At 44.0% G+C, this 68,541-nt stretch overlaps 1 protein-coding gene across 5 annotated transcripts; it reads left to right on the top strand.

The window, feature by feature from the left end:
* Nucleotides 1-1,203: 1,203 nt before the first annotated feature.
* Nucleotides 1,204-53,736, top strand: MIX23 (mitochondrial matrix import factor 23). Of its 5 annotated transcripts, none has more exons than XM_084835303.1 (5): nucleotides 1,204-1,265; nucleotides 8,602-8,727; nucleotides 11,113-11,259; nucleotides 34,506-34,565; nucleotides 53,584-53,736. In XM_084835303.1, exons 1-5 carry the CDS (start codon nucleotides 1,215-1,217, stop codon nucleotides 53,638-53,640), a joined length of 441 nt encoding a protein of 146 aa, XP_084691429.1. In that variant the 5' UTR covers nucleotides 1,204-1,214; the 3' UTR covers nucleotides 53,641-53,736. The 5 variants fall into 5 exon arrangements, with proteins under 5 accessions (XP_084691429.1, XP_084691430.1, XP_084691427.1 ...); XM_084835304.1 differs by lacking the exon at nucleotides 53,584-53,736 and adding an exon at nucleotides 39,375-40,591; XM_084835306.1 differs by lacking the exons at nucleotides 1,204-1,265; nucleotides 53,584-53,736 and adding exons at nucleotides 1,453-1,569; nucleotides 39,375-40,591.
* Nucleotides 53,737-68,541: the final 14,805 nt, after the last annotated feature.

The raw sequence follows: 68,541 nt of genomic DNA on the forward strand, positions 1-68,541 counted from the left end.
GACTGAACCCTGCGGTACCCTGCTCATTACCTCTCCCCACTTTGAGAAGATCCCATTGATAAGCACTCTGAGTCCGATTCTGTAGCCAACTGTGGATCCACCGGATCGTTGTTTCATCTAGCCCACTTTGAGCAAGTTTGCTAATCAGGATATAATGGGGCACTTTGTCGAAAGCTTTACTGAATTTGAGGTATGTTACGTTCACAGTATTCCCACAGTTGATTCCATAGACATGGACAGAAATTTCTCATGCACGTAATACCCAACTTCTGGGTTGACTTTGAAAGCCTGGGTTGACATTGTGGCCTCATAGAAAATGGAGATATTCCGGCTTTTAGTGTAGCTGTGATTGGCAACATGGACTGACTGTTTCTGCTCTTTCTGATGTCATAGTTCATATAAAAATTACACTTTTTTGAGTTTTTAAACATTTGCAAGTGTAATGTATCTGTATGCAAACTAATGAAGCACAAGGGTTCTGCATGCAACTGAGTGCTGAATTGGATTTTAGAGGTCTGAGGGAGGAATTTTGTGCAAACGAACTGTTTTGTATGGGGAATTTTTGGTAGGCAGGAAATCCCACCCAACCTTAGCTGCACCTCTAGCCTGCAATACTAACAGTGGACCAAACTGCCACCACTGTCAAAAGCCACTTTTTCTCACAGCCACAGCCACCACCCCTGCAATACCTGACCAGCATTAATTAGCATGGCAAGCTTTTTGTTTAAATACTTCTATTTCTTTTTAAAGTCACATGAATAATGACCTGACTTAGGAAGAGCAAGAACTATCGCCTTTGTTGCCACCTTTCGTTTTGAGGTGAACAGGCTGCCACCCAATGACAACTACACTAAAATCCTGTATTTCCCCGTCATTTTCTGTGATTCTCAATTGTATCTGAAAGTGGTGCGGAGGACCCAGGAGGACTGAACCACAAACAACTGAATCGTCACTCCACTATTTTCCTATCTCTTTAGTTAACGACTGGGCCTAAATACAACACTGAAGTCAGAGGGTAAAAAAAAACGAAATTATCTGCAAAGGCTCAGGCCGCGCGAGCCCCTACAGGCCCACCCAGAAGCTGGGCGCCCGCTCGTCCCCCGCCCCCCCTCGCGACGCGGAAAAAGTTCGCGCTCCGCCCTTGATTCAATCCCGGAGTGGGAGGGACTGCTTTTCTGTCACGCCTTCTGATTGGCTGCTGCTGAGACACCAATATGGCGGCGCCCAACTCGTATCTGAACTGTGAGGACTTCGCTGAATTTCAGGTACGGGAGGCTAAAGCAGGGGTTGGCTATCGTCCCCGCAGCCGATTATCAGAGCCCCCCCCCGAATATCTGCTTTCAGGCTGGAAGTCGTGGAGTGGAAGAACTAACTCGCTAGCCAGCCTGGAGCCGCGCTCTCCGGGAGTCATTTCCCCCTGGTTCTTGCCGTAGCGTGGAAGGTGATGATGAAGGGCAAGAGTCGCCAGCTAACGAGCGACTCTGCGCACCCTGGGAAAGAAGGAGCAGGAGACGTGTGTGTTGAAGGTCTGAGCCGCTTGAGGGAGAGCCAAGACGATAATACGGCGTTGTGCGTATTTGTAGAATGTTTAGAGCCTTCAGATACATTCTTTTGTAGACTTTACAACAGCCTTGTAAAGTAGACCGGGGGGGTGAGAGAGAGAGAGTGGTTTGCCTACGGCCACCTTCGGAGTTCATGGCAGAGATAACAATGAAGCAGCAGCTGCTTGAATGACACCTAAGGATGCAATCCTATGCTTGTTTAGACAGAAAAAAAAGCCCCACGACTCCCATCGTTCCCCAGTCACCCATGCTAGCTGGGGAATGCTGGGAGTTGTAGGACTTCTCTTAGGACACAATCCCATGCTTGCTTAGAAAGAAAAAAGCCAACTCCCAGCATGCCCCAACCAGGTGCTAGCCTCCACCAGTTACACTTGTCAAAAGACAATGTTGTGGACATGTCCTTATGGAAAGTTATACTGGGAGAAAATAAGATGCTGTTGGAAAAAATAACACTGATAATACTAGATTTCGACCCTTTACTTTTTCTACTAAATTATACTAATATATGCAGGTAAATTAAGGAGAAATGCTTTCATATTTATTTAAAGCATTTTTTCCCACTCCTCAGCCAAAAAGAGTCCCAGAGCTGTTTACAGATCAATAAAAACCAAGACAATCTCTGCCCTCAGGCATACAATCCAAAAGACCCCCCCCCAAAAAAAAAAAAGAAACAAGGGATGGGAGGAAAAAGGAAAGCAAGCAAACTCAGACACAGCTTCAGCCAGACCTGCAGGGAGGGAAAGAAAGAAGCAGCAGCTTAGCTGGAACAAAACAAAACAGACATTTTTCTCAGGCATGGAAATAACTACATGTGTGCACTGCTTTCTTCCCAATTCAACATTTCCCACTCTCTGGTTTTCCTGGCATGGTGTGTTTTCCTCAGGCTTGACGGAAAGTAAATGTGTGGGCTGCTTGCTTGCTTCCAAAAAATTCCCCACTGGTTTCTTCAAAATTGTTTCTTGGTCGCACAAAGTATGGATGATTTGTGAGTGGTTTTTACAATTTATTAGTTTTAGAGTTGATTTGTGACTTCAGTATGTGTGGAATAGATTAGGTGTATTAAAATGGATTTGTGAGTGTGTGGGGAAAGATTGGTTTTGCTTCTTGGCTGCACTTTGTATTCACTTTATATTCATTTTTTAAGGATCTATTTGTAACCAAATTGATTTTTTAAAAGAGTATTTCTTATCACAGTGGCCACATCAGTCAAATTGGCCACCAGACTCCACTGGCTGCAACCTGTGTGGTAAGTGAAATTTTTGACTGGGAATCTAAACCATCCTCAGTCCACCTCTGACCAGCAACATTATTGATGAACTACATTGCAGGACTGCTGTAAGCTACTCTCATTCAGCACAGCCCTCCAACCTGCAATATAGCTTTGGGAAGAGAAGACTCGGGATATTCAAAGAAGTTACAGAATGCGTCCTGCACGTGCTGTGGCAAATCGTGGGTTAATTACATGCAAACAACCCCAATGTTTCCCTCCCCTCTGCTGGGGTTCTGCAGCAACCCAGAAGCGAGTCTTCTCCGTGGTGGTGCCCTTCTCTCCCCTAGTATTTGGGAGGCACTAACTGTGGTGTATTTTAGACACTATTTAATGACCCATCTCTTTACCCAGGCCTTCCCTGATTGATTTTGCTGCCCAATTTGTTTGTTAATTATAGTATTTTGACTATTTGGTTTTAATAATTTGTATTAATGTTTTTATAGATTTTAATAAATGTTTTTGAATTTATTGTGATGTATTTTAACTTAAGAAACATTTTAGATATGGTAAGTGGTATATACATTTATTAATAATAAGAGAGGGCTTTTCTGGCTGAAGAGCCTTGTGTGGCGCTGAGTGGTAGGCGACAGTATTGCAACCGAAACTCTCCCCACGACCTGAGTTCCATCCCAGCAGAAGCTGGGTCTCGGGTAGCCAGCTCAGGTCGACTCAGCCCTCCATCCTTCTGAGGTCGGTAAAATGAGTACCCAGCTTGCTGGGGGTAAGGTAGTCACAACTGGGAAAGGCAATGGCAAACCACCCCGCTACAGTCTGCCATGCAAGCGGCATCCCTCTAGGGATTAGTAATGACTCGGTGCTTGCACAGGAGGAACCTTTCCTTTCCCTTTTCTGGCTGCAGTACCCCAGTTAGGTACTGGATTATGTATGTAAGGAAGCTTGTGTTATCTTCTTTTGAATTATTTCTTTTCTTCCCCTTTTTACAGGCCATGTAAACTCTGATTTCTTTAAATTTTGTCATCGCTTTTTGATTATTATAATTCTTTGCCTGGGTTTTCTTCATGCTCTTTCTCTTACACCTGTTTGGTTGAATGTGCCACTGAGATACTCCACACTTAAAGGGGTTAGTTTTTTTATAAGAGATGTTCTAGCCAGCTGACGAATGCTAAATGGGGACAGCTGTTCTAGATACCATTCCTAAACTGAAGGTACCGCAACTTCTTGATAATAGTTGAGATTTATTATTTAGTCGTTTCAGAAGCATCACAATTAAAAAACATACTATAACACATAACATTTAAAATATAAAATGTAGAAGTTAAAATATATAGAAGTTAGACAAATCTTGCCCCAAAACTAGCAACATTAATTGCGTTCTGTCGTGCTGTCATAAGGTCCTCATGTGTACATTGGTCAGGGCACAAAGGACAAGTATACATATGTGTTGTTGTCTGCAAGTCTCCACAGTTGCATAGGGCAGAGATAACCCCATTTATTCAAAGTGTCTCTAGATCTTGTTACACCCGTACGCAGTCTATTCAATGATTTCCAAACTTCCCAGCTTTCATCGGAACCGGGTGCCAGCTCCGCTGCTGGTTCCCTCTAGTGTTGATACTCTGTAGCTTCCCGTAAGTCCATTCTACTCTTGAATTCATCAAAGTCTTCCGTCGATCTGAGGAAACTTCCTGGAATTTAATCTCTGAGGAGCTGGTTGTAAGCTGTAAAGAGGGTGTTGTTTGGATATTGAGGATTTAAGCCTCTCTTTGTATGCTGCTGCTTCTCTACAAACAGCAGGCGGGGCAATGCCAGCTATATGGTAGATATTGTCTAGAGAAGTAGGTTTTAGACATCCGGTAATGATCACTGCCTTGTTGTGGCAAAGGGGCTTGCGTAACTCAGTGAAGCCATAAGCTATGCCGTGCAGGGCCACCCAAGACGGACAGGTCATGGCAGAGAGTTCTGACAAAATGTGGTCCACTGGAGAAGGAAATGGCAACCCACTCCAGTATTCTTGCCAAGAAAACCCCATGGAACGTAACACAAGGCTAAAAGAGATGACGCCGGAAGATGAGCCCCTCAGGTCGGAAGGTGTCCAATATGCTACTGGGGAAGAGCAGAGGGTATTTCCAAGTAGCGCCAGAAAGAGTGAAGCGGCTGGGCCAAACCCGAAAGGACACTCAGCTGTGGATGTGTCTGGTGGTGAAAAGAAAATCCGATGCTGTAAAGAACAATATTGTTTAGGAACCTGGAATGTCAGATCAATGAATCAAGGTAAGCTGGAGGTGGTCAAACATGAGATGGCAAGATTGAACATCGACATCTTGGGAATCAGCGAACTAAAATGGACAGGCATGGGTGAATTTAATTCAGGTGACCATCATATCTACTATTGTGGGCAAGAATCCCTTAGAAGAAATGGAGTAGCACTCATAGTCAACAAAAGGGTGGGAAAAGCAGTACTGGGGTACAATCTTAAAAATGATAGAATGATCTCAGTACGAATCCAAGGCAAACCATTCATCATCACAGTAATTCAAGTCTATGCCCCAACCACTGATGCCGAAGAAGCTGAGGTTGATCGGTTCTATGAAGACCTACAACACCTTCTAGAACTAACACCAAAAAAAATGTCCTCTTCATCATAGGGGATTGGAATGCTAAAGTAGGAAGTCAAGAAATCACCGGGATAACAGGCATGCATGCCCTTGGTGTACAAAATGAAGCAGGACAAAAGCTAATAGAGTTTTGCCAAGAGAACATGCTGATCATAGCAAACACTCTTTTCCAACAGCACAAGAGATGACTCTACACATGGACGTCACCAGATGGTCAATATCGAAATCAGATTGATTATGTCCTTTGCAGCCAAAGATGGAGAAGCTCCATACAGTCAGTAAAAACAAGACCTGGAGCTGACTGTGGCTCAGATCATGAGCTGCTTCTTGCAAAATTTCGGCTTAAATTGAAGAACGTCGGGAAAACCACTAAACCGTTCAGGTATGACCTAAATCATATCCCTTATGAATATACAGTGGAGGTGAGGAATAGATTTCAGGGATTAGACCTGATAGACAGAGTGCCTGAGGAACTATGGACGGAGGTCCGTAACATTGTTCAGGAGGCAGCAACGAAATCCATCCCAAAGAAAAAGAAATGCAAGAAAGCAAAGTGGCTGTCTGATGAGGCTTTACAAGTAGCTCACGAAAGAAGGGAAGCGAAAAGCAAGGGAGAAAGGGAAAGATATACCCAACTGAATGCAGAGTTCCAGAGAATAGCAAGGAGAGACAAGAAGGCCTTCTTCAATGAACAATGCAAAGAAATCGAGGAAAACAACAGAATGGGAAAGACTAGAGATCTCTTCAAGAAAATTGGAGATCTCAAGGGAACGTTTTGTGCAAAGACGGGCATGATAAAGGACAAAGAAGGCAGGGACCTAACAGAAGCAGATGAGATTAAGAAGAGGTGGCAAGAATACACAGAAGAACTATACAGGAAAGATCTGAATGTCCCTGATAGCCATGATAGTGCGGTCACTGAACTTGAGCCGGACATCCTAGAGAGTGAAGTCAAGTGGGCTTTAGGAAGGATTAGTAACAACAAAGCTAGCGGAGATGACAGTATCCAGCCGAGCTATTTAAAATCCTAAAAGATGATGCTGTTAAAGTGCTGCATTCAATATGCCAACAAATCTGGAACACTCAACAGTGGCCACAAGACTGGAAAAGGTCAGTTTACATTCCAATTCCAAAGAAGGGCAATGCCAAAGAGTGTTCAAACTACCGCACCATTGCACTCATTTCACATGCCAGCAAGGTGATGCTCAAAATCCTACAAGCTAGGCTTCAGCAGTATGCGAACCGAGAACTACCGGAAGTACAAGCTGGGTTTAGAAGAGGCAGAGGAACTAGAGATCAAATCGCCAACATTCGCTGCATCACGGAGAAAGCAAGAGAATTCCAGAAAAACGTCTATTTCTGCTTCATTGACTACGCTAAAGCCTTTGATTGTGTGGATCACAACAAACTGTGGCAAATTCTTAAAGTGATGGGAGTACCAGACCACCTTACCTGTCTCCTGAGAAACCTGTACGAGGGTCAAGAAGCAACAGTAAGAACCAGACATGGAACAACCGATTGGTTCAAAATTGGGAAAGGAGTACGACAAGGCTGCATATTGTCACCCTGCTTATTTAACTTATATGCAGAGTACATCATGAGAAATGCCGGGTTGGATGAATCAGAGGTCGGAATTAAGATTGCTGGGAGAATTATCAACAACCTCCGATATGCAGACGATACCACCCTAATGGCAGAAAACGAAGAGGATCTCAAGAGCCTCTTGTTGAGGGTGAAAGAGGAGAGTGCAAAAGCTGGTTTGAAACTCAACATTAACAAAACGAAGATCATGGCATCTGGCCCCATCACTTCCTGGCATATAGAAGGGGAAGAAATGGAAGCAGTGACAGATTTTACTTTCTTGGGCTCCAAGATCACTGCAGACGGTGACTGTAGCCATGAAATTAAAAGTCGCTTGCTCCTTGGGAGGAAAGCTATGGCCAACCTAGACAGCATAGTAAGAAGCAGAGACATCACCTTGCCGACAAAGGTCCGTCTAATCAAAGCTATGGTTTTCCCAGTAGTAATGTATGGCTGTGAGAGCTGGACTCTAAGGAAGGCTGAGCGCCGAAGAATTGATGCTTTCGAACTGTGGTGCTGGAGAAGACTCTTACGAGTCCCCTGGACTGCAAGGAGGTCAAATCAGTCCATCCTAAAGGAAATCAACCCTGAGTGCTCATTGGAAGGACAGATAATGAAGCTGAAGCTCCAATATTTTGGCCACCTAATGCGAAGAGAAAACTCCCTGGAAAAGACCCTGATGCTGGGAAAGACTGAAGGCCAAAGGAGAAGGGGACGGCAGAGGATGAGATGGCTAGATAGCATCACGGATGCAATGAATATGAACTTGAGCACGCTCCGGGAGAGAGCGCAGGACAGGAAGGCCTGGCGTGCTATGGTCCATGGGGTCACGAAGAGTCGGACACGACTGAACGACTGAACAACAACAATGATTCTGCTTGTTTCATTCAAAGCAGCATCAACTTGCCCAGAATGTGCTGATTTATACCAAACTGGGCAGGCATGTTCGCCAGCTGAGTGGCAAAGGGCTAATGCTGTAATCTTAAGAACCCTTGGTTTAGCACCCTAAGTAGTGCTCGTTGATTTCCTAATGATGTTATTTCTTCCACTGACCTTCAGTTTAGTGTTATTGCAATGCTGTTTATATGTTAAGGCCCTATCCAAAGCAACCCCGAAATATTTAGGGTTAGTGCAATGCTCCAATAACACTCCTTTCCATGTAATTTGCAGCTTCCTAGCAGCCTGCTTATTGCGTAGATGGAAGGCACATGCCTGAGTTTTTGCTGGATTTGGCCTTAGCTGGTTTTTGCAGTAGTATCAATCCATCTCTTCATAGCTGAGATGCAGGACTAATTGTAGAGGAAACATAGGACTGGATTTTCAAATCGTTTTGACAGCACGTCTTTAAGAGCCTAACAGCACAATCCTAGGCAGGTCTACTCAGAACTAAGACCCATGGAGCTCAATGAGGCCTACTCCCTGGTAAGTGGGTATAGGATTGCACTGTAAATTGGCTTAGGCCCAAGTGTTCCGGCTCAGTCAGTCTGCAGGTCTGTTGTAATTCTAAATGTAATGTGCCAAGTAACATTACTCAGATCTTAGAAATACCTTTTCTCGTTTCCCTTTCATTCAAGTTTCAGAATCAATACATCTTTTTTTTTCCCTCTCCCCACAGGAGTTGCTCAGGGTGATGAGAACAATCGATGACAGAATAGTCCATGAGTTAAACACTACTGTTCCCACAGCTTCTTTTGTAGGAAAAGTTGATGCTGGCCAAACTTGTAAAGAACTTCATCAGTCGGTAAATGTGTTTGTTGCCCTTATATCAATTGTGTGTATTTGTTTTTTAACGGATATATGTTACTAAGGGGTAATTGACATGTCAGTAATTAATGATATGTCACAAAATAAACATGTTATATCACTTCATTCTTTTTATGGCCAACTTTGTTCTGCAAGAGCTAGGTTTCAAGTAGACATTTTATGATTCAGACTCATAGGAGAGGCAGCGCAAACTGTTTTTAATTATAAATGTGGTTCTTCAGGCAGGCATTTGGGATGGGTTAGGGTATTTTTAGAAATATGTTTTTAATGTAGAATTTTATTGTTTTAAACTGTTTTTATTATTGTACATCGCCTGGAGTGGCTGGGTGACCAGCCAGATGGGCGATTAATAAATTTAATAAATAAATAAATTTATTTATTTATTTATTTATTTCAAAAAATAAACAGATGTTATCTCATCCTATACTAATAGCAAACTCGTTATGCAAATACCTGATAAGGCAGGGTTCCTGATCACTTAAGCTGTGTAAGCACGTTCAACTGTGTAAGTGTGTTCAAGCCCCTTGCAGACCTTCGTGCTCAATGCACAGAGACCTCTTCACTAGCCCGGTACACAGGATGCTTGGGAGCAGGGCATGCATGCTCGCAAATGTCTTTTCCCCAGATTAGCCTTACATGTGATGCACGTGAACACCAGCATAGGGCATATGTCTCTGTCAGCACTTAAATGTGGGAACTTAAGAGTTATCTTGTCCCCTCCCCTCCCCACTTCGCTTTTCTTTTGCAGCAGGGATGGGGAACCAGTCCAGCCCTCCAGGGGGCCCCGTATTGCCATGCCCCCTTTTCCCCCAGCCACTGATTATTTGGTGGTTTCCCAATCCCGCCTTTTGTGCAGTTTTTCCCCCGTTCTAAAAAGTTAACGTGCCATTCCTAAGGCTTAGTTACTGGCAACAAGAGATTTAAACTACAATATGGTGGTATTTTTGTATGTTTGGCCCCACTGCTTTGCCTTTGGCTCTGCCCCTTTTGCCTTTGGCCGTACCCACCACTAGAATGAAGCCCCTGAGAGATTCTCTGAAATTCAGTTAGGCCCTTGGGCTGAAACAGGTTCCGCGCCCCTGCTTTACAGGAGGTGAACAGAGATCATCCCTTTTCAGCCATTTATTCTTAAGCAATGAGGATTTCTCACTAATATCCTGATTGGCAACCTTTATCATTCCAGCATTTGCTCTTTAAATTCCTGCTGAAGAGCACTTTCAGGTAAAGCCCTCTTCAGAGGCTTATACTGAGCTCTGCAGTGTTCATTAAATATCTAAGACACCAAGACAGAGGGATACTTAATACAAGTGGGGGTGATAAAAGAGACCTAATTTGCTGAGTAGCTCACCCTAGAGCAGCCTTCCCCAAACTACTGCCCTCCAGGCACAGGCGCAGCTAGCTTTGAAGGGACCTTGGGCAAGTTTCTTTCCCAGAGACTCACAGCCACTGCCACCCCACCCACCTCTGCCACCACCAGCACACACACCCTGCTGCCACCACCCATATATGCACTGTATTAAAAGTAAAGGGTTTTTATTTATTTATTCATTCATTTCATTTCTATACCGCCCAATAGCCGAAGCTCTCTGGGCGGTTCACAAAAATTAAAACCAAACAACACACAATAAAACAATTTAAAATATACAGAACATTAAAACCACAATTTAAAATTACATCTTGAGTAGCAGTGATCTGAACCAATCAGATGCTACTTTTGGGATGCCATGGCCAGTGAGGACACAGGAGTGGCAAAGGGGCAGTCTTTATGTCCCTTCTGTGCCCTGATTGGCTGAGTCCCCCAAAGGCAGCATCTGATTGGCTCAGTTCACTGCTAACTCAAAATGTGAGTTGAAAAACTTTATTTGTAAACTGGTGTGCCATGGGGCCTTTAGGCTTACCCAGCTGGGTGTTGCGGGACTTCTTTTTGCTAGCACCAGGCTAGAAGGAGAGGGAGAGAGGGAGTTCAGGGGGTTGTTTGGGGGCCCTCTGGACCTTGGGACCCCGGACCTGTGCCCTGCAATCCAGCCCTGGCTGCGCCACAGCTCCAGCTGACTATTGGCCATGCTGATGGGCTGAGGGGGAGTTGTAATCCAAAACATCTGGAGGACACCAATTTGAGGAACGCATCTATGCAGGATCAGCCTGGCATTACTGAGTCAGAGTAAAGCAGTGTTAACTGGGTGAGCTATGAGCAGCTGATGGAGGGTAAGACGTTCTTATGCAACATCCATTAAGGGTGCATTGAAAGTTGCAATTTTCTGTAAAATCCATGCTTTATCAATGTATTCCTTTATTTAAATTAGCTTTTAATACATGATTGAATTGCTTACTCACTTTTTTCCCTTTCTCACTATGTATTTAGCTGACAGAGGCTCATAAAAGTCGAGAGAGCATAATCAAAAGATGTATTGCCCAAACTTCTAATGTAGTAAAAGCTCTACAGGAAGAGAGAAAGAAATCTCTGGAGGACATAGCATTATTAAAAAGGCTCAGGAAAGAACAAACAAAGGTGAGTGCCAGAGTTCTATGACATTCTTAATTTCTGTTTTTATATGTAAATTATTTTAAAATTGATTAAATAAAAAATAGCTATATATTTACAATAAAAATAGTGCACATGGATAAAAATGATCATCATTCCAATACTAAAAAAAGACCAATTCTCTGTAAATGTATCTGTCTTGTGACACTTGTAAAGTGATGCACATTGAGGCAAAAAATCCGAACTTCAGATATAAGCTGATGGCATCTGAGCTAGTGGTGACTGACCAAGAAAGAGATCTGGGGGTTGTGGTGGACAGTTCAATGTAAATGTCAACCCGGTGTAGAAAGGCTGTGAAAAAGACAAATTCCATGTTAGGTATAATGAGAAACAGAATTGAAAATAAAACTGCCAAGATCATACTCTCCTAATACAAATCTGTGGTGCGACCACACTTCGAATACTATGTACGGTTCTGGTCACTGCACCTAAAAAGGATATTATAGAGTTGGGAAAAGTGCAGAATGGAACAACTATAATGATCAAGACCCCTTTGAGGAAAGGGGAGCAGCTGGGATTAGCTTAGAAAAAAGGCGAGTAAGGGGGGTATGATAGAGGTATACAAAATTATGCATGGTGAGGAAAAAGTGGATAGGGAGACATTTTTCTCCCTCTCTCATAATACTAGAACCTGGGATCATCCCATGAAGCTGGTTGGTAGGACATTGAGGACAGATAAAAGGAAGTACTTCTTCACACAGTCCATAGGTTTAATTGTACACCAAGTGTGCTCACACCATAGAATTCACTTCCACAAGAGGTAGTGATGGCCACTAATTTGGATGGCTTTAAAAGGGATTGGACAAATTCATGGAGAATAAGGCTATCAATGGCTATTAGTCCTGATGGGTACATGCTACCTCCAGCATCAGAGGCAGTATGCCTATGTATACCACTTGCTGGGGAATATGGGCGGGAGGGTGCTGTTGCACTCTTGTCTTGCTTGTGGGTTTCCTACGGGCAGCTGGTTGGCCACCGTGTGAACAGAATGTTGGACTAGTTGGACTCTTGGTCTGATCCAGCATGGCTCTTCTTAGGTTCCGATGTTCTTATGTGGCATCCCTTCCTTGGCTAAAGTATAATTTGTGAGCTTCATCGCTTCTGCCACTTACCAGATTATGCTTAAAATAGTAATATACTTAGAGGCTGAAACACATTGCCAGTTTGCCGCCACATTTATCCTTGTTGCACAGAACAAATGTTTAACAGTTTCCATAACACATTTCTCCCTTAAGTTGTGGAAAAGAATGGTCAGTCAGTCCCATTGAATTTCATATCCTGCAATGCAGGGGTAGGCAGATGCCTTCCAAATGTTTTGGACAACAGCTCCCATGATCCTTCAACATTGACCATGCTGGTTGGGGTTGATGTGAGTTGTAATCCAAAACATTTGGAGGGCACCAGGTTACCTACCCCTTCTGTAATGTCTTGAAGAAGCTGCAGTGCTTTTCCCCAGTATCTTTTTATTTGGGACAAAACCATCAGATGTAAATGCAAAGTGATCAACATTGTTCTCAGTGTTCCCAAAAAGTGAAATGTTCCTGCTTCTATACTGATTAGACTTTATATGAGATTAGTTACTATTGAATTCCTACTTTTTCTCTAGAGGAAACTAACACCAAGACATAGAGTTTATGAGGCCAAGTACAGCTCCAAGTTTCCCTCCAACTCTTTCTCTCTCACTCCAACTTTGTCGAATACGAATGAACTTTCATTATATCCAATTCAAGACACATGCCATACAGCTTTCTAATTAACAATTGTTGGCTTGTATCATAAACTCTTCAAAATGTGATACAGTCCTAATCTTGCTATATATTTGTATTGTAAAAGGGAGTTTAACATCGTATTTGATCAATTTGCTGATACATATTTTAATGTTGTCTTTTCATTCACTCAGACCCTCAAGACAGCTAATAATAAATCATAAAAATATGCATTACTGTCATTCAGCAACATAGCATATATTAAAGCTAGGGCAACATTGTCTTAAACATTTATTTACAGACTTTTCACCCTGCTCGTCAGCCAGAAAAAGGCTCCTAGAGTGGTTTACAAGGATTAATAATAAGACAGGCCCTTCCATCAGGCTTATAATCGAAAAGACACAACACAAGAGCAAAAGGGATTTGGTGGGACAAGGAAAAAAAGCAAAAACTCAGGCACCAGTTCTTAGTTTCAAAGTTCTCATAGGTGTTCTTTCTGCAGGGAAGGGCAAAACAAGCTCCCTGCAGCTGTTCCTTCTCTATATGCCAATAGATTATTAGTTACTACCCATTCTTTTAACTTCATTAGAAGATGTCTAGCATAAACAACATCAAGTAAACTAATAGGTCTGTAGTTAGCTGAATTTTCTCTTCCACTGTTTTTATATATGGGGACCAGTAATGCCTCCTTCCATTCAGTTGGAACTTTTCCTATACCATCAATATAGGTAAAGAATGAAGCCAGCACTGATGCCCACCATTCAGTAAAGGCCTCTAATAAATTGGGTGAAATAAAATTTTCCCCTTGGGCTGTAATATTTTTCAGTTGCACAATTTTTATTTTATTTTATTATTTAAAATACTTCTTGGCCACCTTTCAGAGCAGAAGCCCTCCCAAGGCGGCTTACAACAATACAATACATAAAAACAATTAAAATATTAAAAGTAATAAAAATATAAAAAAATAAAAACAACAGTAAAAGCCAACAGTAAAACCAACAACGATGTTAACAGCAGCAACAGCAACAATAGCAGTCATATCAATAGAAGGCCAAGGTAAAATAATATGTTTTCAGGGCCTTCTTAAAAGTCTGCAATGATGGAGCATGGAGGACCTCCAATGGCAGCTTGTTCCAAAGGTGTGGGGCCACTGCAGAGAAGGCCCTCTCATGTGTGGCCACCCACCTTACCCTTCTCATGGGTGGGAAAATGAGATGGGCCTCTCTTTCTGATCTTTCTTTCCTTGTAGGCGGTCCTTCAAGTAACTTGGTCCCTTTTAAGGCTTTAAAGGTCAAAACCAGCACTTTGAATTGCACTCGGAAACGCACCGGTAACCAGTGCAGCTGGCGCAGTATAGGTGTTATATGATCGAATCGCCTTGCCTCGCCTCCACCAATACTCAGGCGGCCGCGCATTCTGCACAAGCTGGAGTTTCTGAACCATCTTCAAAGGCAGCTCCATGTATAGTGCATTACAGTAGTTGAGCCTGGATGTGACTAGTGCATGGATAAATGAGGCAAGGTTAGATAGGGCCGCAGTTGGCGTACCTGCCTACGCTGGTAAAAAGCGCTCCCGAACACCACAGCCACCTGGGCTTCCCCAGTTAGCTTAGAGTCCAGGAGGACTCCCAGACTGCGCACTTGGTCCCTCAGTGGGAGTGCATCCCCATCTAAGACCAGATGTAAACCTTCATCCGAAGTAGTTGGTTTCCCAACTCACAGTACCTCCGTCTTGTCTGGATTAAGTTTCAGCTTGTTCACCCTCGTCCATCTCAAAACAGCCTCCAGACACTGGTTCAAGAGTTCCACAGCCTCCCTGGGATGTGCAGAAGGAAATGAGAGGTAGAGCTGAGTTTCATCCACATACTGATGACATTTTAGCCCAAACCTCCTGATGACTTCCCCCAGCGGTTTCATGTAGATGTTAAGAAGCTTGGGGGACAAGATAGAACCTTGCGGCACCCCACAGTCTAATGGCCATGGGGTGAAACTGAAGTCCCCCAGCACCACTTTCTGAGACTGTGTATTGCCCCGGCCGTGGGCAGCTAAGGTTTGGAGGTGCCAAGATAATGATAAGCCAGATCCAGGTTTGCTTACAAGGAGACTTTATTGAGTACTTACAGCACACAGGTGTACCCAGTGGTTGGATCAGACAGTTTCTCTGAACACAGAGTCAAGGGGTATAATGGGTTTTATACCATACATATTAGCAATCAGGCAGCATGACAGCAGCAAGCATTAATTAGCATTCCTCTGCAACTTTCCCAGCATAGGCTAACAGTACTTGTTCCGAAGGAAAACAATCAGAACTTTCCCAGGACAGACACCTGTAACTCAGCATAAACATAGCCTCACTTCACAGGCACATCCTAGGCCCTGATAACACACTAGCTGTCGTTAGCATGGAATGTGCTGAGGCTGCGCTATTGACCATTGACTCATCTCACATGCTCAGAGGCCCACTAGCAAGGCAATTGCGCTTATAATGAACCTAAGTTAAGCATTATGGATCTCTAGGCCCCTCTAAAACTACAGATGACTTGGTTACATCCCTGGGGCCATTACAGACCGCTCCTCCAGAAAGGACCGGAACCACTTTGTGCCTCCCAAGCCCAATCCAGATAAATGATCCAGAAGGATGCCATGGTCAATGGTGTCAAAAGCCACTGAGAGGTCCAGAAGAACCCACGGGGTTGCACTCCCCCTGTCCATTCTCTGGCATAAGTCATCAACCAGGGCGACCAAGGCTGTTTCCATCTCATAACCAGGCCTGAAACCTGATTGGAATGGATATAAATAATCAGTTTCATCCAGAACAGCTTGGAGTTATGAGACCACCACACGCTCCAGCACCTTGCCCAAGAATGGCAAATTTGACACGGGGCGGTAATTATCTGGAACCATAGGATCTAAATTTGGTTTCTTCAGCAAGGGCCCCACCACAGCTTCTTTCAAAGCTGCGGGGACCTCACCATCCCTCAAGGAGGCATTTACCACCTCTGAGGTCCAGATACCCAGCCCAACTCTGGCAGATTTCACAAGCCAGGATGGGCAAGGATCTAAAGGGCCTCTGTCCTCCAAGCAGTTTGTCCACATCCTCAGGTTGCACAAGCCGAAAGGTATCCATAACATGACTAGATGTTGCACCAGCCCCATCCATATCAGACTGTCAAAATAACGTCATCCAAGTCAATGCGAATACGAGCAATTTTATCTGCAAAGTGTCTGGCAAATTGTTCACAGTGGGCCTTTGAGGGTTCAAGTTCTTGTGTTCCAAGGTCTACACCCAAGAGGCCTTTAACCACACAAAAGAGCTCTGCTGGACAACACTGAGCAGATGCAATGGTGGCGGAGAAGTAGGATTTCTTCACCGCCATCACCGCCACAGAATAAGATCGCAAGTGGATTCTTACCTGTGTTTGATCATATTCATTCCAAGTCTTCTGCCATTTGCGCTCTAATCATCGACATGGTCATTTTATTGCCCTCAGCTCCTCAGAATACCAAGGAGCTGACACAGTTCTACGACTAGGTCAAGGACATTTGGGAGCGATCATATCAATAGCCCGGGTCATCTCCTCATTCCAAGCGGTGACCAGGACCTCGGCAAGACCGCCAGCTAAGCCTGCAGGAAAATCCCCAAGAGACCTCAAAAATCCATCCAGATTCATCAGTCTCCAGGGGTGGACCATCAAATTTGGTCCCCCACCCTGTTTTGGCCCCAGGAGCATAATCAAGTCACCTGTAACGTTAGAGGAGCCTAGAGATCCATAATGCCTTGCTTAAGTTCATTGTGGATGCAAATTCCTTGCTAGTAAGCTTCTGAGCATGTGAAGACGAGTCAAAAGGCTGATAGCGCGGCATAGCACATTCCATACTAATGAGTAGAGTATCTAATCAAGATGTGCTTGGGAAGTGAAGCTATATGTTTATGCTGAACTGCAGGTGTCTGTGCTGAGAACCAAGCACTGCTCGTCTATGCTGGGAATGAATGCTAGATGGTGCTTGCTGTTGTCATGCTGTCTGATTGCTAACATGTGTGGTATAAAACCCATTGTACCCCATGGCTCTGGGTTCAGAGAAGCTGTCTGATCCAACCATTGGGTACGCCTGTGTGCTGTAAATTACTCAATAAAGTACTCCTTGTAAGTAAACCTGGGTCTGATTTATCACTATCTTGACACCTCTAAATTAAGAGTTCAAAGCCCATGGCCAAGGCAACACACACCCCTGCAGAGGTTACAGGTGGCCTGAAGGTCAAAACTGATCAGATAATGATCTGTCCATGCCAAAGGAGTCACTACTGTCTCCCCTACCCGCAGATCATTTTCTCCCAATCCAGCACAGAAAACCAGGTCCAAAGTGTGTCCTGCCAGATGTGTTGGGCAAGATATTACTTGAGACAGGCCCATGGTTGACATGGCGGCCATGAAGTCCTGAGCTGCACCTCACAAAGTAGCCTCAGCATGAATATTAACCTCCTGCAAGACCATACGCTCAAGACCAGCTCAGGCAGGGAGACTGTTGGGCAGCGGGGTGGACGGTACACCAATAGAATCCCTATCCTGTCTCAGGTGCCCAACACCAGGTTGTTGTTGTTGTTGTTCAGTCGTTCAGTCGTGTCCGACTCTTCGTGACCCCATGGACCATAGCACGCCAGGCCTTCCTGTCCTCCGCTCTCTCCCGGAGCGTGCTCAAGTTCATATTCATTGCATCCGTGATGCTATCTAGCCATCTCATCCTCTGCCGTCCCCTTCTCCTTTGGCCTTCAGTCTTTCCCAGCATCAGGGTCTTTTCCAGGGAGTTTTCTCTTCGCATTAGGTGGCCAAAATATTGGAGCTTCAGCTTCATTATCTGTCCTTCCAATGAGCAGTCAGGGTTGATTTCCTTTAGGATGGACTGATTTGACCTCCTTGCAGTCCAGGGGACTCGTAAGAGTCTTCTCCAGCACCACAGTTCGAAAGCATCAATTCTTCGGCGCTCAGCCTTCCTTATAGTCCAGCTCTCACATCCATACATTACTACTGGGAAAACCATAGCTTTGATTAGACGGACCTTTGTAGGCAAGGTGATGTCTCTGCTTCTTACTATGCTGTCTAGGTGTGCCATAGCTTTCCTCCCAAGGAGCAAGCGTCTTTTAATTTCATGGCTACAGTCACCGTCTGCAGTGATCTTGGAGCCCAAGAAAGTAAAATCTGTCACTGCTTCCATTTCTTCCCCTTCTATATGCCAGGAAGTGATGGGGCCAGATGCCATGATCTTAGTTTTTTTAATGTTGAGTTTCAAACCAGCTTTTGCACTCTCCTCTTTCACCCTCAACAAGAGGCTCTTGAGATCCTCTTCGCTTTCTGCCATTAGGGTGGTATCGTCTGCATATCGGAGGTTGTTGATAATTCTCCCAGCAATCTTAATTCCGACCTCTGATTCATCCAACCCGGCATTTCTCATGATGTACTCTGCATATAAGTTAAATAAGCAGGGTGACAATATGCAGCCTTGTCGTACTCCTTTCCCAATTTGGAACCACTCGGTTGTTCCATGTCTGGTTCTTACTGTTGCTTCTTGACCCTCGTACAGGTTTCTCAGGAGACAGGTAAGGTGGTCTGGTACTCCCATCACTTTAAGAATTTGCCACAGTTTGTTGTGATCCACACAATCAAAGGCTTTAGCGTAGTCAATGAAGCAGAAATAGACGTTTTTCTGGAATTCTCTTGCTTTCTCCATGATGCAGCGAATGTTGGCGATTTGATCTCTAGTTCCTCTGCCTCTTCTAAACCCAGCTTGTACTTCCGGTAGTTCTCGGTTCGCATACTGCTGAAGCCTAGCTTGTAGGATTTTGAGCGTCACCTTGCTGGCATGTGAAATGAGCGCAATGGTGCGGTAGTTTGAACACTCTTTGGCGTTGCCCTTCTTTGGAATTGGAATGTAAACTGACCTTTTCCAGTCTTGTGGCCACTGTTGAGTGTTCCAGATTTGTTGGCATATTGAATGCAGCACTTTAACAGCATCATCTTGTAGGATTTTAAATAGCTCGGCTGGAATACTGTCATCTCCGTTAGCTTTGTTGTTACTAATGCTTCCTAAGGCCCACTTGACTTCACTCTCTAGGATGTCCGGCTCAAGTTCAGTGACCGCACTATCATGGCTATCAGGGACATTCAGATCTTTCCTGTATAGTTCTTCTGTGTATTCTTGCCACCTCTTCTTAATCTCATCTGCTTCTGTTAGGTCCCTGCCTTCTTTGTCCTTTATCATGCCCGTCTTTGCACAAAAAGTGTCTGTACCAACACCAGGTACAGACACTCAAAACTGGCTGATTGCAGGATAGGGCATCCGGCCAGGGGGATAGAGTCACTATAGACCAAGGCTACCCCCCCCCCCAATCCCTCTAGTCAAGCTTGGTGCTGCACAAGAAATCCTGGCGGACACATTTAGGAGAAACTGACTCCTCCCTGTTCATCCAACCAGGTTTTGGTAACAAAAGCCAGGTTGGCATGTTCTTCAGCTATAAGCTCAGAAATTATGTTTTGAGCAGCCGACCTGGCATTCATCAGCAACACTGGGCAAGCCACCAAAATCACTGAGGCTGGAAGGTGGACTGGGAGGGGATAGAGCACACAGGTGCCTGTCAATCAATGACTTAATTGTATCTGTTGTCACAGGTGGCCATTTCCAGCAGATTTCAACAAGGGAGGAAATGGGTCAACCAGTTCAAAATCATTGAATTGCAGTCCAAAAAAATCCTCCCACATAGTTTTTGTAATATGACAATCAAATTATTGAGAGGAACAGCCTTCCATATCAGTCTCCAGTGCCTGCGCCAACACCATCTAGCCTTCCTTAATAAAAGCCTCCTCATACTGTATCAGTTTTTATGATATTTCAGAAAGTGGGCAGGAATTTTTGTTAGATTGACATTTTGAACAAGCTTAACCCACCTCCACATATTTCTTTTATATTGAATACAGTCTTTATCAAACCATTTAATCTGAATCTTCCATGAACAGGATCTGCTGTTGGGACTTGTAGGACTTCCTGCATACAATTGTGACCTAATTCACCTATCTTTTTAGTAGTTTGAACTGATTCAATTATATGACTTTGTTCATATATTTTATATATTTTATAATATTTTACTATTAACTGAAAATTGAACCAAAGGAAGCTGGTGGTCACTTTCTGATGTTTCTCCCACTTCAAATTAGAAAAAAAAAAACTTTTTCTAAAGCAGATGCAATGACCACATAATACACTGCACTTGCCCCTGTGGGACTAAATATGTATATTCCCAATCCAAATCCATTCACACAACATCCGCATTGGGGTACTCATTCTGTAAATAATCTTCCAGTTAATTCCAGACTAAGGGATCATATATCGGGAATTCTGGGGGTGAAATATACACATTAATCAATAACAGTGATCATACTTCATTTTAACCAGGAAAGCCATACCGATAGTACTGTAAAAGTTACTGTAATTCTTAATGTGATTATCAGAAAGACTAAGCCTCCTGTTGGTCTACCACTCTTTCCAGGAGCTACAGCTGGTAGCACATACACTAAATAACCATTAACTACCATCTCTGTAAGCATCCAAAGCCGCTATTTCAAACTTCCTTTAAAAGTTAAGAAAGGCAGAATCACATGTCTTATTTGCCCAGTCAGCAAAGTTCCATGAGATCAAGGACAGTGCATTCCTAAGAAAATTGGGGTCCCTACACTTACCCCTCTAACCTGCTGTATTCCAAGATACATTTAAATATTAAATTCTTATTATATGTCTTTTTAATTTATTTTTTATTGTAAAATTTCAACGATACAAAACAAAACCAAAAATGAGGAAACCCAAGCAAAACATAACTGCGTAACTTGGAATATATCCGATTCAATGCATGCTTATGAAATCTATCTCTAGATATAGATACAAAAATACAGCTTTCTAAGCATTATACATAGAATCATAGAATACTAGGGTTAGAAGGGACCATTGCACTCAATAGTCTTATAGGCCCCTTCCATCCCTACTATTCTATGATTCTATGAGTCCACCCCCTGCTCAGTGCAGGAATCCAAATCAAAGCATCCCTGACAGATAGCTGTCCAGCTTCATCTTGAATGCCTCCAGTGTGGGAGAGCCCAGTACTTCCCTAGGTAATTGGTTCCATTGTCGAATTGCTCTTACAGCTTCCTGTAACTTGAGCCCATTATTCAGTGTCCTGCACTCTGGGATGATCGAGAAGAGATCCTAGCCTTCCTCTCTGGGACAGCCTTTCAAGTACTTGAAGAGCACTATCATATCTCCCCTCAGTCTTCTCCAGGCTAAAATGCCCAGTTCTTTCAGTCTCTCCTCATAGGGCTTTGTTTCCAGTCCCCTGATTATCTTCGCTGCCCTCCTCTGAACCCTCTCTAGTTTGTCTGCATCTTTCTTAAAGTGCGGTGCCCAGAACTGAACACAGTACTCCAGATGAGGCCTAACCAGTGCTGAGTAGAGGGGAACTAGTATTTCCCGGGATTTGGAAGCTATACTTCTATTAAGGCAGCCCCAAATAGCATTTGCCTTTTTGGCAACCACATCATATAGTTGGGTCATATTGAGCTTGTGATCTACAACAATTCCAAGATCCTTCTTGCTTGTAGTATTGTTGAGCCAAGTATCTCCCGTCTTGTAACTGTGCATTTGATTTCTTTTTCCTAGGTGCAGAACTTGGCATTTATCCCTATTAAATGTCATTCTGTTGTTTTCTGCCCAGTGCTCCAGCCTATCAAGATCACTTCGAACTTTGTTTCTGTCTTCCAGGGTATTAACTATCCCACCCAATTTTGTGTCATCTGCAAATTTGATCAGCATTTCCTGCACCTCCTCCTCCAAGTCATTAATAAAAATGTTGAAGAGCACTGGGCCCAGGGCTGAGCCCTGTGGTACCCTGCTCATTACCTAGCCTCAGTTTGAGAAGATCCCATTGATAAGCACTCTTTGAGTCCGATTCTGTAGCCAACTGTGGATCCACCTGATAGGTGTTCCATCTAGCCCACTTTTAGCTAGTTTGCTTATGAGGATACCATGGGGCACTTTGTCGAAAACTTTGCTGAAGTCGAGGTGTATTATGTCCATAGTATTCCCACAGTCCACAAGGGAGGTTACCTGATCAAAGAATGAGATCAGATTCGTCTGGCAGGATTTGTTCTTGACAAATCCATGTTGGCTTTGAGTAATCACTGCATTGTTCTCAAGGTGCTTCCAGATGGATTGCTTTATAATCTGCTCTAGAATTTTCCCAGGGATTGATGTCAGACTGACTGGTCTGTAGTTCCCAGGTTCCTCCTGTTTGTCCTTTTAGAAGATAGGGACAACATTAGCCCTCCTCCAGGCACTTCACCCATCCTCCATGATTGCTGAAAGATGCCAGAACCCTTCCCCCACATCCAGTGCACATAACCCTAGTGGGTTCCCTAGTGGGAACTCTTCCCTCAGTTCTCTCTCCAAAAAGGCTTCTGATGTCACTCAGGACCAAGCAAAGGGCTCACATCACAATTCTTCTGTTCCTCGAATTCAGTTGCCTCCACCAACAGGCACACTTGCTCAAGATGAGCTTCCCACTCCCATCCCAACAGCACCCCAGGATCAACAGCCGGTGATACTAACCTCTTCAGTACTTGCACCCATACCCACACTGCTGATCTTGTCATCTCCTATACAGACTGTGCCGTCACCACAAAGAAAGCCCCTCCTTTTAACATCCACGTCGGAGGGGAAGATCAGAGAGCTGTCACCATTTAAGTCTCCACCATGTTTGCCTTGGCTGAGGCATGAATTTTACAATCCTGGATGGGATAGGTGTCCACATTTACTGGAATTGGTATACACCATAGCATCATCCCACAGGTCTTGCAACTTGAGTGGATGAGACTGTTGTTGGTACCAGGAGCATTCTAGGTCCCCACACTCTGAATGGGGTAGATGTCCCTCTCACTATGGCCCTATAGGACCAAGACAGTGGGTTGAGTATGATGACAATGTAAGGCAATATCCTCCTTTACTTGAACGTCAAGTATGGGAGGAGAGTTGTCTTCAGAACCGGCCGTCAGCTACCGTCTTGACAGCACCAGTGGAGTCTTTGCTGTCTGTGCCACAGTCTTTCCAGCACTTTCCACAGGTTGTCCTGCCTCCTCCTGTGCATAGGTCTCCACTGACTCAACCTCCAGCACAACCTCAACAGAATTTGGCACAAACCCTACTGTCTCTTCTAACTATGGTACCACAGCGTGCTTCAAAATCGCCAGCACGCTTGTCTGAGACAGAGCTATGAATCGGACTCTACTTCTGAGTCATCCTGTCACTCTCTTTTCCAAATACTTTGGTGGGGACTAACAGGGCCATCTCTCCTTCTGAGGATTTGGGTCAATTTGCTGACTAAATCTTCAGAATGGCACAAACTCTGGGACATGAAACCCAGCAAACCGCACCAGCTATCCAGGATCCTGGATTTGATGCTGTAAATGCATTCTTATAAACCAGTCCCTATTCCCTTGTTGCCTACCCTCAACGAAACCATCAAAGAATCTTGGAATACCCCATCCACGAAACCTCTACTATCGAAGTGATTGGAGGGTATATACCGCCTGCAGGACACTAATGCAGAATATTTGTTTAAACATCCAGCACCCAGTTCTATGGTAGTTGAGGCTGCACAAGACAAGTCAAAGAAAGCACATTCTTTTCCCACCGACAAGGAAGGGCGTAGTTAGATTTATGCGGCAGGAGACTTTACTGTTCTGCATCAATGGGCTTGAAGGTCGCGAACTATCAAGCGGCAATGTTGGGTTACCAGTTGCCGTTGTGGGACAAAGTGGACAAACTTCTCGATCTTTTGCCTAAGGATAAAAAAGAGATGGGTCACATCTTTAGAGCTGAAGCTCTGAAATGATCGAGAGAGCAGATAAATACATCTCGCCATCCAACAGATTGCAACTCGAAAGTCTTGGTATGCTCAATCGCCCTTTGACGCCATGCTTGGCTTTGATCTTCTGGCCTCCCTCAGGAAATGAGGGCAAGAATAGAAGATCTACCATTCAATGGGCAAGGACTGTTCAGTGCAAAGACAGACAATGCATTGGACATAGTCCAAAAAGCCTGTACTACAGCCCATCGGATGGGATTTTTCCCACAACAGCAGCAGCAACATCAACCACGGTATCGCCATTGGTACCAATCTTCGACCTCTCAATACCAGCCATACAATGCTGGATTGAGTCAACAGCGACCACAGTCTGGCAGGCAACGGAAGTCTTTCCAGCTATGCAGGTCCCATGACTACCGTAGGAAACCTGACAGCAAGGCAATGGCACTTTTGACTTTCTGTTTTTTCCTCCTCCACTCAGCCAACAAGCTCTGATTTTTGGGACACACATGGTGCAATACCATCAGGCTTGGTGAGACATCACAACAGATTCTTAAGTGTTGACCATAGTCTGGGAAGGATATTGGATCGAATTCAACGCCACCCCTCCACTTGGTACCGTGAAGGTTACCGCTCCATCTCCGGTCCTTCTTACTGAGGTTCAGAACCTTCTCGACAAAGGAGCGATCCAGCCAGTCCCATGCAACCAACCAATGGACGGTTTTTATTCCTAGTACTTCACAGTATCAAAAAGGGATTGCGGCCTTCAACTGATAATGGACTTGAGGCAACTCAGCAAGTACATCTCGCCCAGAAAATTCCACATGGTTACACTATTCCGCCCCTCCTCTCCTGGGGAGACTGGTTCGCCTCTGTTGACCTCAAAGACACTTACTTCCACATCTCCATAGAGCAGTCTCATCAGCATTACCTGTGCTTCGCCATCGGTACTGATGCCTACCAATTCACAGTTCTACTCTTCAGTCTTGCCACTGCTCCAAGGGTATTTACAAAGTGCACGGCAGTCATGTGTGCCTATCCGGTTACAGAGTGCAGAAGTCTACCCTTACATCAATGACTGGCTCTTGGTAGCCTCAATGAAGTCACAGCTCATGCGGTTGATAGAGGTGACCCGCAATCTCCTCAAACCTCTAGGTCTATACATCAACGTGGAAAAGTCTCATCTTGTCCCTACTCAGAGTATAATGTTCATCGGGGCATTGTTGGATGCCAAATTGGGAAGAGCAATTGGGAAAAGCCAAATTGGGAAGAGCAAGAGCAAAGTGATGGGAGTACCAGACCACCTTACCTGTCTCTTGAGGAACCTGTACGAGGGTCAAGTAGCAACAGTAAGAACCAGACATGGAACAACCGATTGGTTCAAAATTGGGAAAGGAGTACGACAAGGCTGCATATTGTCGCCCTGCTTATTTAACTTATATGCAGAGTACATCATGAGAAATGCCAGGTTGGATGAATCAGAGGTCGGAATTAAGATTGCTGGGAGAATTATCAACAACCTCCGATACGCAGATGATACCACCCTAATGGCAGAAAGCGAAGAGGCTCTAAAGAGCCTCTTGTTGAGGGTGAAAGAGGAGAGTGCAAAAGCTGGTTTGAAACTCAACATTAAAAAAACGAAGATCATGGCATCTGGCCCCATCACTTCCTGGCATATAGAAGGGGAAGAAATGGAAGCTGTGACAGATTTTATTTTCTTGGGCTCCAAGATCACCGCAGATGGTTACTGTAGCCATGAAATTAAAAGACACTTGCTTCTTGGGAGGAAAGCTATGGCACACCTAGACAGCATAGTAAGAAGCAGAGACATCACCTTGCCAACAAAGGTCCGTCTAATCAAAGCTATGGTTTTCCCAGTAGTAATGTATGGCTGTGAGAGCTGGACTATAAGGAAGGCTGAGCACCGAAGAATTGATGCTTTCGAACTGTGGTGCTGGAGGAGACTCTTACGAGTCCCCTGGACTGCAAGGAGGTCAAATCAGTCAGTCCTAAAGGAAATCAACCCTGAGTGCTCATTGGAAGGACAGATACTGAAGCTGAAGCTCAAATATTTTGGCCCCCTAATGCGAAGAGAACACTCTGGAAAACACCCTGATGCTGGGAAAGACTGAAGGCAAAAGGAGAAGGGGACGGCAGAGGATGAGATGGCTAGATAGCATCATCGATGCAGTGAATATGAACTTGAGCACGCTCCGGGAAGGAGCGGAGGACAGGAAGGCCTGGCGTGCTATGGTCCATGGGGTCACGAAGAGTCGGAGATGACTGAATGACTGAACAATAGCAATATATTTTTCACATACAGTGCAACCCCACCTCCCTTTCTGTTCCTCCTGTTCTTTTTGAACAAGTTATATCCTTCAGTTTCTATATTCCAGTCATGAGAGTCATCCCACCAAGTCTCAGTTATACCGATCAAGTCATAATTTCCCTCCTGTATTAACAGTTCAAGTTCATTCTGTTTGTTTCCCATACTCTGGGCATTAGTATATAGACATGGAAGACCATGTGCTTCATAGTCTGGCTTTCTTCCTACATGTGTCTGAAGACTACTATTGGGCGCTATCAGAGCTGTTCTCTCCATTGCAGTGCATGCGCCTACGTCCATTGTTACCCCCAACTTTACATCTCCCTTCCCTGTAGGATTCAGTTTAAAGCCCTCCTGATGAAGTTCTTCATGCTGTGGCCAAACACATTCTTCCCAGCCTTTGTGAGGTGCAACCTGTCCCTTGCCAACAGCCCATCTTCCAGGAAGTATAGGCCATGGTCCCAGAATCCAAATCTCTCTCGTCGGCACCACCGTCGTAGCCAGTCATTCACCTGGAGTATTTTTCGTTCCCTTTCTATCCCTCTTCTAACTACTGGAAGGATGGATAAGAAAACTATCTGGGCCCCAAAGTTCTTGAGTTTCCTTCCCAAAGCTTCGAAGTCTGACTTGATTTCTTTGTAGCTCCGCTTGGCGGTCTCATTTGTTCCCACATGGATGAGAAGAAAGGGATACCTGTCAGTGGGCTTTATGAGTGCAAGCAACCTTTCAGTCACATCTGTAATCCATCCTCCCAGGAGACCACATACCTGGCAAGTCCATGGGTCTTCGCGACATACTTGGGTCTCGATCCCACGCAGCAAGGAGTCTCCCACTACTACCGCTCTTCTCTTCTTGTAGGCCTGGGTTTCATCGCCTCTGTTTGACTGACCTTCAGCCTCTTGCTCACTCTCATGTAGGTTCCCCTGTGATTCTTCCTCTCTAGGCTGTCCTCCAGTCTCATCCGCAAGTACCTGGAATCGGTTCCACAGCTCCACTGCTTCCACTGGTGCAGAGTGGCATCTAGTTCTTCTTCTCCTAACTGTCACCCTTTTCCAAGGAGTATCCTCTACTCCATTTTTCTTCACCTCAGCATTTCCCACTGCCTCATCTTGCTGTTGCTCTTCAAGCTTCTGGTCTTCCCTTTGCTGCTGTAGTTCCCCCATTCTGTCCAAGAAATCTTCATGTTCTCTTATTCCCCGAAGGGTCGACAGTCGACGCTCCAGTCCACTTACTTTTTCTTCCAGCAGCGTGATCAACTTGCACTTGTTTTCTCAGGCAAGAAAACAAACATTGCACACACTTTGCAGGTCACCATCACTGGAGAGTCTTGTCCTTCCATAGCCTCTTTTCCCTTTTTGTGTCTAGCCTTGTGGTTGTTCTAGACTAGCCTGTGCCTGGTCCTCTACTCACTAGAGGTTAAAAGCAGAGTCCCACTGGTGTGGAAGTGTGTGTTACAAGACAAATAAATGAAAAAAAGTTAGTTAAAAAATAAAAGAAAATGAAAAAATGAAAGAAAAAAAAATGTTAGGGGCCTCCCCCTTGACCTCCCCTGCCGAACTCCCCTGGCCAACTCCTGTTTGCTCCCCCTGTTCGCTCTCTCTGATCGCTCACTCTCTGGAAGCTTGCGTGCTTCTGTAGTCCCTGGACCAGCTGGAGCAGCTTGCTCTGCTCTGCTCTGCTCTGCTCTGCTGGGAGGCAGGAAACAGACTGAAGCTTCCCACCCACTCAGCTGCTGGGAGTACTCAGACCACACACACCCAATTCAGTTGGAGGTCTCAGAAGCACCTGGTGAGCTCACAGCTACTCAGAAGGATAAAGGGCAGCCCCCGGGGCTTCCTGCAGCCCACTTACCTCTTAGCCTCTGTCTCCTTTGTCTCCTTTGTCTCTTCTACCACTGCAACTCCCCTGGCTAACTCCTGTTTGCTCCCCCTGTTTGCTCGCTTTCTGGGAGCTTGCTTGCTTCTGTAGTCCCTGGACCAGCTGGAGCAGCTTGCTCTGCTCCGCTCTGCTCAGCTGGGAGGTGGGAAACCTTGGAACTCTACCATTTGTAAAAGTCCCCATACTGATGGAGCTTTGTAATTTTCCCACAAATGCAGGGCGACTGGAGCATGGAGGAGACAATCCCCTCCACACTCCTCCCACCGTGCATTGGATAGGCGGTTGCCTCCAAGTTCAAAGGCAGCCGTCTATCTGCACTGGATTGCTCTCTCCAAGCCTTTTTGTTGTTTATTCGGTCAGTCGCTTCCGACTCTTCGGGACTTCATGGACTAGTCCATGCCAGAGCTTCCTGTCAGCCGTCGCCACCCCCAGCTCCCCCAAGGTCGAGTCCATCACCTCCAGAATATCATCCATCCACCTTGCCCTTGGTCAGCCCCTCTTCGTTTTGCCTTCCACTTTCCCTGACATCAGCATCTTCTCCAGGGTATCCTGTCTTCTCATTATGTGGCCAAAGTACATCAGTTTTGCCTTATTTGACCAGAAACAATTATGGAGTGCTCCCCACTCAATCTCAAAACAGTTGGTTCGACCTGGACTGCAGAAAGGCTCGATCAGTAGTAAGAAGATATGCTAGGGAAATGGAAGTCTGACTACTCCCCTGAAACAATTAAGATATTTGTAAATAAGAAAAAAATATATAGGGAGCTAATTATAAATAAGAAAATGATATTCCAGAGACATCTCTGGTGTAGTTTGGACACAGCCATACAGATGGAAGACATGGCAGCCTTTTGGAAGGTAGTAAATAATGGCTTAAATAGTGATAATTTTATTGTTAACCCTCAAATACGAAAGACAGATTGGGAGAAACATTTTAGCATTCTATTTAATGCCCATACCCCGCAGTTACGTCTGCCTTTGAGCTCCACTCTTGGCACCACAGATCCATGGCCCCCTGTATCTTATAAAGTGATAGAATCATTAATTAGCAAATTGCCAATGAAAAAAGCACCAGGAGAAGATTACATTCGAGCAGAGATATTTGAATATAACATCAAATGGTGGCTGCCTATTTTGGCCAAATTATTTGACTATCAGTCTAACCAGCAACCTCCCAAAGGGTTGGAGTATTTCTATAGTAATCCTGATCTTTAAAAGTGGGGATCGTAAGCTCCTGTCAAACTACAGGCCAATTAGTCTCATAGATATTGCAGCCAAATTATATGCAAGGCATCTGCTGAACAAACTGGAAGATTGGTTACTATGAATAATATTCTTATAGAGGATCAAGCTGGGTGCCAAGCTGGTTACTCAACAATGGACCATTGCTTTGTATTAGACCATTTGGTTAATAAGTATGTAACTCAAGAAAAGTCAAAACTGTATGTGACATTTGTGGATTTTCGAGCAGCCTTTGACTCTATTAATAGGAACAGGTTATGGGCAAAACTGGCAGAGTTAAAAATGAATCAACGCTTCTTGATTTTACTACAATTGTTACATGAAAATTCAAAACTTCAGGTGAGATTTTCCCCTGTTGGAAATGTGTCAGACAACATTGCAGTATCTCAAGGTGTTAAACAGGGATGTGTTCTGGCTCCCCTTTTATTTAATTTATTTGTAAATGATGTTGCTCTAGACTTGATTGGTGACTCCTTTTTTCCAGTAAAAGTAGGAGAAAGGAATTTGTCCTTTCTCTTCTATGGACTTTGAACATAGATCCCCAATACGCAAGTGGAGAATAAATTCCCACCATATTGAGCAAGTATCCTCTTATCGTTATTTGGGTGTTCTTTTTTCATCTTCAGGAGGCGGGGGTGCCCATTTTAAGTCTGAAATTAAAGAAAAACCAGCAATTAAATGGACTACTGATGTTCTGGTACACAAGGGCTGGTTATCAAATCTACCCAATTCTAACCTTGCTGAAATCAAAACTGATCTCCCAGTTTGCAGATGGAGGAGAGCTATGGGGCTTAAAAATCCAGTAGGACATGGAATTGTTTCAAAACAAATTGCTAAGGACAATTCTTGGTGTATCAAGGAGTAGTCCTGCTTCATTCTTATGTTTGGAAACCAGTGGAATGCCAGTTAAAACTAACATCGTTATTAGGGCCTTTAATTATTCCCTCAAGTTTTTTTTCTCACCCCCAACCAGGTTACCCAAACTGTGTCTTTTAGAGCAAATGAGAACTAATCCATCAAATACAGTATCTTGGTTTCAGAGATTAATTTCCCAAATTCATTATTATGGCTTTTCTATCCAGTATTTTACTATCTTACATATAGCACACAGTAAAACAGTTTTTAAGGAGAGGGTACAGTGTCTCTACCCAATTGGATCTTTGTGCAGTTTCTAGTAACAATATAGCACCCTGGTTTGCAAAGATCAAGATTAATTTTGAATGTGAAAGTTATTTGACTCTTATTTCTAATTCCCTATCTCAGATCAGCTTTAACACGATTAAGGATGCAGCAGATGAAAACGGCAGTTTTGGAAGGACATTTTAATAAAACGCCTTATGCCTCCAGAATTTGCCCTTGTCATAGTGGCAAAGTGGAGGACCTGCCTCATTACCTGTTTTATTGCCCTATCTTTTCCCAAATTTGTTCCAAGTATTGAGATCCATTTTTTGAGAAAAAATTAATCTGGTCTGATTCAGAGAGAATAATTTTTGTGTTTATATGTCATGGTAAGACAATTCTCCTGGCATTGGCCAACTATACCTTTGCAGCCCAAAATCATAGAGTAAATTTTTTGAACTTGCAGAATGTTCAGAAATGTATAGTGTATGTTTTATCTTATTTTTATCTATGTTTTTGTATGCTTCTAACTGTTGAAACAATAAAAGCTCTATTATTATTAATCATCATCGTCATCAAAGCACACTTAACGTGATTTAAATGTTACATTATATAGAAATTTTTATTGGAATACTTGTAAAAGTTTAAAGACAATAGCATGTACTTCCATTACATTGTTTAAACATGAGGAAAGAAAACAAAGGTTCTGAAAAGTGTTAACATGCTAACTGAGCCTTCTCCAACCTGGTGCCCTCCAGATGTGTTGGACTACAACTCCAAGCATCCCCCTATCAGCATGGTGGACTGGGGATGCTAGGAGTTGTAGACTAACACACCTGGAGAACACCAGGTTGGGGAAAGGCTGCATTAATTAATTTTAGCAACCTAAAAAACTGTGCACGATATGCTGACAACCACTCATCTATTTCAACAGAGTTCAGTTCTCTTCTGCTTAGAGAACTTAGGTGTTTAGGTGTTTCTTCTGCTTAGGTGTTGGGGCACCTTCTGTTTCGTTGTCACTACTTGTTAGTTCCATTTCAAACTGAGACATATTTGTATTTCATATATGTATTCTCTCACATACATGCTAGGAACAATCACTTTTAAAACATTAATTACAACTTTGAAACTGCCAAGCTTGCCTAATATTGTATTTGCAATTGCCATCCATACATCGCTACTAACAAACTTATGAAATAGAAAATTTTCCACAGAAAAATAAGGCACTGGAAAAATTTCCACCCCACACCACTAGTGATACGTTGTGTTGCACTTAACTACAAATTGTTCCATTCTTGACATGTTAGGGCATGTAGGATCAGCCAATTTGAAGACCAGGGCACTTTTTTAAAAATACGGATGAGTTTCTTCAATGTACATGACTAGTTCGGCAAAGACGATTCTTGATATCATTTGATCTCTTTGGGAGGCTGTGGCTTCCTCAGTCTTGACATTTCTTGCACAATTATACAGTCCTAGTAAGCACTTTTTATGGTGTTTGGCTTTCAAGGTCAGTAGTTCTGTGTCCTCAAGAAGCATTGCACAGGCACATAGCTGGCTATCTATCTGAAAGATAGTTGCTTCGTGGAGAGCATCAGTGCCAGCTAACTTTCCACAAAAGACACACAGGCCATCTTGGAGTGTTTTTTCACTATTGGTATGTGACCTGGTGCATTTCCATGCAGCACATACATCTTCACTATTGCTATCCGTTGTTAAAGTTCTTTTTTTTTGCCCTTTGCAACTTCGTGTTGTTGTACTTGAGCTTCCATGTTTAATGATAACTACCATTAACCAGCTAGCCACATCAATACCATGCCCTTCGTCTAGTCTTTCCAACTAAAGTGTTCTTGGTAGTTGTCCAAGCTCCAGTTTGAGAAGGTTTTTTGCCAGTGATCTGTATCCACTCCTCATGTCACTCCTTTCAGACTGTGCTGGACTTGTAACTTCTTTGTTATTTCTTGGCAGATAATGCACAGGTTCCAGTTTGTCTTGGTTGTATGTTGGGAGGATATTGATGGTTCTGGACACCTAGTGTCAACCAGTTTGAATTCTTTTGACATCATCTTGTTTAGCTAACCACCAACACCACACAATCAACAAAGCAATTATATTTAAATATTTATTTGTATATTTATTTCAGTTTAGGAAACCGTGTGACCCACAAAAGTATTCAGTTACATTTTGATTAGATATATCAACTCTAGGCTATGTTAGTTTAAGTTACATGTATTGCACTGGTGTTACTGTATTTTTTGTTATATGTTTATACAATGTTATAAAATAATCAATAGTCAACTAAAACAGTTGCTGCAGGTGGCCATTTTGATGGCTGTCAGAGGGGGAATCTGTGATGGCCCAATCTCTAGTTTTATTCATAATATATTAGGCTATCTCTGTGCCTAATTTGGTTCTTTTATTGAAAAGTGCACAATTATTTTGCTATGCCACATTACTGAAACCGTGCTTGTGCGAAAATAAAGCTGCAAACTTATAGGGCAGTATCCAAAGGTGACATTCTGCAAACTCAAATAGTGCTAGCAGAGCTCTGCTGAATCTTTCCATTGTGCAAACAGTTGCCCATTACACTTGCGCAACTGATTGTGTGAGCAGTTACACAACACATTGCAAAATGTATTGCACACGGTGCAAGCAATTGTGTAAACAGTTACACAAGTGGAATGCAGAACCGGGTTCACAATGGGTGCGAAGTACTTGTGCAGCCGGTTGCACAATGCATTGCACAGTGGGTGCAAGCAGTTGCGTAACCAGTGGGAATGCACACTGTGTTGCACAACACACTGCACAATGGATTGCACAAAAGTTATGCAAAATCATTGCACAACCACACTTGCCCAAACATAACTTTAGTTGCATTCTTGTGCAAAGTTCAGAACCTAGTTTCCACTAGCGCAACATCATTTGCACTAACAGAATGACACAGTTGGATACTGCCCATTGTTCACAACTTCTAAATAGCACTTCTTTGGTCTTTGACCCAAGCTGAAGATTTGGCTATTGAGAAGTCCTCTTTACCCACAAGCCCTTTTGGCCCACAAATAAAATACAATGTATCCTCTTGTGTTTCTGTTCTTAGTGGACTAGATGGAGGTCTCAGCAGTTCTTTCAGCTGCAAAAAAGCTTTCTGAAGGCATTTTGGTGGTGGTGAGCAGCAGCAATTTCTCACACTTTCCTTAATACTGCATGAAGCTGCTTTGATTTCCTTTTCCCCTCCTCTGTGGCTCCACTTACCTTTTTGGGTTGGTTAAGATCCTGCTGCTTGCCCCCAGCTGAAAGCCACAGGCTGAGAGCCCTTTGGCTTGTGCCGGAGGCTAAATAGTACTTGCACAGATAGAGAAAGCAGAGACTCAGACTGGGTATAGGTGAAGCTATTTCAGGCCTCAAGACCATGTTGGGGCTTAAACATACTTTTAAATTTTTTACACTATATTCTGCCTAAATGATTAAATGGTGTACAACAAATCATTCAAAGGTACAGAAAGACCTGCTTGCTCTAGTGTTGTGACTTTCCATCAGGGTGAAAGGAAGAAAGGATTCCCTAATTACTTGCCTCTGTAGTGCATTTTGGCTTTGCGAAGTCTGGGCTCATTTCTTCTTATGTCTCTTTGGAAAGGGAACCATTTCTTTTCATTCCACCTGTAAAATGTGCCTTTGAAAGCATCACAAATGAACCTTCTCATGCAAATATGACTTCCCATACCTGTGACTTCAACACAGGTATGGGGAGAATGAACTTGAAAAGTTCATTGAACTTGAAAATATCTGTGTTGAAGTCACATATTTGTATGAGAAGGTTCATTTGCTGAATTGTGGGCTTGGGACTTAAGAAATCGCTACTAGTTAATATTCAGTTATCCTGTCACTGCATAGATTTACAAGAAGAAGCATTCCAGCTTCTTCATGTCTTTGTTAGAAGAGGAAGAATCTGATCACCACCTGTCTGCTACATTATTTGAACCCGTGTATCTTGCGAAGTATCAGCTTAAAACAGAAATGCTTCTCTTCTTTCCTCTCTTCCATAGTTGAAATTAATGCAGTCAGAGTTGAACGTTGAAGAAGTGGTAAACGACAGAAGCTGGAAGGTATGGTGTATTTCTGACTTGATACTTGCGATCTGTGTGAATGTTTGTTAGAACACATTAAGACTGTGATGCTTTCATAGGGAATGGAGGCAGGCTGAGAGGAGATATGATGGTTCAGGCTGAACTAAAGTAGAAAGGTGGGATAAAAATATTTTAAATAAATAAAATAGTCTTTCTCCCAGGATGACAGCTCCTCTGCAGTCATGGAGGATAAGTGTCTTGAGGAAGGAGGGTATCACTCCAAGGAAGAGGGAAGTGATTCCTTATAATGGCTGGGGAATGCTGAGAGTTGTAGGACTTTTTTTCTGTCCAAACATGCATAGGATTGCACCCTAAGTACATCAGAAGCAGGAAACTGACTAGGGAGTCAGTCGGGCTTTTCGATGACAAAGGAGCTGTAGGAGTACTAAAGTACTCAAGAAGAATAAGAAGATTGTGGAGAAGCTTGATGGATTCTTTCCATCTGCCTTCACTGAGGAATACCCTGGAGCTGGGGATTGAAAGGGAACACTGCTGTGATCACCCCCTTTGAGGGAGCCGCTTCAGGAGGGAATGAGGATGGGGCCACCCCACTTGTTGGAGATAGTGGCGGGGGGGCGGGGAGGAAGTGATTGCTTGGTGTGTGTTTTCCATTGCCTGCCTGTCTTGGTTTTATCAGAGCTCTGATTATTGCCTGCTGGAAGGAGAGATGTGTTATAAAAAGGGGCAGGGAGGTGGAGGGAAATGGAATAGCTATTTTAACAGTAATGGGCAGAGGGTGCAGGGAGGCAGTTGTGTCATCACAAAGGCAGAGCATGCAACAGGGCTTTGGTTGCTCCCGAACTCCCATTTAAGGAAACCTGAGTAGTCCCGGTGACGGTCACCCTGGATTGAAGGTACTGCTGCTGAATGCCAGACTGGTGAATGGGGAAACAACTAACGTCCTGGATGAGCATGTTGACCTGGCTTGTATCTCGGAGACTGGGTTGGATGAGACAGGGGGATGGGTGGATGTGATGCTGGGGGAGAGCCAGTGTGGTGCAGTGGTCAGAGTGTTAGACTGGGACTTGGGAGATCCAGGTTCTAGTCCCCACTCAGCCATGAAGCTCACTGGGCTGACTTAATATTCAACTTAACTTACCGCCATGCCCCGTCACTGCAGACTTTTAAGAAGGTCTTGAAAACATATTATTTTACCTTGGCCTCTATTAATATGATTGCTACTGCTGCTGTCAACATCATTGTTGGTTTTAATTGTTGTAATTGTTGGCTTTTATTGTTTTTATGTTTTTATCACTTTTAATATTTTAACTCTTTTTATGTATTTTATTGGGGTAAGCCGCCTTGGAAGGGCTTCTGCCCTGAAAGGTGGCCAAGAAATATTTTAAAGAAAGAAATTAAATGCCTGACAGGGTTGTTGTGAGAGTAAAATGAAGAGGAGGAGGAGGATCATGTAAGTTGCCCTGGTTCCTTGCAAGAGGGAAAAAGGCAGGATATAAATGTAATAATAAATAAATCTCCCCCAGCTTTGCCCACCAGGTTTCTCCATGCTGCAGCAAGCAAGACCTGGGAGATCCTGATGGTCTTCTCCCACTGAGTGAAGCCAAACGAGCCCCCTGGTTTTCCAGGGAGCTCGTGGTAATGAAACAAGTGGGGCAGTGACTAAAGCAACGTTGGTGGAAAACTAGGAGTGAGTCTGACTGAGCATGGGCTAGGGCCCATTTGAAGGCCCACTCCATGGCAGTGGCGACAGCAAAGAAAGTGTTGTTCTCCACCACCATGGCATCCTCACAGAGTCGCACAACGGAGCTCTCTCAGGCAGTCAAAGACCTATTGCATTCTGCCCCATAAGAAGGAAATGTAGACCACGCAATAGCCCATTGTGAACAATTTGCACAACACTCTGCAGATAAAATTACTCAGATCCATGCCAGCTTGGAAGCCATAGTTGATACAGGTCTGATGGGTTTAACTTTGCCCCTGCTTGTCAAGTTATAATGGAATTTGTTTATTTGTTAATTTATTACATTTCGTACTACCCAATAGCCAAAGCTCTCTGGGTGGTTCACCACAATTAAAAACATAAAATACAACACGATAAAATATAATATAAAACTACAGTATAAAATAAAAACCAAAATAAAACATAGCAGCAGTACAAAGATTTAAAATTCAGTAAACAGATTTAAAACCCAGAAACTGAAAGACTAAAACACTTGGGAAAATAAAAAGGTCAAAAAGACCACACCTGCAGATAACCTCTCCCAGTAGATGTTGAACCGCATGAGGGATAGAATAGAGCCCTCTAGAACCCCATAGCATAGCTGCTTAAGGCACAGAGCAATAATCCAACAGCACCACCTTCTGGAATTGGCCATCTAAGAAGGAGTGGAACCACTGCAACCTCCAACTCCCAACCCAGGAAACCTATCCAGAAGGATACCATGGTTGATGGTATTGAAAGCCACCAAGAGGTCCAAGAGAATCATCGGGGTCGCACTCCCCGTCCTTCTCAGCAGACGTCATCCCATAGGGTGCCCAAGAAAGTTTCTGTTCCAAACCAGGCCTGAAATGGTTCTAGATAATCAATTTCATTCAAGAGCGCCTGGAGTTGGCCTGCAACCACCCTTTCAAGCATCTTGCCCAGGGCTACTGGTCTATATTTGTTAATATCATCCAGGTCCAGGTTAAGCTTTTTCAGGAATGGCCTAATTACTGCCTCCTTTAAAGAGGCCCATACTACCTCCTCTCTCAGGGAGAAATTTCTGTCAAGGTATCACCCAGCCAGACATCTGCTCCCTATTAGATGTAATAAGCCATGAAGGGCAAGGGTCAAGCACACAGGTGGTCCACCAGACTTGGCCAAGCACCATGAAATGAAGGCAAACAAATGGAAACTACAGACAGACAGACAGACAAGACAGAGGTGCTCCTAGTTAGTTAAAAGGCAGATCAGGGAATAGGGATTCAACCTGTGCTGGATGGGGTTGCACCTTGAAGACTTAGACTCACAGACTGGATGAACTCCTGGGTTCAGCCCTGAATCTGGATCCCCAGGAGTGTGTTTGCACAGCTGAGGCTAGAGCCAATTCTGCCTGATCTTGAAGATGTCTGATTTGGCCATGGTGACACATGCGTTAGTTACATCCAGTTTGGACTATTGTAACAAGCTGTATGTGCCTTTGACTGCCTCTGTAAACTGCTCGGAAACTTCCAGAATGCTGCGGCCAAACTGTTGACTGGGGCCGGGTATAAGGAGAATGTAACTTTTGTTACAGCAACATCACTGTCTGTTTCTGGGCACAATTCAAAGTGCTGGTTATGACCGATAAAGGCCTGTACAGCATGGGACCAGGCTCTCTGACAGATTGCATTCTCCCATACAGACCTGCCCGGATTGAAAGATCTTGCAGGGAAGCTTTCTTCTTCACATTGGATCTGTATTGGGACCAGTGCTTTTTAACTTGTTCTTAAATGATCAGGAGTCAGAAGTGGGCAAGTTTGCTGATGACACCAAAATGATGTAGAGGAACAATGAAAAGTTCCAAAAACATCTCACCGGACTGGAGGAATGGGCATTAAAATGGCAAATGTAGCAAGTTGAACTACATTTGATCAGCATATTGGGGCAAAAAATCATATCTTCATGTATATGCTGATGGGATCTCAGCTCATGGTGGTTGACCAGGAAAGGGATCTTGGAGTTGTGGTGGACAGCTCAATGAAAATATCAAACCAATGTGCAGCTGCTGTGAAATAAGCAAGTGCCGTGCTGGGGATCATTAGGAAAGGAATCCAAAATAAAACTGCTAGTATGCTTCTATAGTAATCTATGGTGTGACCACATTTGTAATATTGTGTACAGTTCTGGTCACACCACCTTGAAAAGGATATTATAAATGTGAAAGAAGTGCAGAAAAAGGCAACTGAAAAGATCAAATAGCTGGACCAACTCTCCTAATAGGGGAGGTTACAACTTTTGAGGCTTTTTAGCTTAGTAATACTAGAACCCAGGGTCACCCAATGAAACTGAATGGTGGGAGATTCAGGGCAGATAAAAGGAAGTACTTCTTCATAAAGCTCTTCCACAAAATGGAGTGATGGCCACCAACATAGATGGCTTTAAAGGGGGATTAGATGAATTCCTGAAGGATGAGGTTATAAATGACTACTTTATAAAACAAAACATGATGGCTATATTTTACTTCTGGTATCAGAGGCAGTATGCCTGTCAGTACCTGTAGCTGGGGAAGACGAGGGGAGGCCACTGTTGTGCTCGTGTCCTGCTTGTGGACTTCATATAGGCATCTGATTGGCCATTGTGGGAACAGAATGCTAGACTAGAATGCTAGACTAGAATGCCTTTGGTCTGACCCACCATGGCTCTCCCTGAAAGCTAGCAAGTTGGAGAGACTAGTTCTAGCCTAGTCTTCTGCCTTACATAAGAGAGTTTTTCTTTTAAATGCACAGGGTTGTTGTTTTTACTGTGGGGAAACATTCTGGAATGATGTTTCCCCCTCGTGTACACCTCTTCAGATAGTTCTGGAGGGCTGTACCACATGTTTTTTCCAGGCATGTGGACTGGATGTAATTAATCCTTTATAACAATTTGCAGAGGGTAGACATGTTAGTCTACTGCAGCAAAAACAACAAAGAGTCTTGTGGCACCATAAAGACAAACAAATTTATTTTGGCATAAGCTTTTCATGGACCTTTATAATATATTAATAAATTTCCCTCTAGGCTGGATGAGCTACCCAGCAAATTAGTTTTTTGTGTTTTTTAATCACCCTCACTTGTATTAACAATCCCTCTGTCTTGATGTCTTAGGTATTTAATGAACGCTGCAGAGCTCACTATAAGCCTCCAAAGAATCAGTGATGCAAATGAGGGGAGGGCTTCCCCTGAAAGTGGATTTCAATCATGCACATAAACTGGAGAAGAAACATGGAGCAAGCTGCACAGAACCTTTTGAAAAATCAGATCCGTGGGGTTCAACCAAATAAATAATTTTGCTAATTAAGATAAACTAAATTTTAATTTGTACAAGATGTATGGAGAAAAGTTTTTTTTATTAAAAAATCAGTTGGAATATGGTATCAGCATATTAACTTTGGCATTTCCAAATCGGCAGGTATCTTTAAGACAGGACGAGATAATGAAGAATACCTCCTTTAGCCAGAAATTTCCTCCTTTTCTAGTTTTGTTCTGTAAGATGATTAAATATGGCCTGCTATAACCTGGCCTGGTTTTAAAATCAGCATAGGTCTTCAATGATTATTGCTTTGCTGTAACAGTGGAAAGCTAATAGATTATAGTAATGTCTAAAGTGTTTGGTTGGAACAAAAAGGAATTTACCATACTTAACTACAAGTAAGGTTCAGTAAACAAAACATCCACTCTTGACTGGCAGTGTACCTAAAATTCAAATTATGGACACTAGTGCCAGTATGGAATATCATATTATGCAGTTGTGGCTGTCTGTCCATTGGACACTTGTGCATTTGGAATGGTGACATCTAGATCTTTTTGGCTTGAATGCTGAAAGAATCTGTCTAAGATTAAAATACATTAAATGAGTTGATTTCAGACATGCTGAACTGATCGCTACTGAACTGTAGTTGAATTCACTTCATGATATCATGTTAACGCTAGTGTTAAATTACCTGGAAGCTTGTTTTTGTAAGTAGCATAGCAGCTAATGTATTGAAGTGGCACAGCAAATTAGTCACTTGCACATTATAAAATTACTATGTAGCTCTGACAGTGATAGCAGAAATCATTCCAATATGCTCTGGCATCCCAACACAATTTCTTGGAATTAAGTTCCCATTGATTCATTTCTATAACAGTCACAATTTTAGTCTGCAGTAACAAAACAAAAATAAATACAGCGAGGGCTTTAAATGGAACTTGAGAGAAGTAGTTGAGAGAGAGTATGCTTAGAACTGCAGCCTTAGTTAGGTGTAACTACTTGATATTCAATTAAATGAAATTTACACTATTTGAGTTCTAGACAACATTATAAACTTGCAGGAATTCTGTCTTTATCATTTTGAATAATTTGTTATCTTTTAAATGTGTAAATTCAGTTTTCAAGAGTTGTGAAATATTGAGACTCAGGCAGGTGACAATTTTCCAAAAACTAATTGCCAGCATCAAATGATAAACGTACATATTATAACTAACAAAGCAATCCAAAAAAGGCAGGGGAGAGGATCCATAGCAGAGGAATGCCTGGAGGGAAAATAAGTGCGCCAGCTTCAGGGGTAGATGCTTCTGGTACAATTTTGCCCATATTCAGTGCTTTTCCCCCCATATCATTTCTAGACTAGGAGGAGAAAGAATAGACTGAACTTACTTTAGCTTCTACTGTTCCATAGCAGTGCGCTGGCGTCTGGACAGGAAAGGGGGAAAACAATGGCAAACCAGCAGCTCCTGAGTGACGAGGGTGACACCCACCACCACCATTACTTGATGGAAGCTTTCTCTTGGGGGCAGGGCACCTGGCAGCTCAGTAGCTGGCCTGCAAGGCAGATAGCGCGGGAGATGGCATGGGTGGGTGGCAGAATGAAGTGGCAACAGCGAAGGAGCTCCAGCAGCAGCATCCAAGCATCACAGCAAGCAGTTCTCCAAGCGCCGCAGCAGCTAGGACAGAAGGGCAGTGGTTGCGGGGGGGCTGGCCCCAATCTGCTGCTCCTCCCAACACTGTTTGAGACAGAGGCCAGACCTGATCGGACAATTCACCACAGGAATAGCCATCAGCTCCAACGTGGTTAACACATCATATGCCAGATTTTGTGTTTTATTACTAATGCGCATTTATAAACGACTTGGACAAAGGAGTAGAGAGGATACTTATCAAATTTGCAGATGACAAAATGTCTGATAAGGATCCAGCTCCTGAATGACTTGTGAAAACAATTAGGTGTAACTGTAATAGGGTGTTGAACGTTGCTGTGTGGATGTAAACAAGATGGCTTGCCTTGTTCGACCACTTTTAGTAACTGTCAGGTCAGTAGATATGACATGGTTTGATAGTGGAGTATGAAGACAGTGATTGTGATGAATTGGAACAGCTTTGCCTGGTAGAAGTTCCATTATTTATGTTGTATTTGTTTATTATTACTTACTAGTGAAGGGACCCAGCTTCGCACAGGTTGGAATAACCCTTAGTTTGATACACCAAAGCTCTCAAACCAAACTTATGCAGCTTCCAGAGTAGGACACATTGTGCTCACCCCATCTGAGTGAAGCCACACCCACCGGCAGCCCTAGGAATGGCCCCCCGAATTCCTAGGGGATATACACCCCTGTTCCTAAAGGAAATCAACCCTGAGTGCTCATTGGAAGGACAGATACTGAAGCTGAAGCTCAAATATTTTGGCCACCTAATGCGAAGAGAAAACTCTCTGGAAAAGACCCTGATGCTGGGAAAGACTGAAGGCAAAAGGAGAAGGGGACGGCAGAGGATGAGATGGCTAGATAGCATCACGGATGCAATGAATATGAACTTGAGCACGCTCCGGGAGAGAGCGCAGGACAGGAAGGCCTGGCGTGCTATGGTCCATGGGGTCACGAAGAGTCAGACACGACTGAACAACAACAACAACATACACCCCTGTAACCTCCTGAGGGAGGGGTTTGTCCATTCCCCCACGGAGGGCTGCCCCACATTCGAAAAGCAAGGAGAAGCCATATAAATGTCTCTTGACCTGCAAATCCCACCCTAACTTCAAATTGTATCCACTCCAAAACTGTGTGCTAGTTAGGGAAATTTGCCACCTATTGACTTGAGTTTTAACTGCAAACTGCAAGTTTCAAACACATGGACACATTTAAATTAACTAAAATTAATGCAGTTTAAAAACAAAATAGCCCTGAGGTCTACACCCTTATCCCGAGTATATTTGCCAAGTTTCAGGTGTCTAGGTTTCGTGATCTTGGCACTATGGCACTGACATATATCCTTATTTATTATACATAATATGGTTATGTATAATAAATGCAATACCATTTTCCTGCCTCTGCATATTTCTCATTTACAATTAATCATTAGTCACTGAAACATTACGACATGGAAAAATAAAAGTTTATGGAGGAATTACACTTACCTGCAGATTAGCACACGGTAGCCATTTTGAAATGTGAATTTTTTGGTATTCCCGTGCTTTGCATTTGGCAGATTTTTGATATGTTAATTAGCTATCAAAACATTTTCAAATGCTCCTGTTCTGCCCATGGCAAACTGTATTTTTCCTAGCCTGCAGCATGCAAAAGTCCAGGCAGGAATGAAAAACCAATGGCAACCTGATGCTGCAGCTCTCCAGTAAAGAGAGAAGACTGCCTGGCCAGTGCAAGCAAGCAAAGGATGGGGTGAAGATCACTTTCACATCCAAGTGGTGGATATACAGTTGGCAGCAGCCCTTGCCAGGCTGTTGGCAAAAAGGAAAAAGTAGAGAGGAGCCGGAAAAAACTTGTGTACCACTTCCGTTTAACCTTTTTTTCCACTTCCCTTTAGCACTTCCCCCCAAAAAATGTTGGTGGGTGTTATACACACACACACACACACACACACACTCCCATTCTACATCAAAATGATGCCTACTCCTAAATAAATGTATTTAGCATCAGAGCAACAGAAGGAAACCCCATTTTATTTCTAAGGAATAAAACACTGTTAGTCTTTAAACTGCCACAGACTCTTTATTGTTTTCATACCACAGACTAGGATGGCTGCCCCTTTTGAATCCATTTTATTCCTGTGATCATGATGTGTCATGATGAGCTGAGTTAAAAAATGTTAAAATCTGCACTTATTATTATTATTATTATTATTGCTGCTACTACTACTACTACTATTATTTAACAGGGTTGACATATTTTTCTCTAACATATCAGACATGTTGTTGTTTATTCGGTCAGTCGCTTCCGACTCTTCGTGACTTCATGGACCAGCCCACGCCAGAGCTTCCTGTCGGCCGTCACCACCCCCAGCTCCCCCAAGGTCGAGTCCGTCACCTCCAGAATATCATCCATCCATCTTGCCCTTGGTTGGCCCCTCTTCCTTTGGCCTTCCACTTTCCCTAGCATCAGCATCTTCTCCAGGGTATCCTGTCTTCTCATGATGTGGCCAAAGTACTTTAGTTTTGCCTTTAATATCATTCCCTTAAGTGAGCAGTCTGGCTTGATTTCCTGGAGTATGGACTGGTTTGATCTTCTTGCAGTCCAAGGCACTCTCAGAATTTTCCTCCAGCACCACAGTTCAAAAGCATCTATCTTCCTTCGCTCAGCCTTCCTTATGGTCCAGCTCTCGCAGCCATAGGTTACTACGCGGAATCCATTGCTTTAATTATGTAGACCTTTGTTGTCAGTGTGATGTCTCTGCTCTTAACTATTTTATCAAGTTTTGTCATTACTCTCCTCCCAAGAACGAAATGTCTTCTGATTTCCTGGCTGCAGTCAGCGTCTGCAGTAATCTTTGCACCTAGAAAGACAAAGTCTGTCACTGCCTCCACGTTTTCTCCCTCTATTTGCCAGTTATCAGTCAAGCTGGTTGCCATAATCTTGGTTTTTTTGAGGTTTAAGTGCAACCCAGCTTTTGCACTTTCTTCTTTAACCTTTGTCATCAGGTTCCTCAGCTCCTCCTCGCTTTCAGCCATCAAAGTGGTATCATCTGCATATCTGAGATAGTTAATGTTTCTTCCAGCAATCTGAACTCCAGCCTTGGCTTCATCAAGCCCAGCACGTCGCATGATGTGTTCTGCGTACAGGTTGAATAGGTAGGGTGAGAGTATACAACCCTGCTGTACTCCTTTCCCAATCTTAAACCAGTCCGTTGTTCCGTGGTCTGTTCTTACCGTTGCTACTTGGTCGTTATACAGATTCCTCAGGAGGCAGACAAGATGACTTGGTATCCCCATACCACCAAGAACTTGCCACAATTTGTTATGATCCACACAGTCAAAGGCTTTAGAATAGTCAATAAAACAGAAATAGCTGTTTTTCTGAAACTCCCTGGCTTTCTCCATTATCCAGCGGATATTGGCAATTTGGTCTCTAGTTCCTCTGCCTTTTCGAAACCCAGCTTGTACATCTGGCAATTCTCGTTCCATGAATTGCAGGAGTCTACCTTGCAAGATCTTGAGCATCACCTTACTGGCATGTGAAATAAGTGCCACTGTTCGATAGTTTGAACATTCTTTGGTGCTTCCCTTTTTTGGTATGGGGATATAAGTTGATTTTTTCCAATCTGTTGGCCATTCTTGTGTTTTCCAAATTTGCTGGCATATGGCATGCATCACCTTGACAGCATCATCTTGCAAGATTTTAAACAGTTCAGCTGGGATACCGTCATCTCCTGCTGCCTTGTTATTAGCAATGCTTCTTAAGGCCCATTCAACCTCACTCTTCAGGATGTCTGGCTCTAGCTCACTGACGACACCATCAAATTTATCCCCGATATTATTATCCTTCCTATACAGATCTTCTGTATATTCTTGCCACCTTTTCTTGATCTCTTCTGCTTCTGTTAGGTCCTTGCCAACTTTGTTTTTGATTATACCCATTTTTGCCTGGAATTTACCTCCAATGTTTCTAATATTCTGGAAGAGGTCTCTTGTCCTTCCTACTCTATTATCTTCTTTCACTTCCACGCATTGCTTGTTTAAAAATAATTCCTTATCTCTTCTGGCTAACCTCTGGAATTTTGCATTTAATTGGGCATATCTCCCCCTATCACTGTTGCCTTTTGCTTTCCTTCTTTCTTGGGCTGCTTCCAGTGTCTCAGCAGACAGCCATCTTGCCTTCTTGGTTTTCTTTTTCTTTGGGATGTTTTTTGTTGCTGCCTCCTGAACAATGTTGGAACTTCTATCCATAGTTTTTCCGGGACCCTATCTACTAAATCTAGTCCCTTAAATCTATTCTTCACCTCCACTGCATATTCATTAGGAATATTAGTGAGCTCATATCTAACTGATCTGTGGGTCTTCCCTATTCTTTTTAGTCTGATTCTAAATTGTGCAATATGAAGTTCATGATCAGCTCCAGGTCTTATTTTTACCAACTGCATAGATGTCCGCCACCTTTGGCTACAAAGGATGTAGTCAATCTGATTTTGGTGTCGACCATCTGGTGAAGTCCATGTATAAAGTCGTCTCTTAGGTTGTTGGAAGAGAGTGTTTGCACAGTGAGTTGTCTTGGCAAAATTCTATCAGCCTATGTCCTGCTTCATTTTGTTCTCCCAGACCATGCTTACCTGTAGTTCCAGGTGTTGTTTGACTACCCACCTTAGCATTCCAGTCTCCTGTAATGAAAATAACATATTTTTTGGCGTACTATCCAGTAGGTGCTGCAGATCCTCATAGAACTGATCTACTTCTGCTTCTTCAGCATCTGTGGTTGGGGCGTATAATTGGATCACTGTGATGTTAAATGGCTTACCCTGAATTCGAATTGAGATCATTCTGTCCTTTTTTGGATTGTATCCAAGCACTGCTTTAGCCACTTTAATATTAATTATGAAGGCTACTCCATTTCTTCTGTGGTCCTCTTGTCCACGATAGTAGATCTGGTGGTCATTTGATGTGAAGTGGCCCATTCCAGTCCATTTCAGTTCACTGACACCCAAAATGTCTATATTTAATCTTGACATCTCCCCAATAACCACATCCAATTTGCCCTGGCTCATAGCTCTTACATTCCAGGTTCCTATGGCGTGCTGATCTTTAGAACATCGGATTCGTTGTTCACCACCAGCACCATCGGCTGCTAGCCATCCTTTCAGCTTTGAGCTAGCTGCATCATCACAGTTGAACTTATCCTCTGTTCCTCCCCAGTAGCATTTTGACCATCTTCCGACCTGGGAGTCCCATCTTCCGATGGTATACCAACATATCTCTGGTTGTACTGATCCATTTAGTTTTCATGGCAAGAATACTGGGGTGGGCTGCCGTTTCCTTCCCCAGGGTTCGTATTTAGTCTGGCCTCTCTGCCATGACCTTCCCGTCTTGGGTGTCCCTTCACGGTTTAGCTCATGACGTCACTGAGGTGCTCAAGCTCCAGCACCACGACAAGGTAACGATCTCCTTTGCTGGAGTAAGACATCAGACATGTAGCAACTGTGAAATGGGGGGGGTAACCTGCCAACTAAAGTAAGGGCATCTGTAAAAGTCCGGAGACCAACACTGCCTAGCAGCACCACCACTGTCGCCTGGCTTCCACCCTGGGCCATTGAAGGCCGTGAGGCTCCTGCCAGGTGGAGGCGCAGGAGCACTGGCTACTGCCCTTACGAATGGAGTGCCATAGGCCTTCATCACCTGTTGCTTCCTACAAGCTGGCTCGGGGGAAACAGCCGTGGGCTTGGTCCCACAGTAATGTATGAGTAGATGGCTTGGCCTTGACTCGGGGGTACATGGTTCTTGGCATCAGGGCTAAAATGGCACTTTCTGAAATAAAGAGATGGGAGCCCTGATTGTATCTCATCACCCTAGACTACCTCCTGCTGCGTCCCTTGAATCTTTTTGCCTGAGTGCCCCCCCCCCTGTCAAATGCCCTTCTCTTCCCTGGCCACACATTCCTTTTTACAAATGGGGGGGTCCTTTAAAGACAGATGTGTGTATATATACATTTTAGAGGCAGAGGCAGCTGCCTTATAGAACTGATTTGAGGCATCATGAAAAGGCAGCAAAAGATTAATTACTTAATGTATTATTGTATTTTCACTGAAGCACATGTTGGGGGGGGGGGTTGCCTCAGGCTTGACTTGGGAGGGGAGAAAGCCATTTGCTGTTCTGCCTCAGGCAGTAAAATGCCTCAGCCAGCCCTGGCTCCAATAGATCATTGTGAGACCGTGTTTTCATCTCCATCCAGCTGAAATGCCTGCTTGAGGCATTTGTTGTTTTATCCTATGTCGTCTGAGGGCGCTGTATTCATGTAGATATTTTAGAGCTAATGAAACAACAATGTATATTAGAGCATGGGGTAGGCTCCCAGTGTCTAATACAGGGAAGACTGGAGCCTTCCAACCTTTTATGTAATTTGATATTAGGTTTAGGAGAGAATCGGGTGATGGTCTTGTCTTTTTCCTTTGACAAGGTATTAAATGACTAGGTGCCTGCGTAACCTTCAAGCTGATGGACCTGATTTCTTACGGTGAAAAGTGGTTTGTATTACATTTTGGACCTCAAATTATTTAACAGTCCCTCCCCTGCTGCATTTTTATGTGCAAGCCAGTTGAAAGATTGTAATCCCATTGTGACTGCTGGGTATCCAGCAGTGACATAAATAAAAGAAACCTAGCACTGCTATTTAATGCCCATACCAGGCATGTTTCCAAAGTATCTTTTATTTATTATTCTGATTGTATTTAAATGAACATATTGCAGAACCCCAACATGGCTTTTTCTATATCTTGAAAGAAGGGGAAAGTGTCTCAAGTTGTGATTTAAAAACAACAACAACTACCATTCACTATTAGGAAAGGCTACCTTTAATATTTTCCCTTCTATCAAATTTGGAAATATAGACTTCCCTACTGCAATACCATAACAGAACTGGATTGTTAACAGTAATCAAGTTTGACACCTTCAAACTTGTACTCCAGTACTGTTTTGTTAACAGGTGTCTCCTCCAGACACATGTATAAGGGATCTTTTAATACTGGCAGTAGTGCATCTTAGAAGGTACACAAAAGTCTTTTCCAAAGGGGGCTGGTTTATTTATCACACAAACATTGCAAAATCTACACCATGATCACAGTGAGAATTGGCTTGCTGGCAATAGTGTGTGTGTGTGTGTGTGTATATATATATATTTCAAAGTCTGGAGTTAGTTGGTCATCCCCTTTTGACTGCCTTCCCATTGACCGATTCTCATGAAACACACTTCATTGGAAAGCTCTTAAGACGCAGATTCCACAAATAACAATGTTTTCACTATAATTCAAAGTCAGGAGTTTATGTCCACAGAGGTTTTTTTTTTAAGAATTAGGCTATCTTCTCGGAAGTTTTATTTTTAATACCAGAAAATGTCAAGTATAATTAAACAAACATAATTAATTGCAAATTGGAGCAAAATGAAATCTGAACACAAAAAAGTCTCTATACACCTTTATAAACAGAGGTGCAGGCCAAAGTACAATGATATGCCAGTAACGTATGTTGTTGTTGTTGAGTCGTTAAGTCGTGTCCGACTCTTCGTGACCCCATGGACCATAGCATGCCAGGCCTTCCTGTCCTCCGCTCTCTCCCAGAGTGTGCTCAAGTTCATATTCATTGCATCGGTGATGCTATCTAGCCATCTCATCCTCTGCCATCCCCTTCTCCTTTTGCCTTCAATCTTTCAAGGGTCAATCATCAGGGTCTTTTCCAGTGACTTTTCGCATTAGGTGGCCAAAATATTTGAGTTTCAGCTTCAATAGCTGTCCTTCCAGTGAGCAGTCAGGGTTGATTTCCTTTGGGATTGACTGATTTGACCTCCTTGCAGTCCAGGGGACTCATAAGAGTTTTCTCCAGCACCACATTTCGAAAGCATCAATTCTTCGGTGCTCAGCCTTCCTTATAGTCCAGCTCTCACAGCCATACGTTGCTACTGGGAAAACCATAGCTTTGATTATACGAACCTTTGTCGGCAAGGTGATGTCTCTGCTTCTTACTATGCTGTCTAGGTTTGCCATAGTTTTCCTCCCAAGGAGCAAGCGTCTTTTAATTTCATGGCTACAGTCACCGTCTGCGGTGATCTTGGAGCCCAAGAAAATCATGAAGGGATTAAGAGACAACGGCACTTTGAATGTTATGATAAACACAGTTAAGTTAAACCTTTCATTAGATTTGATTTTTCTCTGTGAGCTGTGTTTGCAGGGAACCAGTTATCTTCTAGAGAATTAAGCAGTTCATATACAAAAAAGAATCCTGGACATATTAAACATATAAGGCAGAGAACCAGATGTGCACCACAGAAATCTATATGGAGGGTGCAAGTATGGAGAAATTATCTTGAAGGCATGCTCTAAAGGCGTGCTCATTTAGGAACTAGGCCACAGCTGTGTGTGACTGCAGTGTGTGTCATGGTCCCAGGTGTCATGCCACCACTGGGGTCAGCTTCAGAGGAGCAGCCAGAACCATCAGAGCCAGTTGGCCCCTCAGGAGACCCTGGCACTAGCCAAGACAGTCTGGGACCCTCAGAGGTGATGCCTTTGAATCTGCCTCCTAGAGAACTGGAGAGTTCAGCTTCTGAGGCAGAGGAAGATGCTGAGCCACCACCTGGCCCCCAAGCATGCCAGCACCTTAAGGTCCCATAAGATAGGATGGTTGCCAGGTGAAGGAGTGCTCACTTATGGAAGGGGACTACTTATAAGTTGGACCCTCCTCATGAGGAGGATGACAAGCCTCTAACAAGAAGCTGCTCAGGGATTCTAGTAGCTTTAACTGTATCAGCTGTCCCTGGTAACTTGACAGCTGCTGGAAACAAGGCCTCTGCTAGCTCCAGTGTCTGCTACCTTCCCTCCCATACCTTGCCTTGCAATAGATGCTCCATGCCACTGACCCTGGACTGTTTCTTGACCCTGCTTCTGAAACGAGTAACGTACCTGGGTGATTTACTGTGTTTGACCTCTTGCTTGTTACCTTGACCACTCCTGCTGTTGCCTAATCCAAGTTCTCTGACTGACTGAGTTCTGACTTCTGCCTGGATTTTGACTGCTCCTGCCTTAGCCTAAACTTCCTTGGACTGAAAACTGTGTGCTTGACCATTTGCTTGCCAAATGGACTATTCTATTGCATTGCTCCTTGTATTTGCTTGCAAAGAGCCAGGACTCAGTCTACAGCAGGACAGTGCTGGCTCCAAGTTTTGGGGCAAAACACCCTCAATGGGCTCTTTCCATGAGTCTACCTTCTCACCACAATTGTCACTGTCTGCTGTTGCTCCCTGTCCTCTTTCTCATCATTGCTCCTACTTACTTGTTTGACAGGTACAGAGTCAGTGAGCAAGTAAGCAGTGACATCTACTCCTCCTCCTTCTCCCTACCACTATTTTCCAGGCCAGAGCAAGAGGTAGGTGAACAAGCAGGATGCAATGGTGAAGAGGAGGAGCAACTCCAGGGGGCTCTTGTCAGTGGGCCCCTGCTTGGATGTGGGCCCTTGGCAGGTGCCGAGCCATGCCTACCCTTGATGCCATCCCTGCATGCCTGGCTCTGTCCTGGATGGGCTGGACTCCAGTTCCAGGAGTGCTGTTGTGGTTGGAGTGAAGCAAATTGGGGTTCTAAGGCTGATGGGAGAGAGGGAAGGAATTGGATGAAGAAGACAGTAATGAGATCAGGGGAAGGAGAGAGCTGCATAGTGGAGGTCTCTCCTCACATTCACACAATCACGCAATAGGAAAGCAGGTATAGAGGTGGAGGCCACCATTTGTAGGGAAAGGACCTCCAGAGGATAGAACAGAGCTTGAAAGGTACCATGCTAGGAGCCCTGCTTGACTATTCTGAAGATGAAGCTGGGATGAGGAGAAAAACTGCTGTGGGAAAGAAGCCTTGGGCATGGCTTGCAGCTGTGGTGTGCTGAGTCTTCGCTCTAGCAGAAGCGGGACTTAGGTTACCAGAATGAGTGCCCTGGAGAGAGAGGGTTTGCCAGGCTCCCTAGCAAAACCTCAGGTTCCGTGGCTTTGAAAAGTGATTTCAGCAAAGTAGCATGGGTCCAAGAGTCATTAGGAGCAGCGGGGATCATTAGTGGGTGATTTCTGCCAGTCCCATTGGCTCTTGTACCTTCACTTCTGGGGATCTGATGTCCAGAGTTTATATAGTACAATCATAAGAACAGCCCTGCTGGATCAGACCAAGGGTTCATCTAGTCCAGCATTCTGTTCACACAGTGGCCAACCAGCTGCCCACAGGAAACCCACAAGCAGGACATGAGTGCAACAGCATCCTCCCACCCATGTTCCCCAGCAACTGGTGTACATAAGCACACTGCCTCTGATACTGGAGGTAGCATTTAGCTATAAGGACCACTAACCACTGATAGCCATATCCTCCATGAATTTGTCTAACCTCTTTTAAAGCCATCCAAATTGGTGGCCATCACTACCTCTTGTGGAAGCAAGTTCCATAATTTAACTATGTACTATGTGAAGACGTATTTCCTTTCATCTGTCCTGAATCTTCCACCAAACAGCTTCACAGGATGAACCCATTGGGTTCTAGTATTATGAGAGAGGGAGAAAAATGTCTCTCTATCCACTCTCTGCACACCGTGCATAAATTTGTACACCTCTATCATGTCTCCCCTGACTCGCCTGTTCTCCAAACTAATCAATCTCAGCCATTGTAACCTTCTATCATAGGGGAAGGTGTTTTTAAACAAAGCCAAATAAAAGGGGGGAATGCCCTGGCCAGAATTTCACATGTTGGACTTCTCTGCCAAATTTAATCAAAATTAAATCTTTCTGGAGTGCTGAATCTAGGGGTGGGGATCTCCACCTGGCCATCATACTTACTGGTGGTTATGCAACACCTTTGGGACTGTGACTCTTTCCCTAGGGTTTATTCACATCTAACTCCCGATTAATGGGCCCTAATCCCATCATAAGACACTCAGCCTTAGTGTGGCTGATTAGGTCATATTGCTGAATCCTGTCACTCCTGTGTACTGTGTTCACGACCTATGAGGCATTCACTTACTGGAACGTCTTTCTCATTTCAGCTGGATAAGCAAACCATCCAGGCTTAGCATTAGGCTGAGCTTCTTAATGTGATATTACACAATATCAAATAATGGGGTTATGTGTCTCTCAGGATCCTATGCCTAGCAGCTTATCAACAATAGATGATTTACATATTCAAGGCTTGTTCTTGCTGTCCTCAAATGAGTACTGTCAGTTTCAGTTGCCTGTGGCTTTTATTGAAAAAAATTAACCATTATTTCAGCCTTTCAAAGTGAATCTGCTCGCTCTGGATACAAATTAAAATGTCACATTCAGCAAAGTCAGCATGTCTGTGCAGCTTTTGTGAGGAGAATCAAAAGTCTAGGAGGAGGGTGTAGATTTGTGTGTGCACATGTGTGTATACACACACATAGACACACACCATTTTTAACTCCACTATATAACTGTGTGTGTGTGCACAAACCTTCAGTTAAAGCTTTAATTGCACAAATAAATAAACTGATGCTCGTAGACGTATTATAACAACAAAGAGTCTTGTGGCACCTTAAAGAATAATGAATTTATTCTGGCATAAGCTTTCATGTACTATGTCCATGAATCAGATGCATGGAGTCAGCTTTTTTATATAGTACATATGATTTTGGTAGGGAAGAAAGAAATGTAAACAGTGAGTTCAGAAGGAAATTCAGTGTAGAACGTACCGATGGTATCAATTGCATTATCAACAGTGGTCATTTACAGAGCTGCTGTTGCTGATAACAGACATTCCGGTGCTAGGTAAGCCAATTAACACATATAGTTTGATAAAAACCTGTTACCCCAATGCAAGCCTCCAGTGATAGAATTAAATATGTTCCAGCTCCAGTAGTGGTCAACATGCATAAATATCTACACATACAGGCTTCCCTGGGTCAGATATCCATGCACAGTGCATGCAAGGCCCAAACATGGAGCGCAGGGAAGGGTACACAATCATGGTCTGGAGATCCAGGAGGCCCTGCCCAGGCTACAACTCTGTTACCATGAGGGGTGTGGAACTGAGGCTAAATTGTAATCATGCTTGAGGATATTTATGGAAATTGAGAACTGATGAAACAAGGAGTATGGCTGTGTAAACTTAAAAGTGTGTGTTGGGCAATGCAGGAAGAAGTGCTGTCTGAACTCTTCCAAAGAGCAAAAGTGCTCATCACTCATGTTAAGCTGGTGGTGAATCAGGATTCCTCACACTCTTTTGAGGCAATTGTCACAAAATAGAGGCTTAAGTTGTGTGTAATGTTATCTTCTGCATTTTCACAGATATCATTTTTAAAAAATATGCTCTCCCACACTATATCAGTCATGACAGAATTCTACCTATGCACTGTTCCTTTCTTTTCCTTCTCAGATGATGACGGTTAAGCTTATCTATGCAAAGGTCATGTGGCCCTGTGTGAGTAACTGAGGATATAAGATGCCAGACTAACCTCTGGTATCACAGCTTCTGCTGAGCTGACTGAACAGGTGTCCAGCATCCTCAGCCTACTTGTCACCATGATGCTTGGCGGTTTAACTGATGCCAAACCTATTACTCCAAACATTCAACAGCCAGCCAGCCAGGTGAGTAAAGAACCCACTTTAAAACAGATACCAGGATTTAATGTGGCAACATTATATTTAAATTAAACTGAATTTTAGACAAACCAATATGGAAAATGCACTTTATTTTAAAGGATAAGTTACCCAATAATGATGAACAAGGAGGAAGCCGTATTAGTGGGTGATGCATCGGGTGAGTGGTGTTCAATGTGTTCTGGAAGGGCACCTACTCCCCCTAAATTAGTGGGTGGGCACATTTGGAATTTTGAGAGTGTCATGGGCACTCTCACAAAATAGCTGCCATAGTGGGGGGCTTGCCCACTCACAAAAAGGCTGACATAGTGGGTGTGACTAGTCACAAAACACCCACTTTCCAGAAGAAAAATGGTGAGACACCAAAAGAAAAGTAACTTGCCCAAGAACAAGGCAGATATGGGGTCTGAGCTCCAAAACACAAAACTACTCTTTTGAACCCACACATTTATGGTCCAACACCATTTCATAGAAGACAAACTGATGAGGCACAGAGACAAGTAACTTGTCCAAGAAACTAAGTACAAGCTAAAGGGTCTGAGCCCCAAATGCCAAATCACATACTTGCCCCCACAAATGACAACACAATACCTATTTCATAGAAGGCAAACTGGTGATACTCAGAGAAACAAACACCCACCCACACCAGAAATCAGGGAAAAACACACACCATGCCAAAACAAAACGACTGACCGACCAGCTAACATACACACGGGGGGTGGGGGAAACGGGACACATGCATAGAGCACAGACAAAACAACCCCCTCAAGCCCCTACCACCACCCCCAGCTTCCCTTTTTTATTTTTTCTGGGTGGCTGGACATGCTTCAAAACAAAATGCTGGGCTGCATCCATCCACCATTTCTATTTCCTAAGAATGCGTCTGTTATTCTTCATTTCTATTTCTTGCCTACTAATTATTGACCATTAACTGTTAAGTGAAACTCCTAGTACACCCGCGACCTTGAATAATGAAGTAAGAAAAGTTTTACAACCCAGCACTCTTGGAGCAGGGGCGAACAACCTCTTTTGGTCCAGGGGCCGGATTGCCCCCCAGCCCAAAGCTGGATGATATGAAGGGGACGGAGACCCTCCCAGAAGTCCCTTCCCTCTCATGACATCATCTGGACCCAACCTGCCCACTTTTCCGTTTTCTGTGCAAACAGAGGCAAGGGCTGGCTTGTGGTGCTCATGGTCCAATTGTGAGCAGGAGCAGTACATAGAGGAATCTCCTTGTTATCTCCAGTTACAGATTGGATATAACATGGAGATTCTTCTCCTTTGCTCCTCCCCAAGCCTCCGGTAGTTTCCAGGCCAAGGGGTGGGATTTGGGGAGGGGGAGGGACCCACTGAGGGTGCCCAACCCCCAACAGGCCAGATAAGGCCCGTGGGCTGAAGGTTCCCCACCTCTGCTCTTCAGATAAACATTGACACTAAACATTAAGTTTTACAATTCTTCATTCCTCAAATATCCCTTGACTCTTGAGTGATTGGCATTCACTCAACATCCTTCCTTAGATATTGCCCAGACCTCTTTGCCAATTAGTTCTTGATATTAGTTCCCCAGAATTCTTTCATACAATCACTATTCCATCTTTTTTACATCTTCAAATGCTTACTTAATTATCATTAAGCATTTTCAGCGGCTCTTCACTCAGCATTTTATAAAATGACATCTGATACTGCTTTGAGAGAGGTGAGTTAGCAGCTTCTCAGAAACCTTCCCAGCAATTGCAATTAAGCCAAACTCTATTATTTCCTAGAAATATGTCACACTTTGCCTCAAAGTTCGGTAGAAATTGTGGGGATGCACGTTTATAACTCATGGTATAAATGGGGGCATTAAACTCTCCCACACTCTTTTTCGCTCTCCTGTCCTGACAGATCCTCCATTTTCTAACTCCAGTCATCTATATGCAGACTGCAGACAGAAAAAGAATATATATGCTAATAATCTCAGCATTTCTAGATGACCTTTATTTTGAAATATTATTATTTATTCAGGGGAGTCAACTTAATATTTTCAGAGACAGAAATGGAGAAGGCAAAGTGTTAGATAATTGCTGAAGGAGTGTGGCTAAATTTCTTGATTTGCTCCATACACTTTTACTTGAATGTCACCTGACCTTTTATGACTTCTTTTATTGTATTTCTTCTTCAAAATAACTTCCACCCTGAAATAAACTTTTTAGTTGTACATCAAAAGCAACTCACTCTAAAAAACTACCCCAATTCCAGCTGCCAAGCTGGCATGGCTTGTCTGGGAAGGACAGTCACAAAGACTCACCGTTTGCCTCAGGGCCGAGCTCACATTGAGGCCACAGATTTTATATACTTGCGAAAACTGAGGTAAGTCCTGGGCTTGGATCCAATTTCCTCCTTCCACCAGCAGAATAGATACTGCTGTTGAAATGTGACTTTCTCATCCTTTCCTCCCCACTGCAGCCTCCCCTCACCGGCGACCCCCCAGGGCATATATGGGGGGCACATAGGGGGCTGCAGTGGGGAGGAGAGCACAGGGAAATCCCATCCAAGCAGCGGTATCCATATCACTGGACGAAGGAGGAAGTTGGAACCAAGTCCTAATGATTTTTGTGTCCATGACATTTCCAATACATAAAGTAATGGGACAATTTATCTCCCATCTTTTCCTGTGGCTTATGGTTCAGTTCTTTGCTGTCCAAAAAGTAAAATGACACATTCTACTTATTTTTAATTTCAGATGAAACCTCAAGTAGAACAGAAAGAAAACAAGAACTATTTTCAGTGCTATAGAGCACAAAAAACAGGTGGTTTTTGTACTCTTTTGAACCAACTACTTCATTAAGATCAGTGCTCCAAGTAATAAATTATCAGTGCTCCCAACTGGGCTGTGAGCCCTGCAGACCAGCACTTGCCTTTCTCGGCATGGAAAAGGGGAAAGTGGGCAGGGAATGAATGAATGAATGAATGAATGAATGAACAGTATGGTGATATATTTTTTTCTCCACCTACCTGTCAGGGTGGAAACTGAGCCAATAGAACCCCAGAGCAGTTCTGATTCTGAGGAGGATCAGCAATCCGTGGGAGAGGACCCAGCTCATCCCTCACAGGTACAGCAGCTGGCAGAGATTCCTCCTGCCAGCATTCCTGAGATAGTGACCCTGGCAGTGAGAGAGTGTGGGAGGGGGGCTTCCTAGACGCTCGACGCAGAGAGCAACGAGCGATGGAGGGCGTGGAAAGGAGGCATAGCGCCTGTTTGGCGCGCAAGCAATGGCTGCGTCCCATGGACCCAAGGGAAAGAGGATCTCTCCCTAGCCCATAAGTTCAGGGTCTTCAAGTGATTCTTCTTCAAACAGGGACCAACCGCCTACCCGGAGCATAGGCTACTCCGCTGTTCATTGCTTAGTTGCTGGTGATAGCATCTGAAAGAGTCATTAAGTTGTAAAAGGATTAAAGCCTTAAAAAGAATCCTTTTGTCTGTGTCTTGAGTTGGCTATTGGAGTGTACTGACAGAGGCCACTAGGGTGCTCCTGACACTACCATAACACTAGAACTCAGGGTCACTCAGTGAAATTGACCGGCAGTAGATTCAGTACAAAATGCTTGTCTAGCCTTTTATAATACTAATAAGGCTTAGCATTTATATAGCACTAAGTACTGATGTGTGCACAATCGCTGTATCAATATAGCTATTTTGAGCATATGCGCAAATGCGTGTTTTAACAATATACAGGGATAATGTGCATTATAGCGATATATGGCAATTTTGTGCACATGTGCATATGCGCATTTTAGTGATGTGGCAATTTTTGCACAATTTTCCAGCATTTTTATTTATTGTTTACTTATTTCTGTAATGGAACCAGAAAGAAAGAAGAAAATGTCCGCCAACGGCCATCAACAACCCTACTCCTGTAATGGCCATTAACAATAGGGCCTCTTCAGACATCACGCTAAGCCACCACAGTTAGCTCAAAACTCTTAACCATCATGGCTTAGCATGATGACTGAACAAGTTCAATGTCTACTTGGACTTCCAAAAGTCTTTTGACAAAGTCCCTCACCAAAGACTCCTGGGCAAACTTAGCAGTAATGGAATAAGAGGAGAGGTCCTCTTATGGACCAGTAACTGGTTAAAGAACATCAGAGAATAGAAATGAATAGTTAATTCTCCCAATGGAGGGTTGTAAATAGTAGGGTCCCATAGTGATCTGTATTGGGACCAATGCGTTTCAACTTATTCATAAATGATCCGGAATTAGGAGTGAGCAGTGAAGTGGCCAAGTTTACCGATCATACCAAATTACTTAGGGTGGTTAAAACAAAAAGGGATTGTGGGGAGCTCCAAAAGGATCTCTTCAGACTGGGAGAATGGGTATCCAAATGGCTATTGAGGTTCAATGTAAGCAAATGTAAAGTGATGCATATTGGGGCAAAAAATCCCAGCTTCAAGTATAACCTGATGGGATCTGAACTAGCATTGTCCAAACAAGAAAGAGATCTTGGGGTTGTGGTGGACAGCTCAATTAAAATGTCAACGCTGTGTGTGGCCACTGTAAAAAAGAAAGCAAAGTCCATGTTAAGCATAATTAGAAAAGGAATTGAGAATAAAACTGCCAATATCATACTGCCTTTACGCACATCTATGGTGCAACCACACTTAGAATACTGTGTACAGTTCTGGTCACCGCACCAAAAAAAGGGATATTGTAGCACTGGAAAAAGTGCAGAAAAGGGCAACTAAATTGATCAAAGGGCTGCAGCATCTCCCCTATGAGGGAAGGTTACAACAGCTAGGATTGGTTAGCTTGGAAAAAAGGAGGGTAAGGGGAGATGTGATAGAGATGTACAGAATTATGCATACTGTGGAGAATGTGGATAGGGAAACATTTTCCTCACTCTCTTATAATATTAGAACCCGGGGTCATCTCCTGAAGCTGACTGGTGGGAGATTCAGGGCAGATTAAAGGAAGTACTTCTTCACACAGCTCATAATTAAACTATGGAATTTGCTACCACAACATGTAGTGACAGCCACCAACTTGGTTGGCTTTAAAAGAGGGTTAGATCAGTGGTGTAGCGCTCTGGGGTCACACCGGGGCTTCGCTCCTGCACTCTTATTGGAGCCAAATCGCAGTCTACTGCTGCTGCTGCTGTGGGGCAGATGTGGTGGGAGGAGGAGGGAGCAGAGGAAGGGAGTGAAGGAGACTGGCAACGGCCTCTCGCCTACCACGCAGAGCTGGCCAGACAAAGGGGGGCAAGAGAGGGAGCCTGAGGGAGCTCTGCAGCCTCCTCTTGGCGCCCCCTATTCTCCTCTTCAGCTCTCGGCTTCTCCATCTTCCACCCCCTGAGCAGCCAGCATGCCTCATAACTTGACCATCCCCAGCCAGCCCCTCAGCTTCCTGACTCTTTTCCCGTCGTGCTGCCCATCCCTGCTCCATGCCTACGTGCCTGGCGCTGCCCTCATCATCCTGCAGCACCGGCCCCCCTTTCAGGGCTGCTGCTGCTGGCCACGGCAGGAACGGGTGGCAGGCTGCCGCCACCACTGTCTGTTGCTCGTGCTGATGTGTGGAGTTTGCTGCATGTGGGAGAAGGATTCTGGTGGGCTCGATGTGCAGACGTTAGGAGGGGATCATGTTTTAGCACCATGCAGTTAAAAGTTTTCACCTGCTGTTTGTTCGCACATCAAATTTGTCCTTCAAGGCCCAGGAGGGGGGCTGGGGTTGGATCCAACTCCTCTGGTTGACAGTAGGATCCTAGGCTTGTTTTCTTGGAAGTAAATCCCAGCGTGTTCAATGGAGTTTATGTTGGCGGGACTAGGGCCATGAGTCACTTCACCTGAACTTGAAGGGTTAATAGGAGTAAGGTGGGAGGGGATCTCTGAGAGGTCATTCTGCCTTTTCCTTGTCTCCTCCCTCTACTTTTCTATCTTCTTCCTTCCTCCTGCAGGTGATGCTGACCTCAGCCGGCTTACCTTGAGACGTAAGTTTGTTATATCTCCAGTAAAAGTCTATTCCCTACCCACCACTTGAGTGTGCTTTGTCTACATCTGTGGCTACTGACCCAGGGGGCGGGGGCAGCTGCTTTGGACTTTAGTTTACTCCCCTAGTGAGTGTAGTTATGCTTGTAGCCTTGCAAGGCAATCCTACTTGTCTATTCAGAAGTAAGTACCATTATGTTCAATGGGATTTACTCCCAAATAAGTGTGTATAAGTGATCCCCTTCATAGATCACTGCCTTGTTGTGGCAAAGGGGCTTGCGTAACTCAGTGAAGCCATAAGCTATGCCGTGCAGGGCCACCCAAGACGGACAGGTCATGGTGGAGAGTTCTGACAAAATGTGGTCCACTGGAGAAGGAAATGGCAACCCACTCCAGTATTCTTGCCAAGAAAACCCCATGGAATGTATCACAAGGCTAAAGGATATGACGCCTCAGGTCGGAAGGTGTCCAATATACTACTGGGGAAGAGCAGAGGGAATTTCCAAGTAGCGCAAGAAAGAGTGAAGCGGCTAGCCCAAACCCAAAAGGACACTCAGCTGTGGATGTGTCTGGTGGTGAAAAGAAGGTCAGATGCTGTAAAGAACAATATTGTTTAGGAACCTGGAATGTCAGATCAATGAATCAAGGTAAGCTGGAGGTGGTCAAACATGAGATGGCAAGATTGAACATCGACATCTTGGGAATCAGCGAACTAAAATGGACAAGCATGGGCGAATTTAATTCAGGTGACCATCATATCTACTACTGTGGGCAAGAATCCCTTAGAAGAAATGGAGTAGCACTTGTAGTCAACAAAAGGGTGGGAAAAGCAGTACTGGGGTACAATCTCAAAAATGACAGAACGATCTCAGTACGAATCCAAGGCAAACCATTCAACATCACAGTAATTCAAGTCTATGCCCCAACCACTGATGCCGAAGAAGCTGAGGTTGATCAGTTCTATGAAGACCTACAACACTAACACCAAAAAAAGATGTCCTCTTCATCATAGGGGATTGGAATGCTAAAGTAGGAAGTCAAGAAATCACTGGGATAACAGGCAAGCGTGGCCTTGGTGTACAAAATGAAGCAGGACAAAGGCTAATAGAGTTTTCCCAAGAGAACACGCTGATCATAGCAAACACTCTTTTCCAACAGCACAAGAGGCAACTCTACACGTGGACATCACCAGATGGTCAATATCGAAATCAGATTGATTATGTCCTTTGCAGCCAAAGATGGAGAAGCTCCATACAGTCAGTCAAAACAAGACCTGGAGCTGACTGTGGCTCAGATCATGAGCTGCTTCTTGCAAAGTTTCGGCTTAAATTGAAGAACTTAGCGAAAACCACTAAACCATTCAGGTATGACCTCAATCATCTCCCTTATGAATATACAGTGGAGGTGAGGAATAGATTTCAGGGATTAGACCTGATAGACAGAGTGCCTGAGGAACTATGGACGGAGGTCCGTAACATTGTTCAGGAGGCAGCAACTCAATCCATCCCAAAGAAAAAGAAATGCAAGAAAGCCAAGTGGCTGTCTGATGAGGCTTTACAAGTAGCTGAGGAAAGAAGGGAAGCAAAAAGCAAGGGAGAAAGGGGAAGATATACCCAACTGAATGCAGATTTCCAGGGAATAGCAAGGAGAGACAAGAAGGCCTCCTTAAATGAACAATGCAAAGAAATCGAAGAAAACAACAGAATGGGAAAGACTAGAGATCTCTTCAAGAAAATCGGAGATATCAAGGGAATGTTTTGTGCAAAGATAGGCACGATAAAGGACAAAGAAGGCAGGGACCTAACAGAAGCACATGAGATTAAGAGGTGGAAAGAATACACAGAAGAACTATACAGGAAAGATCTTAATGTCCCTGATAGCCATGATAGTGCGGTCACTGAACTTGAGCCCGACATCCTAGACAGTGAAGTCAAGTGGGCCTTAGGAAGCATTACTAACAACAAAGCTAGCGGAAATGACAGTATTCCAGCTGAGCTATTTAAAATCCTAAAAGATGATGCTGTTCAAGTGCTGCACTCAATATGTCAACAAATCTGGAACACTCAACAATGGCCACAAGACTGGAAAAGGTCAGTTTACATTCCAATTCCAAAGGCAATGCCAAAGAGTGTTCAAACTACCGTACAATTGCGTTCATTTCACATGCCAGCAAGGTGATGCTCAAAATCCTACAAGCTAGGCTTCAGCAGTATGCGAACCGAGAACTACCGGAAGTACAAGCTGGGTTTCGAAGAGGCAGAGGAACTAGAGATCAAATCGCCAACATTCGCTGGATCATGGAGAAAGCAAGAGAATTCCAGAAAAACGTCTATTTCTGCTTCATTGACTATGCTAAGGCTTTTGATTGTGTGGATCACAACAAACTCTGGCAAATTCTTAAAGAGATGGGAGTCCCAGACCACCTTACCTGTCTCCTGAGACAACTGTACAAGGGACAAGAAGCAACAGTAAGAACCAGACATGGAACAACCGATTGGTTCCAAATTGGGAAAGGAGTACGACAAGGCTGTATATTGTCGCCCTGCTTATTTAATTTATGTGCAGAGTATATCATGAGAAACGCTGGGTTGGATGAATCACAGGTCGGAATTAAGATTGCCGGGAGAATTATCAACAACGTCAGATACGCAGACGATACCACCTGAATGGCAGAAAGCGAAGAGGATCTAAAGAGCCTCTTGTTGAGGGTGAAAGTGGAGAGTGCAAAAGGTGGTTTGAAACTCAACATTAAAAAAACTAAGATCATGGCATGTGGCCCCATCACTTCCTGACATATAGAAGGGGAAGAAATGGAAGCAGTGACAGATTTTATTTTCTTGGGCTCCAAGATCACCGCAGACGGTTACTGTAGCCATGAAATTAAAAGACGCTTGCTCCTTGGGAGGAAAGCTATGGCACACCTAGACAGCATAGTAGGAAGCAGAGACATCACCTTGCTGACAAAGGTTCATCTAATCAAAGCTATGGTTTTCCCAGTAGCAACGTATGTCTGTGAGAGCTGGACTATAAAGAAGGCTGAGCACCGAAGAATCGATGCTTTCGAACTGTGGTGCTGGAGAAGACTCTTACGAGTCCCCTGGACTGCAAGGAGGTCAAATCAGTCAATCCTACAGGAAGTCAACCCTGAGTGCTCATTGGAAGGACAGATACTGAAGCTGAAGCTCAAATATTTTGGCCACCTAATGCGAAGAGAAAACTCCCTGGAAAAGACCCTGATGCTGGGAAAGACTGAAGGCAAAAGGAGACGGGGACGGCAGAGGATGAGATGGCTAGATAGCATCACTGATGCAATGAATATGGGCTTGAGCACACTCGGGGAGACAGGAAGGCCTGGCATGCTATGGTTCATGGGGTCACGAAGAGTCGGACATGACTGAACGACTGAACAACAAGTGTGTATAGGACTGCAGCCTTAAGCGAGTTGTAGGTCACCTCAGACTAAGTTCAATTTGTTTTAATGGGCATTGCTTTCCAATGGGTCTTCATAATAATAATTAATATTAAATATATGTTGATGTTGATGATGATCATAGAATCACAGAATTGCAGGGTTGGAAGGGGCCTACAAGGCCATCGAGTCCAGCCCCCTGCTCAGTGCAGGAAGCCTGATTCCCAGGCGGTGCCCCATCCAAGTACTAACCAGGGCTGACCCTGCTGAGCTTCCGAGATCAGTACATCTCCCCATAGTGGGGAAGACTGTGCTTACATGCTTCTTGAATTAAGAAGGAGTAATGCTGGAGGCATTCAAGATGAAGCTGGACAGCTTTGACTTGGATTCCTGCACTGAGCAGAGGGTTTCTAGTGAGTTGCTGGACATGAATTTTGTGTGTGTGTGTTTTCTTTTCAAATGGACCTTTTAATAATTCTGAATTAGGGTGACCGGATACTCCAAACAAAGTGACTGGAAGCTCATTTGTATTGTATAATCTTACAAGGTTATATAATTTTAGCAGGGGGCGTGGCTGTGACTATCATGAAGGGACCCTGCACTACACTACTGCTGGCCAGACAAAGGGGGCGAGAGAGGGAGCCTGAGGGAGCTCTGCAGCCTCCTCTCGGCACCCCCTATTCTCCTCCTCCTCAGCGCCTGGCTTCTCCACCTTCCACCCCGAGCAGCCGCCACGCCTCGCAACCTGACCATCCCCAGCCAGCCCCTCAGCTCCCTGACCCTTTTCCCACCCTGCTGCCTGTCCCCGTTCCGTGCCTGCGCACCTGGCGCTGCCCTCATCATCCTGCAGCACCGGCCACCCGTTCAGGGCTGCTGTTGCTGCTGGCCACAGCAGCAGGAGCGGGAGGGGGGCGCTGCCACCATTGTTTACTTGTGGGGCAGGGCAGGTGGCTGGAAGAGCCCCAGAGCAGTCGCTGCAGCTGCTACTGCATGCAGCAGCTATTCTCCCCAAAGCACCAGGAATGGGGCAGGAAGAGCAGCCAATTCCCCGCTCCCCCGTCTGGAGAGCAGCCTCACCCAGCAAAGGGTTAATGTACCCTCTCTTGCAGCCCACCTCCTCTCTCTCCGAAATGGAGAGATGGAGGCGCCATCCGCTTTCGGGGAAGGATGGGAGCATGTGGGCCAGGCTAAGTTGCTTGCTGAAGATGCTGATCCTGATTGTGAATCCCGTGCTCCCAGCAAGCCCAGCCAGTTGTGGAGCGTTGGCAACCCAGCATGCGTGGGCTGCTGCAGCGAAAGACACGATGCCCAGAATATGCTGGCCAGCATCAGACTCAGACAGGTCAGCTCAGCCAGTTTGTTGGGTGGTGGTGGCGGTGCCAGTGGCAGCGGGGTGTGGGGCATGGGGTCGGGGCCTGGGGAGGGCAGATAGAAGAAAGTGGAAGTCTATATGAGTAAAAAAATAAATGAAAAGACATTTTAAAAATTAAAATAAAATTTAATAAATAAAATAAAAAATTAAAATTAAAGTGCACATTACCTGTAACCCTGATGGTCTTTAAATAAATGTGTTAAGTAAAGCAGCTTTTTCTCTTTTTCTCCCTCTACACACACACACACACTCATTTCCTCCATAGATTTGCTTTGCACTTACTTGAGAGTAAGCCCCCATACTTGAGAGTAAGCCCCATGGCCATGAGTCCATATAATAGGGTTACTATTTTATCTGAGGTAGAAAAAAGTTACATCATCATTGTCGTCCATATCTGATGTATTATTGATTTAATTAGGGCACAATCCTATGAATGTCTAGACATAAAAAAGTCCTACAATTCCCAGCATTCCCCAGCCAGCTAAGCTGTCTAAACATGCATAGGATTGCACCCTTTATCGACTGGATGTACAGTCTACTTCATCCCAAAGGCTCTGGGCTGGTAACAATATGCTAGTCAATCTACTTTGTCTTTCCCTGTTGCTGGTCACCAAAAGACAGTTTGAGTAAAACATGTCTTCAGCTGCTTCTTGAAGATGCACAGACTTTGGTTTTACAATATATGTGGTACTTTACAGAGACTCATAAGCAAGAAAGTCAGGTCTCTGCCCCTAGAAGCTTACAATCTAAATTTAAATTTAATTTGTAATCTAAAGTTACATAGCTGTTTGAAACTTAATTTTTGATTATACAAGTTGTTATTATTATTATTATCATCATCATCATCATCATGTTCTCCTTTTTCCTCACACCACTTAGATATAATGTACCTTTAGGCAGTAAGGGTGTGGAGATCCTCCTCTTGAAAATATGCTCCCATTGTTTTGTATCTTTTATTAAAAACACACACACACAGATGATTTACATACCCTTAGCTGAGGTTTGTTGGGCGGGGGGTGCTCATTACTGAATCACCCTTAAAACTCCTGATGCTTAAACATGTTTTTGGCAGTTCTCCAAACTATACCCCAGTACCAGCAGCCAGAGCACCATCCTATCCCCCTCCCACAATCCCAGGGCAGGAAAGGAGAACAGGGCCACAGCAATACACCAGCTCCCTCAGTAAGTGTGTTTAGGATTGGTGCATTTTTGTGCTTTCGGGGGGGGGGGTCGGGGGAAATGTTATGGAAAAGTTTCTTTCACATCTTGATGAACATCAAAAAGATGGAGGCAGATGGGTGGTGCAAATGAGAAGCAAGATGATGAAGTTCAGCTACTGAATTATTCTTTGTAAGAGTTGGTTTGTGCCAGTTTTTTCAATCACACAATCCTATGCATGTTTACTCAGAAGCCAGTCCCACTATATTCAATTGCCAACTGGGCTTTCTCCCAGGTAAGAGTGCATAGGACTGCAGCCTTAGCTGCCTTCCCAAGATCTCTGTAATCTAATTCAAAATAAACACACATTGGATTGCACTGTTAATTCTTGAACATTAATTTCTACACTAAGTGGAATTGCCAGATGCAACCTGCTCTGTCAGCTACACTTTTTGGTACAAGGTTGGCATGTACCTGGGCAAACAAACCCTGGCGGAGGGGAGGGAAATGGAAAAAAATCAGTTGCGGGGAGGGGAGAAAGAAGAGGGGTGTGTGTGTGTGTGTGTGTGTGTGTGTAATTCAATCCAGCTGGGTGCATGGATGTGCCTGTTGGAGGGGGAGGGGGAGATATAATGAAGAAGCTTGGGGAAGGCTAATGTTGGGGTGCTAAGGGAGTGTGCAAGGGGGCTGTTTAAATGAGAAGGGCTCTGTCCATGAGGGCTGAGTTGAGAGGGTGGAGCTTCCGCAGAGTATCATCTTTTGAAAACCTAAAATGTTTGTGAGTGAGTGAGAAGGTGGGTGAAAAAGATTTTTTAACACCCCTGCATTTTTTCTCAGACGTCCAGTTGAAATACTCCTGCCTGACTCTCAGCTGCACTGTTTTTGGATCCCAGTTGAAGGTTGTATACCTTACAAGGTTGTACAATCTAAGAAGGGGGCATGGCTGTGAGGGGGCATGGCTGTGACTGTCACAAAGGGACCCTGCACTTCTGAATTTGCCACTACACTACTGGTTTAGATAAATTCTTGGAGGAGAAAGCTATCAATGGCTACTAGTTTTGGTGGCTATGAGCTACCTCCAGTACCAGAGGCAGTATGCCGATGTAGACCAGTTGCTGGGGAACATGGGCAGGAGGGTGCTGTTGCACTTGTGTCCTGCTTGTGGGTTCCCAGTCGACAGCTGGTTGGCCATTGTGTGAAAAGAATGCTGGACTAGATGGACTCTTGGTCTGATCCAGCATGGCTCTTATGTTCTTAATTGGTTGATCTTCAATTCTCCGTATTTTGTTCCTGATCTTTCACCGCTTCCCTAGCTAACATTTCAACCTTCAGCCATTTTTAGTTAGATATCCTCAATTTTTAAGATGAAGCTCTCAAAAATATGGCTTTGATTTTCCCGTCCCTTCATTCTTCTGCTCTTTTGATTTACAAGACACAAGGGCAGAAAAGCAGGTACTTTTCTAGCATTAACATTTCAGAAACAGGGCATATGGCAGCAGGTAGGCTTAATTCTTGCTCTACTTTTTAAAAGCTGATATTCTATGTTTTCTTCTCCTTGGAACATATTGATGTGCAAATGTAATTACCAATCTGTATGTAAAGCCTTTACTTCACACTAATAGAACCCCAATACCCTTTACCTTGAAATTTTCAAATAAAAACACCCCTTATGGAAACATTCTACATTGCTTTGCCTTGCACGATCCATGTGATTGGTTGGTTATTCTACCCAGGAAACAACAAACATGGCACAAATAATCGCTTTCTACAACGAAGATTTTAATTCCTAGCAAGTTTTTTTTTAATTAAAAAAACCTTTTGGCTATCATTGAGCCTTTAAATTGTCTTATGCAGTCAACCAGTTTTCCCTCCCATCCAACCAAGCAGTTCCACTCAAACCCCCCAAGCCTCTGCTCTGCTCACTCAAGACTGCACTCTGCTAGCAGCAGGCTCAGCCCAAAGCTAGATACATCATTACTACTACCATTGTATCGACACAAAGACCAAGAGACTGTGTGGCCTTTGGGAAAGTCACTGAATCCGTTTCAGAGAAGATGGCCGATTCTAGGCCTCCCATATAAGAATAATTCTACTGGACTGTTTCAGCACACAGAATGATAAGTAATCTAGCTCCCCATACAGAAGGGAAGGTGGCAGGTGAATACAGGAACTTTCACCAAAAATGCTTCCATGTTGGCACATATGCCTCAAACTACATTCATGTATTACATTATAATAATTACATGAACCATGGCCACACCATTCCAGTAGTGGCAGAACTGAGACAAGCCGCCTCCTGGGGCAGCATACTCATGGGGCTGAGCACCATGCAGCTACTGTAACTGCTATGAATGGCTGCAGAGACAAGCAACCCCCTCAGCAACAGTTCAGACTTCTGACGTCCAATTGTGTGATGCAGCTGTTGCTGCTGCAACTCTCCTCATGCTGCATGCACATGTGAAGTTTGGTGGTGGCCTTGGGCTGTGCTACAATCAGAAGTTGTAATTTGCACATTCTAACTTCCAGTTCTGACACAGTCCAAGCCTGGGCTTCCAGATGAGAATATACAGCAGATCTTGCTGGCATACAGTTCCTTGTCACCTAGAGTTACCAGGCAAGTACTTAAATATAAGATTGACTTAAGGATGATTTTCTTTATATGGAGCAACATTCCATTCTCCAACTTACCTGAAATGTTTGTCAACCAGTTCATTTCATTCTGGAAAATGGAGCAGCTCTGTTGCCCAAGTGCAGTGCTTCCTTGCTTTCCACCATCCTAGAAGGAGAGAGATCTCAGGGATATCCACTCGGTGTCCTCAAGTGAGCCTTGGTT

The sequence above is a fragment of the Heloderma suspectum genome, chromosome 2 (assembly GCF_057233095.1).
Source record: "Heloderma suspectum isolate Gila_16-S chromosome 2, 16-S_ref, whole genome shotgun sequence".
NCBI lineage: Eukaryota > Metazoa > Chordata > Lepidosauria > Squamata > Helodermatidae > Heloderma > Heloderma suspectum.

What these genes read in the sequence shown, in the direction of transcription:
- MIX23 (XM_084835301.1), top strand. Translation starts at nt 1,215, where the DNA reads ATGGCGGCGCCCAACTCGTATCTGAACTGTGAGGACTTCGCTGAATTT. An exon ending in AGGACTTCGCTGAATTTCAG is followed by an intron (nt 1,266 to 8,601) that starts GTACGGGAGGCT and finishes CTCTCCCCACAG; the next exon opens with GAGTTGCTCAGGGTGATGAG. An exon ending in TCAGGAAAGAACAAACAAAG is followed by an intron (nt 11,260 to 21,694) that starts GTGAGTGCCAGA and finishes TCTTTTTCCTAG; the next exon opens with GTGCAGAACTTGGCATTTAT.